At 38.0% G+C, this 72089-nt stretch overlaps 3 protein-coding genes across 3 annotated transcripts; 1 reads left to right on the top strand and 2 right to left on the bottom strand.

Moving 5' to 3' along the window:
- Positions 1-1135: 1135 nt before the first annotated feature.
- Positions 1136-5610, bottom strand: selenow2b (selenoprotein W, 2b). Its single transcript, XM_052552839.1, has 4 exons — positions 5447-5610; positions 3453-3550; positions 3236-3312; positions 1136-2631 (listed from the first exon to the last, which is right to left on the bottom strand). The coding sequence occupies exons 1-4, from the start codon at positions 5473-5475 to the stop codon at positions 2551-2553; spliced, it is 285 nt and encodes a 94-aa protein (XP_052408799.1). The 5' UTR covers positions 5476-5610; the 3' UTR covers positions 1136-2550.
- A 956-nt stretch (positions 5611-6566) lies between these two features.
- selenow2a (selenoprotein W, 2a) lies at positions 6567-9111 on the bottom strand. The gene is made up of 4 exons (XM_052552837.1): positions 8980-9111; positions 7652-7749; positions 7479-7555; positions 6567-7377 (listed from the first exon to the last, which is right to left on the bottom strand). Exons 1-4 carry the CDS (start codon positions 9006-9008, stop codon positions 7294-7296), a joined length of 288 nt encoding a protein of 95 aa, XP_052408797.1. The 5' UTR covers positions 9009-9111; the 3' UTR covers positions 6567-7293.
- Positions 9112-23344: 14233 nt separating this feature from the next.
- Positions 23345-59217, top strand: LOC127951843 (tumor necrosis factor receptor superfamily member 16-like). Its single transcript, XM_052549908.1, has 6 exons — positions 23345-23588; positions 27853-28015; positions 37475-37837; positions 47666-47888; positions 48861-49057; positions 55261-59217. The coding sequence occupies exons 1-6, from the start codon at positions 23553-23555 to the stop codon at positions 55311-55313; spliced, it is 1035 nt and encodes a 344-aa protein (XP_052405868.1). The 5' UTR covers positions 23345-23552; the 3' UTR covers positions 55314-59217.
- Positions 59218-72089: the final 12872 nt, after the last annotated feature.

A 72089-nucleotide genomic window follows, 5' to 3' on the forward strand; every position in this document is an offset into this window, starting at 1 on the left:
AATACTATACCAAAAATGTATGTTTACTACACATACTACAATGTATGTCTATTTACTACAATAAATTAATTTAAAATGATAGAAATGATAAAACAAATGCCAGTCTGTAGTATCAAACAGCATAACAGAATGATAATGTGCAGGCTAATTAACTGGAAGCAAGTGACACCAGACGTCTGCCATATTCAAGTTACAAATAGACATATTGGCTGTTGTGTTAGAAATAAGGTGGATAAACTAATGTGAATATGTTTTTTTTTTACTCTTAATGATTCAGTTTGATTACAGTTTTCACTGCAATGCGTCACAGAATCTGATATTGGGTTTGATTCGATTACACTTGATTATTTTGGTAGCCCCCTTAAGAACAATGTGGATTTACTTTTAAAGTGTAACATATTTAGATATAAGTTTAGCAAATGCAGGATGATGATGCATCAGCCAATGTGTTATTATAGGAAATAGGAAACGCTTGAAAATGTAAGTTATCACTTTAGTTGCTAAATTGCCCCTGTCTGGGATAAGGTAAAATTATTCTATGACGTATAGATACAGGCATATGGATATTTAATTGCCAAAATCTTAAGATTTGTAAACATGCCACTTGGGCCTTCTGCCAATTCAGGGAGATCATCTTACCCCAAAAGTTTAGTTTAATTGTTTTCTATCAAAATAAAATCCACTTTTACTCCACAAATGTGTCCAAAAATCCATAATTAACAAACACAAAAAATGTTGTCAAAGATCTTTCCAGAGTCATACATTTGAATCGATTACCTTAAAACGGTTTAGACTGACTTAATCTGACAAAATGCTGATATTCAGATTAAATTACAAAATTTAAAACAGTGTAACCATTCATCAAGAGTTGAGATGAGATTTTCTGCCATCTATAGTTAAGAAGAAAAAAATGAAGGTGGAGGGGCATCTTACCCCGTCTTACTTTAGTTATTTTCAACAATATAATAACTAGATAGATGATTTAACTTACAACCACATTGAAAAATCTTGCTAAAAAAACATGCAGTTGGACATTCACAGACTCAAGATTTGAAGTTTGATTAGGAAATGAATCCATAATATATTGGACATCATTTTTACTTTCATTAGAATGATTTGTCATGTATTTTTATTTGACACTGCTGTTAAAGTATTCTTGCTCTTCACAATAACCCCAGTGTGCCTTTCCACGAAAGAGTGTTTGTATGATATTATTCCCCAGGGTTCATGCTATACTGCACAAATAACATTGTACAGCACACAGTGTGTACGTGTAGGTGTGTCCCTCCTCCAGTCTCTGGCGTTTTATGATAAAACACACCAGCTTGACTGTTCTGTGATAACCATACACACAAACTATCACCCGCTGCTTCAAGGGCGTTCACACAATTTTCTTTTTGAAAATTACAGTGCAGTGTTGGAAACTCCTAACTGAATTTTCCTCATATTATCTTAGCCTTAATAAGCATGTATGCACCATTACTACATGTACTTTAACACTCTGGTATAATCAAATGTTGGTTGTCTATGCCCTAGATGTGTTTTGTCTTGTTATATTGACTCTGGGCCTTCCTGAGTTGAACTTAATCAAATACTTATTCTTTTTGTTTAGTGCACAAGTATATAGTACACTAATACACACCTGACTCTTCTGAAATACCACTGATTGCTGGTAAAAAAATAAAAAATAATATCAATTAGTTAAGAAATTATCACTATAGATGATTCCAAATATACAGGTTTTGTTAATGCATGAAGTGTAAACTGAGATAATAGCAAATACACTGAAAGAACACAGCACCAGAGAGAAACGCCCTCTACTGCTGGCAGAAATGTTTACAACCTGAAGGATTTCTAGTCTGCCTAAAACTCTAATATGATTCATAATTCATGATAACTTATGAAATATATTAGGTCTATAAATTTACTAGAATAAAGCAGACAAGACTTCACGAGAGTTAAACGTTAGGTGGGCATTTGTGACAACATATCAAAAACAATCTGCAAATATTTTCAGAAACTATTTATTGGTCGATTTTTTTTTTTACATTACGTGGACCAAAATTATCTTTGAGCTAGTTAAATCAACAGTTTCAGTACTCCAAGAAAAACTTTTTTTTCTCCCAAATTAAGTAATTTCACCAGTTACTTAGCAATTACCCTGAAAATATTTGCGTCTTTCTATCAACTAAAAATCATTCTATAACTTTATATTTTAAATCCTACTCAATAAATGTAATTTTTAAGTATCAGAATAAGATGTGCCTCATATCTCCTGAATGAACTGATTACTGTCTCAGGAAAACTGACCATTAAGTAAAATGAAAAAGTACTCTTCTCTTCACTATCTTCTTTATCACAGGTTCAGAGTTTTCTGGACTAAAGCTTCATACCATAACTTTTGAACTTTGAACTACGGCAATCATGTATGTCCAAAAAACTAGAGTGATAAAGGAGACAAGTGAAGAGCTTCAAAAACAATTAAACCATTTTCTGCAATAGAGCATTAAGATGCTGGTGTGGACCGGGCAGAAGAGATGCTACTGGGCTTTAGAGGATGATGCACTCTTTACGGTTTCTGGTGATCTTCTCAGGCTTTCCATCCTTAGCCTTAACAACGGCCTCCATAATCTACAGAGATTAGACAAAGAAAATAGATCATGCACATTAAAACAACTAAACAACACACAACACTACTAGGTACAATTGTAGACCGACTCGATTGTATTTTTTTCATTATATTAATCATTTTAATATCTCTTTAATATCTTTTCTAAAGGTTTTGATTAAATGCTTGAAATTAGTCAGACAATGGAAAATTGCACCAAACTAAAGATTTTTCAGACAAAACTTTGGTTTAAAGGGATGGCATCCCAGAATGTACCTCGTGAGGTTATTGAGTGAATGTCCAGAGTTGAAATCTACTTTTAAATTGTGTCACATGTTTGCCACTAGTCTCATAATTCAATTTGTGTTGTTTTATTTCAAAATGTTGTCTTACAGAAATAAACTTACATTATGTGACAAAGCATGATCACACTTTTATACGTTTTTGTATATCAAGCAAAATTCAAGGATTGTCTTTAAAAAGTATTCCTGATCCTGGGCTACTGTATGCTATTTAACCCAAAAGGACACAAGTATAGCAATACACTTTACAAAGTATTAATATACACAATACACACACACACACACACACACACACACACAAAATGTGATATTCCCTGATGCTTACATCCTCTTCATAAGGGAATCCTCCTGTTTCTAATTTTGAGAAGACCAGATGTTCATTGATCTGTATTTCAAAACTTCCTGCAGGAAAGAGGAAGGTGATACTGTTACTGGCACAAGTATCCCACAAGCTAGCTCATGAGGAATTTATGTAAAGCATGCTAAATGTGGATCAGTGTGTCTATATATGAGGACAGCCAGAAGGACTCGGTGTACTCAACCTCTTCGGCCCACGAAGCCTGAGACCTCAACATCCGGGAACTTGGCGCAGATGCTCCGCTTCAGCTCCTGGAAGCGAGGCTCGTAGCCTCATCCGCCGCTGTGTGTCACAGAAGGCGATTACTTCAGTTTGGAAAATGCGAAGTCATTTCTTCATGCATAACCGCCTTTTTTATTTTCAGAAGCTGCGATACAAAACTGCTTGAACCGTTCTTCCATATCGCACGATAACAACACCAGCGATGTCCCATTCACGAACGGAATGTTCCTTTGGGTCATTTCCAGTGATGGGAATAACGGCGTTATAAATAACGGCGTTACTAACGGCATTACTTTTTCCAGTAACGAGTAATCTAATTGATTACTCTTCTCATCTTAATAACGCCGTTACCGTTACTGCCAAAAAATGCGGCGCGTTACTATAACTGATGATGAAGCTGTTTTTTTTTTTTTTCATCAGACCAACTAGATCTCTGAGCGAGAGGCAAATACTTTTTTTTACTGTTCTTCCTTGGTTAGTGGGCAGAGCACGAGACAAGCGCATAAATGCTGACGATTGGCTGAGGTAGAGTAAAATTTCATTGTAAGCCAATCAGAGGTAGAGTTGGGCGGGTTTTCGAAAGCACGCATAGTAGTGATGGGAATTCGGCTCTTTTGACTCAGCTCACTGAAAAGAGCCGGCTCTTTGGCTCACAAACGGCTCTTTAAATGACTTTGACTATAATATTTCAATTTTTATTACATAATTATTTAATTTCTATAGGCTAAATTTGAAAAAATAGAGTTGGCTCTTCAGATATGCGAGCCAGCTCCCGAAGTTCAACTAAAAGAGCCGGCTCTTAGAGTCGGCTCATTCGCGAATCGCGAACGACTCATCAAAAGCTCATTCGCGAACGAGTCGATCCATCATCACTAACGCTCATTCGCGAACGACCCATCATCGGACAGGACAGGACACACAACGAACAACACAAGCCAGTCAGTCAACCAGAGACAGGTATGGCGACGAGCCCAAATAATCCAAAAGTAGCCTTCTCTAAATAGAAGTATATACATTACTTTTTCCTTCAAGAAATTAAAGAAACAATAAAAGGAAATATCAAAAGTTCCAAAAAATCTATCGAGTTATTTGCATTGATCCACTATATAAACATAATATCTACATACATGCCATTTGATTGGAGGCTAGTCTCACTTTGTCCCACAGCAACTTTTTTTTTTATTTGTGTGTACAATGTTTCATGTTTCTGTTAATAATGTATTGTATTAAGTGTCCATTTCATTATAATATTCAGATTTATCATAAATAATTGAACATGCACGTGTATTTTAAGTTCCTTTAAAGAGGGGTAGAGGTGGGGTCACGTTTGAGCATTTAAAATTTAATTTTACTTGAAACTAACGCAATAGTTACTTTCTTAAGTAACTAGTTACTTTAAAAATTTGTAACTGAGTTACTAATTTAGTTACTTTTTGGAAGAAGTAACTAGTAACTGTAACTAATTACTTTTTAAAAGTAACTTGCCCAACACTGGTCATTTCCCCCCTACTTAATTGTAAATACGTTGCACTTTTACTACTGTTTAACGTCAATTGAAATGATAACCGTTTTCTTGAATCATAGCTGCGACAAACTTTAACTTGGACTCATGATACAATAAACACCATTATTAATAAAAGAAAAATGATCCAATATCAGACCACATTCTACGAGTTTACTTGAAAAAAAAAAAGCCTGTTCAAAAGAACCGATTCCCAGTAAATGTTCTTAATCGCCAGACTCGTTCCGAGTATGCCGCATACACTTTATTTACAGGCATCACAGCTACTTCAAAGTGCGTGTTTGGTGAGCAGATATGTCACATGCAGCTCCCTATGGTTTTTGAAACACTGACGAAAAATGTTATATATATATATATATATATATTTAACGAATAACAGTAATTTAAAGACAGCTAGATGCACTCGAATAGCCTACTTAATTAAAGAAACTTACCAGTATTCGACTTTAATCTTGACCGCCATGATTCCTGTCTTTAGATTCTGACCCAAGAAGGTTAATGGTTACCTGGTTGTTCGAGGAGACAGAAAACAACACATCCATCGAGACAACTGCGTCAGAGAGACTACACCCTGCTCACCTCCACCTGTCCGACACGCCTACACAGATTGCACTGCTCATCAATGATCCTCTTTACAGTTCACTGTTGCATCAAAATAGCCTAAATGTCAACATTTATGTGTATTTTAAGGGTACACATGCCTTCTTAAGCAATCGTCACCTTTATTTATATAGCGCTAATACAGATTATGTCAAAATATCTTACAGTATCAAATAGGAAACTAGTGTGTCAATAATGCTAAAGCACAATAGCAAACACGTTCATCGAGTTAAGTGATGTTATCATCCAGCTCAGTTCAGTTCAAATATATCTGTGCAATTAAGTCGACGAGATCACGTTAAGCTAGTTTGACATGCCAGCATTCAGATGATTTCCTGGTTGGCAGCTAAAATGCAATAAAGCATTTAAGGTTTAAGCTGTTTTTCGCAGTATGTAGCACTGGATATAAAAGAAGTGTGTTACAAGGTTCACATACAGATTTAATATGTATTTAAAATGACAATTACTGCTTTAAGTTAGGATAAGCTAACAAAAATCTTACTGTAAATTAACACACTGAACATATCATCAAACCAGAATTCACATAAATTGAACAGTGTATTTTAATGTTAGGAAATTAAAGAACCAGTTGGACCAAGTTAAACAGCTAAACATCACTGTGATCACAAACCTCCGTCCCACTGCACTATATTGAATTAGGTTTGATCTACCGCCTCAATTAAAAAGACTGAAAAACACTACTCATTGCTTTATGTAACTTCCTATTACCTTAACAATATTAATTCTACGGTCAAATCAAACATTTGTTCTATGACACAAACCAAAGCCAGTACCTCTGAAAGAAAAGATTTTGTGTAACAATGTTCTGCTTGACTACACATTAACAGACTACAGGTGAATGCAGAACACATGCAACAATGTTATGTAAAAAGCAAAGGTACAGGCACAACCAGACAACAAGAGATCCCAACACAACTGGAGGACAAAACCAGATGAGAGCTCATTATTTTATTAACCACATGAGTGTCGTTTCATAAACAGGGTCTTCGGTAGTTTCTAAACACACACAGACAAAAACTTGCTGCAGTGCCTGCAAGTCAGAAAATGCCCAGCTATTTGGATAGAAAACTACAACACTAAATATTAATAATTAAAAAAACTACAGCACAAAATGCTTGCAAGAGCCTAAACACCTGAGCATTGACAACAAGCCAAGTTGGTCTAGAATGTGCCCTTACAGTACTTCAAACAAGCATTCAAGTACTCAAATACAGCCATATTAAATTCATTTATTTGAGATCTCTTCATGCTGATACGGGGTGGTGTAGTTCATTAGTATATTCTCTTCAACCCCCCTACAAAAAATATCAAAAATAAAAAAATCAAAAGACAAAAAGTGACCCCAATAGGCAATGTGGCTTTGACAAAAAAAGAAACAAAAGACCTTAACCCTTCCATTGGCTTCCTCCTTAACATCCCCTCATCTTGCTCCTCCAGTTTAAAGGATGCATGGACTGCAGGCCTCATACAGTAACTGCTCACTTTAGAGTTACAGTAATCATTTACGTCCAGCACCCAGACCGGAGGAGTGAAGAGGAAGGGGACGTTAAAGGATCCCACATCAATACACCCTTTCTCTAGATCTTTAAGCTATGTTTACAGAACCGTTTAATATCTTGACATTTCCAGAGCCAGAAGTGAAGGGTCAAGTGATGAAACTTTAGAGGATGACACAAGGAGGCCGGCTCTTGGTGATCTTCTCCACCGGCTGGCCATCATAGGCTCTCTGGATAGCATCCATTATCTTGTTGATGGGATGAAAGAGAGATGCACACATACACGTGAAAAATCAAACTTTTTAATAGGTGAAAATGTTATACAGCGTGAGTTTTTTTTTTTACTCACATCATCCTCATAGGGGAAGCCACTGGTTTCCAGCTTTGAGAAAACCAGTTTTCCATTGATCTCGATCTCAAAGCTCCCTGGAAAAGAGAAACAGAAGACCGGATGATGTTTGCCCACATTCATATTTTCACGTTAGATGGAAATCACTGCATGGCTATAAATGTGCAAGGTACCTTGGCGGCCGACGAAGCCACTCACGTCCGCATCAGTGAACTCAGAAGTGACAACCTGCTTGAGCTCCTGAAAGCGGGGCTCGTACCCTCATCCACCGCTGCAACACAACAGTGAACATAAGCTGACAAACGTCTGGACCCAGGCAAACAGACAATGGGTGGTAACTCGTGTCAGAGTTTATGTCTGTCTGTCTAACCTGAAGACTAGAACTATGGAAGCTTGGTTCTGCTGCAGAATAATAATAAAAAAGTATATATTGGTAAAATAATTATGTAATTTTATCTCACAATTTGGTCTGTTTCCTGCATTTCTGAGGAAAACGAAGAAATTCAGAAAAAGCCTGTAGGAGCTTTGACTTTTAGGTTTACGTCTCACATTACTTAAAAAAAAAAAAAAAAAAAAAAAAATTTACACTCCACTATTGAATAAACAATAAATAAGGAAATTATGACTTTTTCCTTCGTTTATATCACCAAATTCTAAATTTAGATTCTGCAATTTTAGACTTTCTCAGAATTGAGAGGGGATAAAGAAGTCATAATTACCTTTTTTATTCAAAGATAGAAAGGGGCTTCCATATAGAACACTAATCTTTATGAGAGGGTAAAAAGACTCGAATACCAGAAGTATCACTGTGATCACTTACTGGAATGTGTGTCATAAGTTGTTATAGAACAGGGTTCCTCAAATCTGGACCTCAACATCCACCTTCCTGCAGAGTTTAGCTCCAACCCTAATCAAACACACCAGAGCAAGGGATCATCAGAAAATCATCAGGTTGGAGCTAAACTCTGCAGAGCATTGGGCCTCCAGGGGCAAGATTTGAGGAAGGGGGTTATAGAATGTTACTATAAAGTAAATATAACATTTTAAGGGGTTCCTGGGTTGTTTGGGAGTCTGGATGGGGTTCCTTTACTCTGTAGAGATTGAAAATCCCTTTCCTGATGGATATACCGTTTAGGATTTAGTCTTCCGGCTATAATCCCACAGTAGATGGATCATCTTAAATCTCGGAGTTAACGTTACCAGTTCCTATCTTTAAACCCCTTTCAAACCGGTTTACGAGAAACGCCGGGAATTTTGGAGAACATCACATTAAAACATGATGTATATTACACGACATTTAATCATGAACAACGTTACATAGAAGGAAAGGAAGGAGATAAAGAAAATTAACAAAGACAATCAATAACAAAGACAGCGTGAGCATCTGCATGAGCGGTTTAATCTAACGTTACCACATTCGTGCAGAAATTTTACTCGAATAGAGAATCACGTTTGTAATTCACATACTATTTACAGATACACCTATTGTAAAAGCACTCACCAGTATTCAACCTTTATTTGCACACCCATATCTGCCCAGCTGCGTCACCACTGAGTGCTTTACACTAGTGTGCTTCCGCGTCTGACTGCTCTTATATCAAACTAACGTTACACCTCGAGCGCCCTCTATCAGCTGGAAGAGGCATTACTTGAAGACAAAAGGGCAGCACAACAGACTCAGAGACTTGTCGTTGAAAAGCCACACGATGGCAGCAGCTATTAAAACATTTCATCCCAAGTTCTTCTGTGAGTGAGCCCGTGTATTTTACCAAATAAAAATGACATGTAACACATAACATATTAAACAGTTTAAGAAAATCACTTAAATTGTTGTATGCCTGGTTTCTCTACTATTAATTAGGGGTAGACTCTTAAAAATAAAGGTAAAATAGATGAAAAAATAAACCTTTTGTCTAAATGGTTCCATAAAGAACCTTTAGCATCTGAAGGATCTTTCTGTTTCACAAAAGGTTCTTTTATACGAAGGTTCTTCTGATTATAAAAAGGTAAGAAAGAGATGGTTCTTTAAAGAACCTTTGGCTTAATGGTTCTTTTGTGGAACCAAAAAATGGTTCTTCTATGGCATCGCTGAAGATTTGAAGAAACTTTTATGCACCTTTATTAGTGATATTTACGCCACAGCAATTTTTAAACGTCTGTAAGTCAGATTAAGAGATTTATTACTGTAGAATTACTTCTACTTGTCTCGTTAATTGAATTCAGACAAGACAAGCTCATCTTAAAATGGTAGCAAACTGAAGCACACTCTTGACAGCATACTAATTTAAGCAACGGCCCTGCTTATAACTCATAAAAAATAATGTAGGACATCCAAAACGTCCTTGATGGGGCAAAGACATCAAGAGAATATATGATAGCACCAGATCTCAAGCGTGCACCAATCATTTTCTCCATCACCACCTGTGTAAAGAGGAAGAAAGAAAGAACGAAAGAAAAAAGAGGCTAAAGCTTTTGTTAAATTGGGCTCGATTGTTGTTAAGATTGAACACGGCTCGCTTCTACCGATGACTCACTCCTGAAGTCATTTTCACAGAATAGTGCACTGATTTGCTGTGTCATTTGTCATTAAGGGCCAGGTGGGTTTCAAATGAGACACGGTGATTTGGAGCAGCATTACACCATTATGGACTCATTATGATGATGTCATAGAGGACTCACGACTGACACCACACCGCAATGGTTTTGACAGGCCAAGTGAACCGTTTGAGAGGCACAGATGCCTCATATTTTTAGCTTAATTTTTTTTTATATCTTCCAATTGTTCTCCTGCATTTGATTAAAAAATGACAAATAATGGTCAGGTATATCCAAACAACAAGAGATGATATTGCAAATATATGAGAAATAAAGATGGAAGAACTACATCTACACTCTCAGAAAAGAAGTGCAAAAATCAGCTTATCACTGGGTCATTACCTGTTAAAGGGACATCTTTGCATCCTTTTAACTCATAAAAGGGTCATAGTAGTATGATAAGCAGACATTTGTACTGTAAAGAGAGGGTTCCCAAACCTTTTTGTCAGCTGAATCCTTTAGATGTAAAATACTTAGCTACATATTTTTTTTTATTATTTACCATCATATTCGTATGTTCCTACATAGTCAAACATGTGAAACATGTACAAATAAGGTACAAACTTGTGCCTTTAAGGACACAGCCAGTGATTAAGGAGACAGTAGGAACAGGTAATATCTCATATATTTCATATATTCTTCATTTATTACCCATTGTAAAATCAATTTTGCAACTCTAGTGGCTCATTACTGGATTTCTCTCAGCTTGAGGCCCCTGAAGTCCGATTCTCTATCGGCCCAGGCCATAATCTTTCCCTGCATGAATGTGTGAAGACTTATAAAAGTGCATGAGATGGGAGATGGACAATCAGTCCTCAACTCCCAGCAGCTTCCCTTCTCTCACATTCGTTCGCACCAGCCCTCACGGCTCATCAAAGCAGATATTCTCTCACTCTCTTTCAATCTCTCCATCCAGCAGAGAAGACGGGAAGACGATTCCAGCCCGCATCTATCTCCATTAGCGTAATGGCGTGAAGCAGCTTAGACAACTACACCCCTCCACAGCCTACCCTTCCGTCAGGATCACATTTCTCTCGCCTCTGTTTTTCCAGGTGGAGTGAGAGGAGGGAGGGAGGGAGGGAGAGAACGAGGGATGATTTAGACCCTGGTGAAAAAGAGTCATCCATCCTCAGCTTCCTGTCTGTGTGCCACAACCCACAGGAGAGGCCCGTCTCAAAGGCCCGCTTTACTTGGAACCCCTGAAATAGCGTGTTTGCCTCTCCTGTCCCATTTATGTACCTCTAAACCTGCCGCTTCGGCCTCTAGAGGGGCTTCACAAACGTAGACCCTTACTTTTCCCACCATCAGAAACCCTCTAGTCTGCACAGAAGCCACCTGCAGCCTGCATTTTCCCAGCATGCTTTCCAGCGCCCATATATCTCACCCCGCTAAACCTAACTAAGACTATGGGACCTGTTTTTAGCATGTCTGGTTCTCAGGGGTCCCCCTCCCTGACCCCCAACTGGACAACCTTTGGGAACCAGAACAGGACGTGACAGGTTAAAGTCAGGCTGTCAGGGCAAAGGTCAGGAAGCAATTATGGGTGGTTATAGGTGGTGGGATAGCAGAGACTAGACCAGCTTTGAGGTTTTGAGTGAAGGCTGGATCACTGTTAAGGCGACTCAGCACTTTGAGCTCCAGTCTGTGATTTACACAATCAGTGAGTTTGTTCAATTACATGTTACATTGGTGATTCAGAAGGGCAAATGTCAAATTTGAATAATGCCAGTTTAATTTGAGTGTTCCCATGTGAATTGAATGGCAACAGTGTTAAAGAGGCACTGCTTTTCTCTCTCTCTCATTTTAATCTGATATGTGCTCTTTATTTATCATTGAAATGGAAAACCCCTCTCCAGGGGGGAAATGTTAATGCCCTTCTCATTATAACATGTCCTGTCTTCTTAATTCATATGACAATGATTATTAGATAGTTCAGATTAAATAAAAACAGACAAGCATGTGTGCATTTTAAATAACAGGGCAGCATGAAAACTCAGCTCTGTGCGTTCAGTCACTAACTGTAACCAGGCATCATACGGTCGGGAATAATGTGGAAAACTCTTTGAACTCAGTTAACTGACTTTTTAATCACGTCCTTTAATTGAGACTAAGTATTTAGAAGAATCAAAATAGCAAAAATACCAGTTTGAATCATTCTTCTGTCTTCTATTGTTTGGACACACAGGTACTCACACCGCTGGCTGAGCCAGGACGTTTATTCATCTTATCCTGTGGCAGTGTTGAGATCATGTTCTTTATTGATGGCTATTGTATACCTGAAGCACAGGGGAATTACTGTCAACAAATCTAATTTACTTCAGTACAGTATTAGAGTAATATATGCTCTACATTTTAAATGTTTGGTCAGGAAGAATTTTTATGTTTTTGAAAGAAGTATCTTATGCCCACCAGAGGCAAAACTGCATTTATTTTGTTGTAATTTAATTAAATCTATTCCTATTATGGCAAAGCTGATTTTTCAGCATAAATTCTCCAGACCTCAGTATCATGTGATCATTCTAATATGATGATTTGATGCTCAAGAATTTATTTGTATATATAAATGTAATTATTATTATTATTTTTTGTGTGCATTACATACATTCATTTTCCCATCCAGGATTCTTTGATTAATAAATTTTTTAGAGATTGCAACATTTAATTTAAAAACCTTTGTTGTTGTTTTTTTTTGCAACAATGTAAAAGTCTTTATTATGACTTTTGATAAATTTTATGCATCCATGCGTCCATCTTTGACTCCAAACTCTTCAGTGGTTGTGTGTATATACACCTCATACCTTTCCTCACTTTTAAACTAAAAGACTGGCAATATGTGTTAAAGCATACAAATATACTACTTTTACTATTTTTGCAGTATATGTATTATTATGCATTAAGCTAAATCATAGCCTTAACATTTACTCTGCTCTGCTTTGACCACACTGCCTAAAGTTAGTCTAAAAATGTTATTTAACCATGTTATGATAAGGTCATTTGACAACAATGTAGCATAGCACTGTTGGAAACATGTAAGATGCATCCCGATTCCCATAATTACATACTATTCTTTTGTAGTATAGAGTAGTCTGTTCACAATAAGAAAAAGTGCACTTTAATTACCGAATAAAACTAACGTAAGGGAGAGGGAGAGGCTACCAGACTCCAGTGCTGAATGAACAAATAACATTATTTAGTTCATAAACTAAATAATTGACTATTTGCAAAGAGCTTGACTGACAAGCGATCTGACCAATCATAACGCAGAATCTGCTATTTTGTCCGACAAACAAATCAGTTAGGAGAGTACTTTAACTTGAGTGAGAACATGATGTGTAGTGTGAGAGCGGCATGGCTTGGTGGACATAGCAACAATAACTAAGGAGGGTGTTTTTTTGTCAATGGTCATTCATAATATTACCTACTGTTTTGAATGCTATATATTATTTACAAATATAGTATTTAAATCAGTTCAGAATGTATCTGTGGTATGCACTTCAGTTCTTCCAGTTTGTATAACTTTTTCTCTCATATCTAATCACATATGATCATAAATAGGTTTGAATATAAATCTGAGCATTTCAGATACATTTTCTGATATAATAAAAGTACCTTTCTGTAGGATCCGTGGCTTGTTTGTGCAGCTCTGTATAGGAAGGTAAACTTGAAGGAATTAGAGAAAGGAAACCAAAGACACATTTTTCTATGTAATCTGGATAAATCTGGCAGTTCAGACATCAGACAGGGGGCCTGAACACACTCTCTCTCTCACACACACACACAGAGGATTTCCAGAGCATTTGCACCCACTAGAGCATGATGGCTGAGTGGAATTGGTGCTCCCTAAAGGTTACTTCGGCTCTGATGAGCATCAGACAACCAACTCTTCACTTGGAAACGTCTGAAACATCCACAGATTGTAATCTACTGATCTCAAGGCTCACTACAGTATCTCTTATCCAGATCATTTGCCTGGATGCTGCGTACAGAAGGCAGATAAAACACGATTGATGCAGCTTGTAGGGTGCTTATATAAGCATTGAGCCAGCAATTAGCATTGTTTGACTGTATTCAGCGACTTAATGCTTCATCAATATGTGCAATAAAAGAAGCTGAACTGAACTAATTGGCCTGTTGATATTTAGACAGTCCATTAACATAGACATTTGTTTGACTAATAGTTTGATTACAGACACAAACTCTCCAAAGAATGTCTTTCTGGAGTAACCCATCTAAAAGGGTTGGCTCTATCAAAGCATCTGATACCAGCTTCTCCAAGCTACAGTGTTCACTCTTTGTGCGAATGCAAAGTGAAGGATGCACAGAGCGATGAGATCGGGTGTTATTGGGGGAAGGTAGGAAGGAAGGAAGGAAGAGGAAAGGGAAAGAAGAGTGTCAGATGGATATTTGATATGTTACGCCTGTGACCACCTCTTTAGCCCCGATACTGTGTGCTCTCTGTGGCCTCCGACTGACCTCAACAGCAATATCTTCAAAACCTGAGAGAAACAAGCAGCCTCCCCTTCTCTATGACTTGGACCTATCCAGAAGTTCTGACTGTCTTCATGAGGACAGGGAGGACAGGGTGATGTAACACTATGACACTTTAAACGAAACACTAATTAACTTCATTTAAAAACTGACTTACCACCACTGTCAGACATACCACCATATAGGCCCATTGGGACGCTCTTTTGTAAGTGTGCCTTCACACCTGGCCCGTTGTTTCCCACCTTACCTCGGTTCGTTTGGGCATATGTGAACACTGCAATCGCGCATGGATCCTGAACGAGGTGGTTTCAGCTCAACTGAAAATGAACTCTGGAGCAGTTTGGTTGTAGTGAGAAATCAATCTGATCTAATGGACCAATGAACACGGCTATATCACAGTGTACAATGGGTAATTACGTAAGTTCTGTGAAAAGCATTAGCTTGCTGGTTTGCTAATACTTCAGAATTAACCTGTGAATGTCTGTGGGTGAGCACGTCTTTGCCATTCAAAATCATAGCGCACTTTTATTGCTCTTCTTCCTAGTAGGTGCATTTTAAAAATGTTTTCCCAATGAATCCTGGACTCCTGCTTAAAATTATAAATTAATATAATGACAGCTACAAAAAAGCAGTTTACTCGCGTGTGACTTGTTTGAACAAATTTGGTCTGTTAAGAGACTTTGCATGTGAAAGTGAACCACACCAAGATTAAAAAGCAACATTGTAATAATTTTGAACCCTGTTTCGGAACAAAGCAATCAGTCTACAGGTGTGAAAGCATCCTAAAATAAAGACAAAAAAAGAAAGAGCCAAATTGTATTTTCCCCCATTTGTTAAAATAATTCACAAATAATTTTACTTTCTCCCAAAAATTGCATTGAACATTTAAAAATATCTCCATAAAAAAAGTTTGATAGTCATTTTTCATTTTTTTCATATTATATAATAATAATAATAATTATTATTTTTTTTTTTTACTTCTATTAAATTCATTTGTTATTATTATTATGATTATAATAAAATGTTACTTTGTGTGTGTGTGTGTGTATATATATATATACACACACAAAGTATATAACTACATATAGTTTATATTCAGTTATTACATAGTTTATATTTAGGTATTTATTAATTAGCTTTTTAATTAATTGATTAATTTTGACATTATTATTATTATTATTATTATTATTATCATAATTATTCAAATAATTACTAAAATAATATGAATTTGTGTGTGTATGTATATGTAACTTACTAAAAGTATAGTGATATTAAAGTAACATATTAACTGATATTGTAAAAGTAAAATATGCAGTCCATATATATATATATATATATATATATATATATATATATATATATATATATATATATATATATATATATATATATATATATATATATACATATACAGCCCTAAAACTCATCATATTGCACAAAGTTTTGGAGTAATCTGCTGTAGTCATGTGACTGATTGTGTGTGGTGTCTAATGGTGTGTGTAACTTTGGCAGAAAGGATACGTGTTCTGTTCCACCAGCAGGGGGTTTGGAAACCACAGGCATGAGACCACACACTCACACACATGTACAGACAGACAAACACACACACACACACACACACACACACACACATGTTTAAGACACATAATGAAAGAAAAGCTCACAAAGAAAAGTCAAAGCCACTTTAAAATAAATAAATAAATACAATTAAATAATAGAAAATGAGGTTCACAAATAAATCTGAAGTGGAAATAAATAACGAAAGAATGGAAAATGATATAAAAGAATGACATACATCACATATTAGCTGCTCAAACATGATGAGCATGACCTTTGACCCTCACAACTTCTCACCTCATCTCCCACTACGCCGTACACCTGACCTTTCACCTTTCATATTACCTGTGTCAGAGGGGTCATGAGGTTTATTAAGATACATTTCCATTTGACACTCACACATAAACACAAGCACAGAGCAGTGCATCAGCTTGCTTTAGCAATAGATTTGATAGCGGTAATATTTTCACTGATAGTTTGCTGGATCACAATGCCATTCAAGTATTTTTTATTTTTTATTTCTGCGTGTATGTGTGTGTGAGACACCAGATTCAAACATCTGACCTTTGCAGAACGCAGTCAGATACATACACCTTCCACAGATGGTAAATAAAATCCCATCCTGTATATTATCCTGACATATTTGCGTTTTAGGTTCACTGCGTTGATTCTCTGAGACTAATCATAAATAATGCAGTCGAAAAGTTTATGCTCCATTGTAAAGGGGTCAGCGTGTTTGATGTTGCATCTCAATATATGTCTGGCTGCAATTGAAACAGATGACCTGGAGGGACTGCAAGAATATATCTTAGTAAAAGACATTCTTCGGTGCTCATATGTGTGTGTGTAAATGTGTGTATTCTCTTTATGGCTCAAATTGGGGGGAAATGGTCTGGAACACGATAGAAATGACCGATTCGAAGAATTACCAGGCTACATGTCATGCGTGAACTTTCAGTCATGGAATAAGATATCATGAGCTTGGTAATAAAAGCTTTATCCAGTCATCAAACAGAGGCCGGATAATTAGTCATACACTATAGAAAAGAAGTTTAGCATAATGGATTGTAGCAATATGCTGAACTGATTTAACCCCAGAAGAGGAAGTATAAATGTTTGCACGATTAATGCTTTGATGGCTGTTTCTGATATTTATGAATATTGTCTTTTCCTACTGAGAATCTCAACTGGTTTTGATTCAGGATTCAGATTTTTTACTGGCTATCAAGTGACAACCCAACACAATAAATGTGACTATATTTAGTGTGGGAGCATCTACATAAAGAGACAACAGCGGACATTTGTTGTATTAATATATTTTTTGAATTTTAATTTTCAGCATGTTCTTTGCATGAACAACTTTACATTACATGGAAAATGAGAAGTGATAAAAATACACTGAAATCTTTTTTTAGTAATTGTTTTTTTATTTGCAGTAATTAAATACAGAGTCAATTACTAAGTAACAGCAACATTTTATTAAATGCAAAATTTTGATGAAATGAAATCGTATTCCAATAATCTTTGCTTTATTCACAACTTTGAAAAACATTTTTTACTTTGTATTTTCACAGCAAAACTGACATTATTATGAATATTCACTAACTGTTTGGTTATTAACCATCCAGTTCTTGCACTGATGGACACAGGATTGGAGGTGAAGCTTTATTTTATTTGTTAATGAATGTTGTTCTTATCATTATGCGTTTCATCTCATTTCAAGTTCATTTCAATTCAGACATGATGAATAGTGAGGGTGGTTGAGTTGTTTGCTTTGTAATCGATCCATTTTCACCATTTTGAAGCAGTCAGGAAAGTCTGAAGGCACGTTATGAATGTCATAAATGGGGGTTATGCTATTCACAGCATGATCAGCCAATCAGAGCGATGCCATTTTTTTGTCTATACCCTCCTCACACCATGTTTTAGGATGAGAATACAATGGATCTGAACTGAGGTGGCCAGAAATGTTGCTTCATCAGCACAAATAAGAGCAAACCACATGTACAGCTGAAAATAACACTGTTGCACTGATTTAAATCATTGTACCATCTGTGTAAACCACTTTATTTTGCATGGCAAAGCAAAAGAGACAACATTTCATCAGACTGCATGTAATCAATTGCAGTGACTGGATGAACGCGTGTTTGTGTGTGTGTTGGTGAGAGAGAGATATCTAGAAAGGGGAAAGAAACACAGAAAAGCACACAGGAAAGCAATGATGAAACTTTGATGGGTTCGTCACTTACCAAAGTCCTCTTTTCTGCTCTTCCTTCTATCCTTCTGTTTTTCAGATAAGGTATAAGGGGGCCTAGAAAATGACAGCATGATAAACAGTTAGGATGAAAGAGATGGTAATGTATGTGCTTTTAAGATACTCTCCCACTCTCCTACAGCTTGGCTGGACTCCACTCAGAAACACACACACACACACACACACACACACAGTTTGTGAAAGAAGGAATATTCATCAAGTTTAATTCCTTTTCAGTAAGCAGTCACAGGTGATGTTCTCTCTCATGTGGTGGATATAAACGCTTGGATGCACAATTCTCTTTCTCTCAACTAACAGAAACACTCCTCTTGCTCACACAAGTATATGTGAACCTGGAACACAAAAACAGTCATAAGTAGCATAGGTTTGTAGCAATAGCCAAAAATACATTGTATGGGTGAAATTTTTTTTTTTTTCTTTTTTTGCCAATAAATCATTAGGATATTTAGGAAAGATCATGTTACATGAAGATATCTGATACTTTTTCCACTGTAAATATACGGAAATTGTATTTTTGATTAGTAATATGCATTTCTAAGGTCTTCATTTGGACAACTTTAAAGGCGATTTTCTAAATATTAAGATTTTTTTGCACCCTTTGATTCCAAATGTTCAAATAGTTATATCTCAGCCAAATATTATCTTATCATAATAAACCATACATCAATGGAAAGTTTATTTACTATCAGCTTTTAGATGATGTATAAAACTCAATTTCAAAAAATTAGTTTTGTGGTCCAGAGTCACATATTTACATGCACAGATATAATCAAACTAAAGAGTGTTTTTGCATATTCAGATATGCTCCTTCATATTGTGCTGCTTGTTGAAGAAAAATGAAGGGGCATTTTTGCATTTCAAGGGTTCTCAGACACAGAAGTCATCATGATAGATAAATATCTACAGTCGTGTATTACAAAAGGAGGGAAAATATCGAAAGATTGATTTCGTTGGTCAAGAGACAGATGTTAAATTGGCCATCACTTCCATATGTCAAGGCAATAAAAGACAAAGTTTAGTGTTATAAATGTACATAAAGAAATAAAATAAAAGTAAGCATGACCGAACTTCATGCAAATGAGCATTGATGTAGGTGGCAGCTACCAATTGGAAAGGAGACCACGATTGACTCTCTTAAACAGCTGAATATCGCAGTGGAGCATGAACATCTATGAGCAACCAAAATCTGTCTGTGAATGCACTCACTCATCACTTTAGCACTCAGCCACAACACAGGATGGGACATGACCACCATCTTTCGCTGCTGGTGACCCATTTCTGTTGCAGGTTTGCAATAACTGGCAAAGCGAAAGGCATCATGGGGTCGGCATGCTTTAGATCTGTCTTTCATATGGATGGAATCAAAGAGGCATAGTTTTCCGGGTGGGAAAACTCCACATCTGTAGTGTGGATTATTTGTAACAGGCAGCAGTGGGAACGTTGGAAGCAATGCTGTCTGGAGAATATTTATCTTCGGCTCTTTGTGTGTGCTGGGAGTGTTAAACATTAAGAGATTCTATTCGCATACGGCGATAACAGTCTTAATGTTGCTTATAGACAGTGTCAGCTGATTGTTTAATATAACCTGCTCTTTCCCTGGTCCAAATATAGCAACACTATAGCGAACACTCAGCACATAAATTATGCTCAACCTGCGGGACCCACAAACTGTATTTCATGAACTGATGATGAATAAGAAGGCACAATCAGATGATGCCACAAGTGTGTGTGAGCTGCATGCATTCAGGAGAACACTGGCAATGCTCCCATATTCACAACTTTTTTAAATAGGTTTGTGCGTGATCCATATCTGTCACGAGAACAGACCGTTGGCTTGAAAGGGCCAGCGTGCAAGCATTTACAAAATCAATATGTGCATAGCAACAATGGAAGACGTCTTATTATATTTGCAAGTCAGTCCATCAAGCAATTGCCAATCTGCTAAAACTCCCTCAATTTTTCTCAAGAGGTTCCCTTCCACAATGGCAATTAAAATCTTCTGTTTTATTGCTTCTGCTGTCAATTAACTCAGTGACAATGGACTGTGATGATATTAAAGAAATGCATAAACACTATGGCTGCAGATCAAATAGTGGACTAAAGAATCCTGTTTTTTTCATACTAGATTGAACACACATGTTGGCAAAATGGGTCGTGGATGTTGCTTTTTTTCGCTGATAAAGCAGGTCAGTTGATACTGGAGCCATGATAAACGGCTAACTCATATATTCATACTTATATAGCATATAGTGTGTAGCCGTTTATCTATATTTGCTAAGAGAGATCAAATGTAACGGCTGTGTACTATTTTCAGTTTAGGCATGCGGTGCATGTAATCTGCTGTAATGAGAGTAATAGGTCTCCATCTGGACATACTTGTCCTTTCTCAGGGGAGAGAGGGCTTTGAAGAGACAAGACAGCAATGGTAATAGCTACACCATTAAATATAAAGCAGGAGAAAACTATAAAACACACACTGTCTATTCTGATTGCACTAAGAAATCCGTGGTAATACCAGACCCAATTAGCCTGTGTGTTATTATTAAAACAGAAAAGATAAAAGAGCCAGATGATATCAAGACTATTCTAATCAATAAAAAACTGTTCAAATACAAACTGTGCATTATGAGTATTACATTGTTTTTTTTATGTCTCTAACGCTAAGGAACATCAATATATACTGACAGATTTAATTTTATCCTGACTGGATTCATTATCCAGACTGAATTAATTGCACTGGCAGAAAAAAAGAGGCTGAACTTGCTGTCTTTCCTGACTGCTCGCTTGTTATTCATCGATCACAAAGCTCTTTCCAAGATGTCTTAATTTCAGAGAGTGAGTTAATTCAAGAGTGTGTGCGTGTGTGTGTGTGTGTGGGTAGAGGGGTAGTGGTGGTCATCTTTGACATTGTAGGATGTGGATTTATTGATAAATTAACAGATCGATGAAGAACTGCTTCCGACTGGCTATATAGTCCCAGTGATACCAGAGCTAATGTAACTTACACTTCAGACTTCAAAACACCTACTATCCAGACTGTAAAAGTGGTGATGATGTTAGGCTGAAATCCAAATGGTTCAGCTAAAGACTCATTGTCACATGCATTTATACTTTGAATCTCACCAGTTGTAACTGACTATAGTCGAGTAACCACCAAAAGTGTCTGTACTAACTTTAAGATTAAACATGCAATTAGAATTCTTTTGAATTCATTATCATTTGAATAATATTTAATGAAGCACCAGGCTGTCTAAATGAATGCAAACTACCATTTCACGGTTTCATCATTGATTTAAATGATGATGTTATCTTAGAGGTAGTATAAATGAATCTGTTCAAATGTTTATAAATGATGTCACCCTAATTGAGTTCCTCATTGTTTCTGTGCCAGATAAACATTGCTCTGACGGATAAAAAGCAGTTTCCCCATCACTGATGAACTGATATTTGGAATCCTCTTTAACACGTGTAAAACAGATGGTCAGTTTCCGAAGCCCCATGCCAGTGTCATTTGATCTTGAGATGTGAGTTGATGCCAGTCAGCAGTCTCTGTAGATCTGACTATTGGAAGACCACTTTAAGAAAGGTCTTGCTCAACTTTAATGGATTGGTAGGCTGATGTTACAGGTCTAGGTTACCTTTAAAGCTTATATCAGCACAAAGGATCATCGCTCCTCACTCTCAGCACTTTCTGTCATGGAGGGGAAAAAAATCACAGACTAACATTATTGATGCATATAGATATTTTCATAGACCAGAATGACATAGGTCTCAAAGAAAGTAAATGGAGGCACAGGGGTACTATACTGATTTGGGATTAAAACAGGTCATATTATACTCTATGCACAAATTTAAATTCATTTTCTAGACGAGCAGAAAAATCACAAGATCTTGACTTAAGAAGCAAAATTGCATAATTTATGGAGACTTTCTTTTTGGTAATACATTAGGCTAATATGGCTCATTTGGCTATGATACAGGATACTGAACTGATGTTTACTTTATAAAAATCATTCAAGAATTCATATAAAGTATCAATCAGATGGCAGAAGGCATGTAGAAGACTGCGTACAACATGTTAAAAGAAAAACAATGCCGATATAAGAAAATGTACTAAATACAAGAATTAAAGATATGTTACAGCATAATTTTACTTCTCCATAAAAAATAAGATAATTAAGAAAATGATTTTTCCAGTTCACCAACCTGCTTCTATAAAAACACTCACACACGGAAATCTCAGAGCCATATTTACAACACATGTGTTCATGTGTATTTGCTTGCGTTTCATAAACACCGAACAGGTGGAAAAAACATCGGAAGAAAGGAGGTGAAAGGGAAGAAATCGTAAAAAGCGCTCATCCCTGGCACTTAACCGTCTATGGCCTTATCACGCCTCATATGTCACATCGGTGACTCACTGGCTGCAGTCGCCCTCCTGTGGCGTCTGCTAGGGTACACCCGTCCCGTGACGTCACACCCAGCACACGCACTCACTCAAATGATCTCATTTATTCATTTTTTAACATTCCATTTTTTAAAAGGCTTGGTTTGCAATTTGAATGTTCTATTTCAAACAATGCATTTTATTCAACAATTTAAATACAGAGCGGGTGGAACTGAGTCAGTGTACAGAGATGTATTGCATTTCATGCTCGTGTGGAAAAGAGATTTATATAGCCTACTACAGTATATATGCACAGAGATATACATGCATGCAGAGCAATACGTGAGAATAGGGAGTCTAAATGACCAGAATAAGCCAGCTACTAAACCGTACAGTCTTTTGCATATGCGTTTCTGTTAGAGATAAAGTGAGAGAGATACTAGAAGACGGGAGAAAGAGACAGAGAGAGAGAGAGAGAGAGAGAGAGAGAGAGAGAGAGAGAGAGGTGCTGATGGGGGGAGTTGGCAAGCACTCGTGCCCCCCTCATCTCTGCGTGCACGACTCTCTCCTCCGCAGTGCACTGCTGGACAGGGCTGAGTGCGGAGTACAGGACAGCACAGGACAGGACAGTAAGCGCTTCCCTACAGTCCTAAAGTCCCAAACACGAGAGCAGCACCCACATGGAGCTCATTTGAACTGTTGGAGGACTGGTCTTCACTTCACGACTCACACTCACAGATTTACAGTTTGAAAGGGAAGGGACATATCAGACATGGACACCTTGGTGTGGATCTGGATTTGTGGAGCGGTAAGTGTTCGCGTTAGTTTAGACGGCAGCTCTCGGTGATCACGATCAGGTGATCTGAGCTCAGGTGAAGTGCTTCGGCACGGTGATGCTCCGGTGATGCGGCTCTGACGGCGGAACTTGAGCTCGGTCTGACAGTGGAAGTGATGACTAATCTCAGCTGCACGGTTTCTGGAGAGCAGGTGTCCGCCTCCTGTACTCTCTCAGTCTTTTAAAATGAATCGACACGGTCAGTTTGTTTATGATGTTCCAGTCAATGCACAGCAATGTGCAGCGCACAACTGGAGCCAAACTTTGTCAAGTTGCCTCAGTTAAATATGTCGAATTATTAGACCGGCTCAATTCGTTTCATGTTTGGCACATTTTTAGTAGCCTATATTATGGAGTTTTATGTATTAGGCTATGTGTGTGTTTAGGGTGTCCGTGTTCTATTGACTTATATATGTTTGCGATATTTATATCTTTAATTATAATACGCAGTGACATTAATAAATGTGTGATAACGATCAGAAATTGCTACTGTTGCCATCTTTACTTCCTCGTGCAAACGATTTCTGTTCGTTAGCGCCAGGTGAAAATACATGGCCTCATTAACTTTTATGAGTACTTAAATGCCTTCAGTTGAACCATAGGATATATATCATTAAAACTACCTTGCGTAGGTATTTAGATCAGACAGGACAATGCGCAAGAATGTGCAGAATTTATCACAAACCCTTAAAATAAGAATTACCAACACTCTTAAAAAAAAGGTGCTTCATGATGCCACTGAAGAACCTTTTTGTCTAAATGTTTCCATAAAGAACCTTTAACATCTTTAGAACCTTTCTGCTTCACAAAAAGGTTCTTTGTGGCGAAAGAAGGTTCTTCAGATTATAAAAAGATAAGAAAGAAATGTTTTTTTAAAGAACCTTTGACTGAATGGTTCTTTGTTCAACCAACAATTGGTTCTTCTATGGCATCGCTGTGAAGAACCTTTTAAGCACCTTTATTTTTAAGAGTGAATGTAACTATAGTTTCCACTAAGTAATTATTGTTAATAATGAAAATCATAAAAAAATCTCTCAACGTAAGAAGTTTTTTTTTTTTTTGAATCTTTTTTGACAACGACAGTGGTGCCAAATACAACTGTATACCGTGGTATTTTTGGCGTGAACTTATCATGGTACATTTCTGTAAGGGATACGTCTGATGCTCAGGGTGAAAAACTCAAAGTGCGTAAGCATGTGACCCCGAGGGTCCCCTACAGAGCGCCCTATGTGACCCTCACCACCTCCAGTCTCGTGTAACATGGACCAAATCAATTTAAGTATGCACACGCTCCTGACTAAACACAATTACACCGTGACCTCTTTTCACTGATCTGATTTGCAAAATGGCAAACGGAGCTGGCAATTGAGTTTGATCCAGGTGCACAGAGTTGGTGAAGAATCTCCGCCGACACATGAGCCAGCAGCGCTCCGTCTGGAGTGGGATCTTACAGCTGCGTGGAGGCTCTACGCTCCTGGTGCACTTTACAACAGATCTGGCAGGGACAGAAATGACCTAATTGGTGGTGAAAGAAGGGATAGCATCTTGAGCCTTGATGTTTCATGGTATTAAAGCTCAGTAGCATTTCCTGGCTGGTGCATAGCAGTGCTGTACAGACAGCTGCAGATCACTGTAATGATAGGGCCGATACAGTATGAAAATGAGGACTTACCATTGACTTCAATAAACCATTAGTTGAGAACTTTCCTGGATTTGACCAGAGGACGATTTTGGCAGATTTAATTTAGTTCCCAAAATACAGACACTCGTACACACATGCTCCATACTAGGGAGTCTATTAAAACCTGCCAAGTTAACTCATCGGCACACTTACTCAAGCGAATGCAAATTGAGAGAAAAAAGAAAGGAAGACAGCCAGGGTTTGACGAGGAGAGTAAATGAGGGGGTGAGTTGGCTGCTGTACTGGTGCATCTGTTTCTGAATGAGAACGAGAGAGGATGTGGATGAGGGGGAGGAGGAGGGCAGAAAGAGGAGTCTTAAAGGGCAAAGAGAGTGTATGAGAGAGAGAGAGAGAGAGAGAATGGCTAGGAAGGGAGATAAGATTAGAAACAAGTGGTGAAAATATGCAGGAGATCAGAGAGGTTTTCCCTTTTTATTTTGCCTGTGGGGAGTCTAGATGGTGGCGACCTGTCTGAATTTAATGTAATTGTAAACTTGTTATGTGTTGTGGTTTCAGTTAAAGAATGTTTGTGTGTGTGTGAGTGGGTGAGTGAGAAAGAGAGAGAGTATGCTAATTGATTAATGAATGCAAGGAGAAAAATGTGCTGTGAGTTTAATCACCCTGTATATGTGTGTGTGCGCGCACATGCTTGTTTGTGAGTGTGTCTTTGAAACGCTCTGGAATCCACAGGTTAAAGAATGAATCTGTGCTTCTTTTTTCAGCTATAGTAAAGAGAAATGCTTCTACAAGGCACACAAGTAGGGCTCTAGAAGTAAAAATGACATTCATTTACATCACAGAGAAATAGATTTGAATGATATTGCATAAACCTTTCAAAACGAACCTACCCAAGATATGAAATATGTTGGTGCTGAAAGCCTTGTGGTTAATGTGACGTCATGCAGCGCAATTGTGCCTCTGGTGACCTGAGTTCGATTCCCAGCTTTTGGTCTTTTGCTGATATATGTTGCTACAGCAGTCACAAGTCAGTGTATTTCAAGTTCATTATTAAAAAATGGGTTTAATAACTTTACAAATTGGAAACAGTCACATTTGGCAGCACAAAAATGACACCTTTTTCGCACCGTTTTCTTTATATATATATATATATATATATATATATATATATATATATATATATATATATATATATATATATACACGTATAAAGCATTATAGGTTGCTTAAGAACTATTAAGTTAAAATATTATTAGTTATGTGTGAATGTATTACAAATGGACATGCTGTAATTTTTTTTAAATGAACTACTGCATTGTACATAATTCACAACACATAGTTGGATGAATAGTTCTTAAGTTAGAAAAAAATAAGTTTTTTTTGTTAAAATCAAAGTTTGTAATGTGATGGTTGATCTAATTGCTTTGGTTCATGTTTTAGGCCATTTAAATGAAGAAACTGAAGAATTCCTATGGAGAAAATCAATGGGAAAAATACTTTTGTGTGGGTGGTCACCGCTGAGCTCTATACACATGAAACACATCACATATCAGCACTGAGAGTGATCACATGACCAGATTGAACCTATAGAGAGAGGAAAATGAAGCGCAGCAGTAGTAAATTCAATCAAAGTGAAGTCTGAGTCCTCACTAATGAGCCTCCAACTCCTCTTAAACACACCGCACACACACATCTGTTGTCTGAGACAAAATGGGCCCATAAACACCTCTTACAGTGCCTGCATGTACAGATGTTTATGACCCCTTGGGTTACTGACAACTCTCAACAAACAGATCAGGACCTGTGAAAGAGGAAGCACACAGTGGAAGGGTAGGGCTAATGGATGTCTTGGGTAAAGAGGGTCCGCGGACTCTGATCTGTGAGACCTCGATGTGTAAAGTATGTGTAATCGTACCCACGACAATACGAGAGAAACAGCTGGACATGCAGTAGACATATGTATAACTCCAACTGCCTGTCTCATCTTGCTCAACACGCCCCAGCTTTTGGACACACCAGTGAAATGCAATCAGCACAATATGCTGTGATGCAGCTGTCACCAAACTGGAGTTCCATGTGCAGCAAATATGAAGGAGTTTACGGAGAGTGAGCGGATTAACTGGAAAAATAACACTGCACAAAAACACAAAAAGAGTTTTCCAGTACAAATATCAGTAACACATTATATTTAAAGAGTCCAGTAAATAAACGATGCAATGATGCAATAAATGATGAATAATTACATGCATGTAACCCTAAGCCAAACCATAATCCTAACCCTAACCATACAGTAAGTACATGTAGTTAATTCATATAACTCAGTACTTAAATGTAGGTTATATTACACTGTAAATTACCTGCAAAGACAACATTTAAATGGAGTTTGAAGGTGGTTGAGGCTGAATTAATTGCAGCAATTAGTGGAGAATAAGAAGGAAATAGCATTTGAGGAATATCAATATGACTATATTGCCTTGCAAACACTTTAATTAACAAATTAACATCAAAATATCTCAGGGGTTTATGGGTAATTGGAGACTAGGAACCTGTGGAGCCCTAGAGAGATGGAATAACAATGTGATTTCTTTCTTTCTGTAGCTGGGGCTGGTGTGTGGCTCTAAGCTGGAGCGGGCCGTAGTCGAGGATTGTGATTCGGGCAGTTTCACTCGCGATGGGGAGTGCTGTTTGCAGTGTCCTCCAGGAGAGGGAGTGGTCAAGGAGTGCGGGGCCACCCAGACCGAATGCAGTCAATGCTTGGACAGTGAGTACAACCACACTTATACACAAACTGTACTCACTTGCAAACCCACACACTGACATGCATGTAGGCCGTGACACAGACAGAAGTGTTCATGCACATGCATACTTCATGTACTCATAATCTTTTATGCATATGCACACACAAATGGTCACACCGTCACAGACACTTGCTTTCAGACAAATACATTTATTAACACATAATTAGTCTCTGACACGTACACACGTATACTTATTAACACGTAATTATGTTCTCTCGCTCCCCCACACACTCACACATGTGCACATATATACTCAAAGAACAGGCAGAAGGCTGAGGATAATTATGCAATTAGTTGGTTATGGTATATGAGCTGCTGTGTGTGTGTGTTTGATGCATTCATTTAGAGCCAAATGTTCAGCTTCATGGTTTGTGAGGAAAACCAGAAAGAGAGTAACGGAAGAAAACAGGAAGTGATAGATGGACACACATTAAAAAGTCACACAATGTCAACATCACCACACATCTTCGTACGAGAAATATCTAGTCTCTTGTGCCCACCAAGGCTGGTTTTATTTGATCAAAAACTTTAATATTTTGAAAAATTATTCATATTTATAATAACTGTTTTCTATTTGAATATGTTTTAAAATGTAATTTATTCCTGTGCTGCAAAGCTGAATTTTTATCATCATTATTCCACTCTTCAGTGTCACATGATCCTTCAGAAATCATTCTAATATGATGATTTGCTGCTCAAGAAACATTTATTTCTATAATTATAAATGCTGAAAACAACTGTGCTGATTCATATTTTTGGATTCTTTGAAGAATAGAAAACAAAAAACTAAAAAAAAACTAAAACAAAACAGTAAATTTTTCCCATTCACTGACACATTTAGAAACTGCACTGGCACATTTGGAAATGACAAGACACATTTTTCACCCGTTTTACAGCAGGTCTCATTCTTTTGTTGTGAGTGTTTCCTAAAGGGGCTCTATCCTACTTTTTCTGCTCTCAGTAAGAGAAGCGCTCGCGAGAAGCACTTAGGACGACAGGCCTGAAATAGAGGAGGTCTTATGTTTCAGGACAGGACACTTTACATCAATAACCCGACTGGGTGCTTTTTGTTTTTTCAATCCTGTGTGGGATATAAATAAAGATGGTGAATGTTATACTTAAAAAAGCATCTGCATTCATTTTTTTGTGTAACAAAAAAAGCTCCTTGTTTACGGATAGACAAAAACACATTTTGTGACCTTTACGCTTATTTCCTGTCGCTTTTTACCCAGTGTTGGCAAAGACAGACAGACACACATTCACACACACACGCACGCACGCACACACACACACACACACACACACACACACACACACACACACACACACACACACTGACACACTGACACGAACCTCTTTCATGCATCTTCGCCCACTCATCCCCTCCCCGGGCTAGACACAAGCATACATCAGCAACTACTGAAATATTTAGCTGTCCATTTTTTCTCTGTTTCCCCTTCCCTCTCACACACACAAACTCATGGCAATGTGTGTGTGACACAAACCTCTCACCATCACAGCTACAGTCTCAGTCCGCATTTCTTTACATGTCTGGCCAATGTCCTGGATTCACACATACTAGCTGACAGATATCACTCTCCATTGATTACTTTGATTCATTAATAAAGCCTGAGAGTTCAAAAATGATCTTGTAGCTCCACTGTTTGAGCATGGTTCTAACAACCACAGGGTCATTGGTTTGATTCATGTAAGTGAATCTCTTGATTCTTTCGATCTCTGACATAAATAAAAAAATGTAATAAACAAAATATATATATTCTTTCTATTACAGTGCATTTTATGGTAGTATTTGTTGTAATGACCAATTTATGCAGAATTAATTTCAATGAAATTTAAATGTAATTAAAAAACTTTGTCTTACAAGAATTACCGTATTTATTAAAAAAATAAATAAAATCGGTTCTAAACAGGTTTTCTGTGTTCAAAGTCTAAAATATTTTTCTGGATTTTAGAATAAATGTGACCTGGATTATTTTCAGGAGATTTATAATTTCTTTTTAATACAATACATAATTTAAAGGCTCTTTGTTGTTTTGAAGTGAACTGTGAAAGGAAAACAGTCTATTATATATTCGGTTTGTAATAGGTACTGTGGGAGCCGTGTTGAACTGGAATCAGTCAGTGTGTCATTTTAGACACATTTGGGAAATAAGATCATTACATTAACATTTTTACATTTAGCATACACTTTTAACCAAAGTGACTTACAGTGCATTCAGGCTATACATTTATTTTTATTTATTTTACCAGTATGTGTGTTCCCTGGGAATTAAACCCACAACCTTTTGCACTGCAAATGCAATGCTCTACCACTGAGCCACAGGAACTCTAGCAGAGTTAACCCTCTGGGGTTCTTCATTTATGAGTCACACTCAGGACCTTCGGGTCAAAAATGAACCAGAGGGCGGGATTCAGGTATACTTTTTTTCAGTAAAATCAATCAAATGTATTTTTGTTCAATAATATTTTTTCTTTCTTTTTTGGTGTTTTGAGAGAATTTTATGATAATAATGAATTTTTATGCAATAATTATGATCCATTTTTTCCCATTGAATATAATAGAAAATTTATATATATATATATATGTATTTTTATTTTTATTTTTATTAATGCTGTATTTTATTTTAAAGTACAGCCAAGGCCTATAGAAAACAATTTTTGAAATTAGATTGGTGCCATCTGGTGGACAAATTAAGCATTTTTATCATGCAATAGCACATTTTTACCACTATAGAGAATTTACAGCTCTCTGTAGAAAGGCTTGTGAATTCTAGTGATTTTTGCACATATTTGCCTATTTATTTCAGGTTGTGGATTTTAATATATAATCACAGATTCTCAAAGACTATTTTTGTCAAGTTTTTTTTTTTTTTTTGTTTGGTTGATTTAACTCTCATTTTCACATTAGATAATGATACTTAAGCACAGGCAACATCAGATGCCCTACGTCAACCAGACTGAGATTGATACAGCCCTTATTCATATGAGAGAAAGAAAGAAAGAAAGAAAGAAAGGAAGAAAAGAAATAGAGACAGGTTAATGCTACTGAACATTAAAGCAGAACTCAGGACTGGAGCCTTCGCTGTTTTTATTGGCCTATGCAGCTCTCCACTATTCCAAACAGCTTTGATTTATTACTTTAACCGCATTATACCAGAAACAGTCATACTAATAAGGAACAACTGAAAAGTGAAAGCAGAACAAGAGAGAGAGAAATACATTTCAGTTTGTTCCGATAAACCGATATGGTTGTGATCATAAATCAGAATACAGTGTATTATGCAATGGACGTTTTTGCCTCTGCCCATTCAGTATTAAGTTACTTTACAAAATCTTTCAAAATGTGCCAGCAAAATATTGGCAAACATCCCTAGTTACAGTTCTCTTCCAGCAAATGACAGCCAAGCAGAAAACCAGCTCTGAAAGAGTGTAAAAAGATCTCATGCACCTGGCTGATTTATCTTTAACTGTAAAAGGCTGAAAGCACAGAGACTTGGGCTGATGACGGCACAGGAAGACACGCTGCATGAGGCAGACCCAGTCTTTTTCCATTGGCCCTACTGACAGAAACGGTTGTGTGTGATGAAGGTATTTTTTATGCGTGTAAACATTCATCAGTAGAGCATGTGTGTGTGTGTGTGTGTGTGTGTGTGTGTGTGTGTGTGGGTGGGCGCTCTGTTGTTTCTGTTGTGAAATGTGTTTATAATCAGTGCAGGGATGGCTGCGTTCAGGTGCATCCCTGCGAAAACCCGGCTGGTGCTCTGTTTGTCTGTTCACAGTTCAATGCACACACTCCAGACGAATGTCACAATAGTCTTTATACTCACTATACAGATGCAATGTTTAAAGTAAACTCAAACAAGAAGGAAAAAAGTAAACACTAAAGTCAAACTATAGAAGTAATTAAAGTAAGATGGAAATCAGACAGCATGGGGGCCATGTGTTCCTCTCTCAAGGTCAGTGATATTATAGTAAATACAAAACAGACAAACAAATGTATGTGTACACACACACACACACACACACACACACACACACATGAAAGTTCATTTTTTTCAGTAATTCAACTCAAATTGTGAAACTTGTGTATTAAATACATGCAATCCACACTGATTGAAGTAGTTTAATTCTTTGGTTCTTTTCATTGTGATGATTTTGGTTCACATTTAACTAAAAAACCCACCAATCCACAACAAATCTCCACAAATTAGAATACTTCATACTTCAAAAAAATGTAGTGAATTATTGGCCTTCTGGAAAGTATGTTCATTTACTGTACATGTACTCAATACTTCGTAGGGGCTCCTTTTGCTCTAATTACTGCCTTAATTCAGTGTGACATGGAGGTGATCAGTTTGTGACACTGCTGAGGTGGTCTGGAAGACCAGGTTTCTTTGACAGTGGCCCTCAGCTCATCTCTCGTCTCTTGTTTCTCATTTTCCTCTTGACAATACCTCATAGATTCTCTCTGGGGTTCAGGTCTGGTGAGTTTGCTGGCCAGTCAAGCACATCAAAAATATGGTCCTTTATGGTCCTTTGCTTTTGGCAGTGTGGGCAGGTGCCAAATCCTGCTGAAAAATGAAGTCAGCATCTTCAAAAAGCTGGTCAGCAGAAGGAAGCATGAAGTGCTCCAAAATTTATTGGTAAACGGGTGCAGTGACTTTGGTTTTCAAAAAACACAATGGACCGACACCAGCAGATGACATTGCACCCCAAAACATCACAGACTGTGGAAACTTATCACTGAACATCAAGCAACTTTGGCTATGAGCTTCTCCACCCTTCCTCCAGACTCTAGGACCTTGGTTTCCAAATAAAATACAAAACTTGCTCTCATCTGAAAAGAGGAATATGGACCACTTGGCAACAGTCCAGTTTTTCTTCTCCTTAGCCCAGGTAAGATGTCTCAGGAGTGCCTTAACAAGAGGAATGCGACTCTGTAGTATTCTCTGTAGTAATACGAAAACTGTAGCCAAATTCCTCTACACGTCTGTGTGTGGTGGCTCTTGATGCCTCGACCCCAGCCTCAGTCCATTCCTTCTGAAGTTCACTCAAATTCTTGAATCAATTTTGCTTGACAATCATCATAAGGCTGCGGTTCTCTCAGTTGGTTGTGCACCTGGTGGGGAAGTTGTGGCCTAATGGTTAGAGAGTTGGACTTGCAATCAAAGGGTTGTGAGTTCGAGTCTTGGGCCGGCAGGAATTGTAGGTGGGGGGAGTGCATGTACAGTGCTCTCAATACCACGACTGAGGTGCCCTTGAGCAAGGCACCGGACCCCCAACTGCTCCCCGGGTGCCGCAGCATAAATGGCTGCCCACTGCTCCGGGTGTGTGTTCACACTGTGTGTGTGTGTGTGTTCACTGCTGTGTTTGTGCACTTTGGATGGGTTAAAAGCAGACAGATAGATAGATAGAAAAATATAGAGATATTATTTAGCTATGTTGCTAGGCCAGTCTTAGTTGGGTGACAAATGGACTGATCTTTAAATTCTCCACTGCAGAAAGAGGTCATATCCATCCATTAATAAATAATGAAGGAGAGAGCGAGAGAACAAACAGATGGGCTGAAAGGGTAGTTCGGCTGAATTGACACTTTCGCAGATCACTGTGGCCTGCATCACATGACCCATATGTTTACCCATCATCCCCCTCTTCTCTCGTAGAGCACTAGAGACGAGTCTACTCTTTGCTCTTAGAAAGAACATTTACTGAGTCTGTCTGTGTGTGTAAATGAGGGTGTTACACAGTGATATGGAGATGTGGAACATTGTGTGTAAGGCGTTTAGTACCCACAACATCAAAGCTTATCAATGAAGATTAATTTATCATCCTTTAATCTGAGAACATATTATATTTGAATTAAGCATAGTAAAATAACAGCACTATTGCTGCATCAGCGATTTCAAGTTTGTCAGCACAACATGTTTGAGCAGTTGTTTTCACAATTTCTCAGACACTTTGATTAAGGTAATCAAGTCATTAGCTTTAACATCACCTGCACAACAAGAGCAAACATGACAAGAACATCAAGTGTTTCAAGGAGTGCTTCTGTCCAACACCTCACCCTCAGGCCAACCTTAGCCCTGAACACATCTGTCTGCAGTGTCAAATCCTTCCAGCTTCAAATGCAGATTCTTTAGGAAGGAAAATAAATAAAAATGATGTCATTTTTGTCTCAATATTTTTCAGGATGCACGTTTCAGAACGAAAACCAAGCCGATTCGAGCCGTGCGATACTGTACTGAGTCGTACCGAGCCACGTCGTACCATGTAGTGGAAAAGCGCCATAAATTGCAGATTAAGAAAAAATTTTTTTTGTTGAGCTATGACTGGGCAACCTCAGAGCAATGAAATATTCCTCTGGAAAACAGCTGTGGGCTTGTTTTTGTTTCATGTTTGTGGTGTTTGATGAAAAGCTGTCCTGTGTTCCAGGAATACAAGAGCATTTCCAGCAGAGATCTATCTGTTCTGCCTATCTCTGTTTGTTTGTTTGTTTATTTATCATGAGAATAAAAGACCAGGGACACACATGAGAGACACATGCAGGACCTTGTGCTTATGTGAATACCTCAGCTTGATAATATCTTACCCTTCCTGCATGTCGGACCGATCTAAAGAAGAAAAACTGTCATTTCTAAACAGGACGTGGAGAACCATTAGATTAGTGTGCTGGCGATGACATTTCTCATGAATGTGCAGATGTGTATCTGCTGCTCGCTGTGAGGAACCGCTTTCTTTCTCAGATATTATCTTCATCTTCAGACAAATATGGCTGGTTTATTTGGTGTTAACAGCTCTAACTTGTAGAATCCACTTTTAAGTGTTTGTGTAGAAATAAAAGTTCCATATTTGCTGTACTGAAGCAAAAATTATGCTCTTGCCTTTTCAACCTATGATGTCTTGTTCACATCCTGTTCACATTCCTATGCTTTCTGTTGTAAGATCTTGGCTGTAATATAAAAGAGGAGTTGGAAGTCCAGTAGAATAGGTCAGATTTATCTGTCAGATCCTTTTATGGTAATGATATATTATCTGCTGCACATAAATTGGTCTGAACAGTTTTCAAATTGCATTGCTTTGTGCAACAGGGAGAATGAATACTGTTGATTATACACTATGTTAGCAAATCTAAACTTGAAGACAAAATTCTCTAAATGTAATCTTATTTTTGCGTAGTAGAAAAAAAGGGATCTCATTTGTAATTTTTCTTTTATGAGGACTGTTAAGATCAATTCACACAACTGACACAGACCAACGCTGACAGCTGACAGAGTACAGCACATCATTTCTCAGACTTTTTAAGATCCAACAAATGCCAATTCAAAGCGTTAAATCAGAAAACAAGCGCCGAATAATGGCATCAGGTAACATTCTGATCAGACAAAACCCGACAAACGTTTCTGTTGCTTTCGTCTGCATTTGCTGGTGTGGTGTGAATAGACCTTTAAAGAGAAAGTCAGTTGTCTGGGGTCTTGGGAGACAGCCAGAGACCCCCATAAGCAAGAGCTGCCATGGCTGTGACCAGGCATTTAAAACAACTCGCTTTATAGAAGATCATCAGGCATAAAGTGCTTCCTCTATCCTGTGAAAACAAACCAAAATCAAAACCAAACAAACACGTTCTTATTGTCCTCTCATCCTTGCTTTCTCCTCTCCTGTTATCAGAGTGACACAAGATAGCAAAGATATTTAAATCCCAAATTTGCAGGGATTGCGTTACAAACCCTTAGAACTCCACATCATTTACATTTTATTTTCTTGTCCTACATTAAACCCTGATTTCACTGGAAGCCTCGCCACACACAAAACCTCTGAATAATTTAAAGCTTTCCAAATAATTTTTCATCCCATTGTTTTATTTTCTTACAGCATATCAAACTCACATATAGGAAAAACTCCCCTTGAGAAAAGCTCTTGTTGTGTAATAAAGGCAAACACCAAAAAGTGAAGCAGTTTTTCTGGGCTGTATTTAGGAATTACAAATGGTGTCCTGCAAATCTTGAAACGTTCAAAACGAAGTTTCTGGAATGATGGAAAAAGACAGAAGATTAAAAAGGAAAGAGGACATACTGTATAAAAAGTCGTATCATGCTCATCACAATGAATCTGAACCATGAAATGGCAATGAATGCTTTCTATTTCCTGATTATTTGGCTGATGCGAGTTTGAATCAGTCTGTCATTTACTGATCCTGTTCCTGCCTCTTCTCTCCATCACTTCCTGTTATTCTCTATGCATTTTATAATACCTGGAGAAAACGATCCATTAGCAGTGCCATTGACATCAAAGGGAAATACATAACTTATGGTAATCATAGCCTTTTGAGCAAATCATGAATCATGAATGCCATGTGACTAATCACTCTGCTAAAAATGTTATTGTGACAGCACTGATTGATTCAAGACACAAGAATGCATAGAGTCCCAAACCCTTCACTAGAACTGCAACTGTCAGAAGCAAAAGCTCTATTTCAGGAGTTCAGCTGCTCATCCAGTTCTGATGGTGGGCTCAGAGTTCACAGAGTACCCCAGGATGACAGAACTGAATGAATAGGCAACTACCGAACCTACGTTAGGAACTTTATAATAAACATACCGCTGCTTGCAAAGAATTATGCAGTAAAGTCAGAAAAGACTACTATTTTGAAAGGCCTTCAATGGACCCTTGTCACATTTGCAGAAGTCATTAAAGTTGGGTAAACTACCAATGAATGCAAACTACAATAAATATGAATGTAGCATTTCCATTTGCGCCAATAAAAAAAAAAAAAAAAAAAAAAAAAAAAAAAAAACAGGATTTCCATGACTTCCAAAAGTGGGAAAACTATTGAAATTGATTATATTGGTCAGAAGAACGAGATGTGTCAAATTTCCCATCACTCCCTCAGACCCTATATTAGAAAGACTCGTGTAGCAATGTTAACTAGTTTTCTGTCATTTAAGGCAGAGCTAATAACTCACAAAGTAAAGTGTCAGAGATGTACATAATCCAAAAAAAGGTTGCTATATGTTAACGTCAATGTCACACAGTTAATATCTGTGGAAAAACATCATCACACTTTGTAAAAAAGGTGTCCATTAAACATGCTTTATGTATTCAGTAATGCCAAGTAGACTTGGTCTTTGACTGCAGACATCATTGCCATGCTGAAATGAAAACACACAGATCTCTATAAAACATAATAATCTAGCAGACCATTCTTTTCCTTGATTACTAATTTTTCAACTTTGTCTTTTCCACACGTCTCCCCTCCTCAGTTTTTCCATGCCTGTAATGTCTTATTATTACTATCATCACTGATTAATTATAATTAAAGCACTAAGGACGTTATAATTTAACCTGAGGGGTCATTATCAACAGCAGACTGTAATTATGTTGTCATTCTCTCTCTTTTTCTCCAGGTGAGACGTTCTCTGAGACGTTCAGTCACACAGACAAGTGTCAGACGTGTATAGAGTGTACGGGACTCATGCGCATGCAGACCCCCTGCACCGACTCGAACGACGCTGTGTGCGTGTGCAACTACGGCTACTTCATGAGCGAACTGTCAGGCCAGTGCGAGCCGTGCACGGTGTGTCCACGCGGTCAGGGTGTGATGATGCGCTGCGAGCCCAACCACGACACGATCTGTGAGGAGTGTCTGGACGACACCTACTCTGACCAGGAGAGCACGCTGGACCCCTGCCTGCCCTGCACCATCTGCGAGGAGGGAATAGAGATTCTCATGAGGAACTGCACACCCATTGAAGATGCATGGTGTCATGGTGAGAGAACGATACCCTCAAGAATATTGTGTGCAAACACAATCAAAATTGAAACCAAATAATAGCATAACATTTTTTAAATTAACAGCATTAAAAATAAAAAAAATATATCATTTTTCCTTTACTTCTGCAGGTTTTTCCTGCATATTTAAGTTGCACATAAAGTGTGCACTTGTAATATTGAAGCCTGTGGTCAATCACTATATGCAACTGCATGAACATCACAAGCAAGTTGTACAGCAGGCTGTTTATGAGTCTGATCTCTCTCACACTCTTTCTAACAGCTAATTTCTCTCAGTCTCGGTCAAAATGTTTGCTTTCCTCCATGTGTTTAAGGATCAGTCTGGGTCATTTCCGTATGTGTCTGCTTGTGGCCTTGCAGTTTAAAGGTCAAAGTGTGCATACTCTGTGCAAAGCCCTGTAGTTATAGAGGTCACTGCAGTCCAAAAGGTCAAACCCAGTGACACATGCAAACACACATGTATAAAAGCATGATTTTACAACAGGTAATAGATGATCTTATAACTCCTTGAGAGAGAGAGAGAGAGAGAGAGAGAGAGAGAGAGAGAGAGAAAATTCACTGTAAACTTCATTAAACTTTATGGCTTTTATAAAAATCTGGCGTTCCAAATAAAATAAAATACAATAGAATAAATATGTATAAATAAATAAATAAATAAATACAAATAAAGAGTGTTGCAGTTCCATGCTGTGCCACTAGTTGTGCTAAAATTGCAGCTTTTTCTAACAAAATGATTGAAAATATTAATTTATTATCAGAATAATATAATATAATATAATATAATATAATATAATATAATATAATATAATATAATATAATATAATATAATATAATATAATATATCAAATTGTGTAGAATCCATTTAGCTATACAGACATTAACAACAATTACAAAATAAAGCAAAAATCACAAATCAGCTTGATCTACTATTAAAAAAATTGCACTTATACAAGCACATATGAATTTTTATACCTTTAGTTTACAGTGTGGAATAATATAATTATATATGGTAATATAATATAATCAAAGTACTTTATTGTCCACTTTATTATCCACACACTCTGAAGAAGGCTGAAATGCATCAGTGTGCAGAGTTTTAGCCATTTGTAATGCTTTTTGAGATGGCCAGAATGTAAATGAAGGCTTTTAAACTTTTTATTTATTTATTTATTAATTTATTTATTGAAAAAGTGCCTCAGATTCTTTTTCGTAATAGTTGTTTCAAACCCAACCAAAGAGCATCTTCTGGGATAATTTCATGAGGTCCTTGATCAGCAAATAGCACTTCAAGATGTCTTCTATGATACTTTATTTTCTTTCATATTTCACAAACTAACCAAACGCGACCAGGTGAATGTTTGTTTCTGTTAGGACTGTGGTTACCAAACAGACACTCTGACTGTGGCCAGCAAGTGAAATGATGGCCCTTTTTCTACCTCTTTAACAGTCACGCTCAACTAAACACACAGAGAAAGCTCTGTTTTCATGGCTGGAGAGGGCATGTAATGTGGCGTGTCATTGCATTAGTGTGCTAGCGCTTGGGCGGTGGGACTGTCTGATGTCTGAAGCCCGGGGCTGTATGTGTGTGAGGGTCATTATGGCTGCTGCTGCTGCTGCTGATGATGATGAGGATTGGGTGGGCTGGATCTGTCAGTTTGGGGTTTAGTGTCAGCCCTGGCCCTTTGGTTCGTGTGTGTGTCACACCCAGATTAACATCTGTCTCAGGTAATCTGATCACAAATGGACAATGCTAACTACAGGTGTAAACGGGGGTCCAACAGCTTTGTTATTGGATCACTCAAACCACATTTAGAGGTAGCTGAAAAATGTGTGTGATCGCATGGAATTTCCCAGATTATTTCCCAAATTAATTTGTAAAAAATGGATTGTTTCCAGACAGGTTCCCTGAATGTTTTTCAACCAGGCAAACTCAAACTTCCAGCAGTCCAGAACAGCAACATAAAAACCAGAGCAATGTTTAGAAAGAACAACAGCCACATACAGTAGTTAAAAGCCTTTACTTATGAACCAATTGTGATTAATATCATAGTAAAAATGTATTGAAACAAAATACACACTTTATCTGATTTACAAAGTGAATGTTTGCTAAAAAAGTGTTTAATGTGTGTGACTCGGAGTGCTCTGCTGTGTATATGGGGAAGCATAATGTGTGCAGCATAAGGAGATATCTAAGCAGATGGAACCTGTAAATCATAAAGCATCTGCAAGTGCTGTCAGGACACACACACACACACACACACACGTTCAGCTTCAATGGCAGCAGTTCCTGCTCTCATGCGACTCTCATCAGCTTCAGACACAAATGACACAAACAGAGAAAAAAAGAGCTGAAATGTGACAGCTAGTGTTGTGTTCCCTAGCTAGTGTGTTTGCTAGTTTATTTTATTTTACTTAGTGTAATTGTATATTCAAATTTAATGATGTCACATTATTTGACATTTTTTTTTATTTTTTGTCTTTGTCTTTCGCAAACTTACATTTGGAAGAGTTTGTGGTCAGTAAGATTTAGTTTTTGAAAGAAATCACAAAATTTACTCTGCAAGGACACATTAAATTGATCAAAAGTGACAAGACCTTTATAATGGTATTAACTGCTATTTGACATCCTGAAAAAAATGTATCACGCTTTTCACAAACAACCGTTTTCCATACTAATAACACTAAAAAAGTTTTGTGACCACCAATATCTAAGGGGGCTTTTCCATAACAGAAAAAAAAGTTAATGGTAGTATGTATAATTTAAAAAAAATCAGAACTACATTTAAGTTTGTAAGCTACTTTTTATTATTAACTTGTGGTGTAGAAAACTAAGCTCCTTTTTCATTTGACTGTAATTCAACTACTTTATTATTAGCTTGTGTAATTGGAAGCTACAGTTTCACTGTCCTGAAGATAATATGATCATCCTTTGTGTGTACAGTTACAGCACAGAGCAGCCTTGTTCTGCCCTGTCACACACACACTCATAGAGGTCCTTGTGTATTTCTGTACACATGACCACCCTCCGCGAGCGCCACATTATCATCCTTAAAATGACCTTATACGAGACCTTTCCTGCTTCTCTCTATCCATCCCGCTCGCTGTCTGTGTATCTCTGACCCTTTCATGTCTATTTCTCTGGCGGGTCAGTCATTTCTGTGCCCTTTGATGAGGGTGGTGTATTAAAAACAAGCTCTTTCATGAGAATGACCACAGTAAGATTCAAAGGCACACATGCCTGAATGACCGGTTTCTCTCCACGCTGGTGGTCCATGATTCATTTCCTGCAGCACATACGGACTTAAGTGGCATGTGTCTGTGTGCGTGTGACAGAAAGAGAGAGATGTGCTGAGCTCTTTCCTTTGTTGGATCGATAAGGCCGCTGGAGTTTCTTACTCTCGGGTTTCAAACTGTGACCTCTATCGCAGCTTCTGCATCACACACACACACACACATACAGATACATATCAGAGTGTGTGAGTGGAGTGGAGAGACAGCAACATTTCTCCTCTCCTCCCGAAGAACTGTTCTGCTCCAACTCTACTCCGGGTTTCATTTCCCACTCCAAGCGTTAGTGTTTTGTCACATCGTCACTCACTTGCTCAGACTGATGGCTGCAGTGGCAAAGAAAACACTTTTCTTCTTTGATATGACTCATTATGCACCAGTGTTATTTTAGTATTATGTATATATGATTATATGGTTTTGTTTAAATGTTTTTTTTTTTCATGTACTTTTGTCATTTTATTATTATTAGTTTTTAAATATTTTTATAGGCCAGTGGCTTTTTTGCATTTCATTTGAGTATTTTTAGTTCTTTCAGTTAGTAGCCCATGCAAAATGTCTATTTTTCATTTCAAGTGTTTAATCAAATATTGATATATTATTTCAGCAATATTCTAAATGCTGAAATAATTGTACTTAATTGACTGCGTTTATTTAATGTGAGATTTCAAATCTCTTTAATATTAATATTATTTTTACGTTGGTTGCAAGATACAGAAGAATAAGTTCAAAAGTGGTCGCACATTACTGAAGAAGTGCATTATATTTTTCTCACATCATTGTTAATGTACAGAATGACTTCACCCTTGCCTGGAAGAGTGTTTAGTCATTTTTTCAGTAATATATTAGACTTGTTATGGACTGAATAAAGTCTATGCTTCATATAGACCGATGTAATAAAATAGATTGCTCTTTTTATTTGTGTTGTTTTTACAGCAAAACTATCAACGCCCTTATTTTTTATTCTTGAAGCAAACATTTTGCCTGTAAGGTGATTAGATTTGGAGATTAGATGTTGGACTGTTTCATCAAAGATGAGGACATGATGGCATGCTCTTCATCATTTTCTCTAAGAGTCATTGTATAAATTAACATTAGACATTTTGCTTCATTACTCTTAATCAGATAAGAGATTCAAGATTGTTCCAAAATATAGCCTAGCATACACTTTTGTAGTGCAGTCACAGTAGCCCACACATTTGGACCACATTTGGCCACAAACTTAACTCGTTTCTCTCAATTTTCATGGCCCCCAGAATATTTTGTTGCATGAATATCTGAACATGCAATACATTAAAATAAAGAACAGAACCTATTTTTTTTTTTTTTTTTTTGGTATAGTTAATAATCGATTTTTTTAAATCTATTTTTCATATTTCTGTCCCTTCTATTGCTATATGGTTATCAATCACTATGTCAATCATTGCAATTTTCGAAAGTGAATCCCATGTTTATATGTGTGTTACCTCTGGTTCTTATTGCAGCATGAAAATATATTTTAATTTATTAAAATTCTGAATGGATCAAATAGCATAGAAAGCACACAAAGAGCCCTCTCCCTTTATAACCACTCAAATCTGTCACTCATCTTAGTTCACAGCGATCTCACACAGTTCCATTATAATCAACCAAGCTCTCTACAGTACACAATGAATCTTTTATATTGTGTCTACACTTTGTTATAATGAAAGGAGTGTGCAAAACTCTACATTAAACAAAAACTCTGGCATTTTGAGATATAATGAGTGGATTCTAACTTAAATCCAACTAATTTTTTCCTGAAATCCACAGATATGTCTGTAATTGGCTACTCTGCTCAATGCTGCATAAACACTTTGTAAATAGAAACCTCTGATGATCTCCAGAGTACAAACACTGGAGCGTCTGCCAGATCTGTTTTGCCAATATGCTGTTATTACAGCTTCAGCTACTGGACCTCTTTGGTCATTTTTGGTTTGAAGGTGCTCCACACATGCTAGCATGATGAAACTTTTTAATTTTACTAGATGCCGCATCAACACATGCATACACACATATATAAACATTAACATTAACTTACAAACATTATTCTCGTCGCTTCATAATGTTACGGTTGAACCACTGATGGCAGATGGACTATTCTGACGATGCTTTTCATACTTTTCTGGACCTTGACAGTGTATTTTACTAAGCAGTCTATGGGACAGTCACAAGACTCCCGGTTTTCATCCAAAATATCTTAAATTGTGTTCCAAAGATGAACAAAGCTTTAACGGGTTTGAGACGACATGGGGTAAGTGATTGATGACAAAGTATCACTTTAACTCTCATGAATTATGTTGAGAAACCATAAGAAACAAGTGAATAAAGACTGAGAGGGAGAGAGAACTTGAATAATCAGAAATTTTAATTTCAAGAAATTCAGATAATTATTATTGGCCCATGTCTCCTTTTCTGGGAGAGCAGTGCATGGAGGGAGGGTTGTGTTTGCTTTTCTGTCTAGAATCTACATTTTTTGCTGCACAAAAACAGATTTTATGTCAACATGGAATGAGATCGTAGTAATTGTTATAGGGCGATCAGAATGCATACTCAGCATTGTTCTCATTAAATAAATCAAAAATGTAAACTATGAAAACATTTTTGTTAACTAAAATAAAAATAAAAACTAAATTACCTGAAGAAAATAAAAAAACATACTAAAATAAAATAGAGTCTCATAACTGGGACTAAAATAAAATACAAATCAATTTTACTTGGCATAATATAAAACTAGAGCTAACTATTGTAAAATGAAAACTAACAAACCTAAACTAAACTGAAAAGACAAACTTAAAATAAAATGTAAATCATGTAAAATGTAAATTAAATCTAAATAAAAAATCTACACAAACATGCATAGACAAACAAATAGCCTCAAATTTAAGAACTTCTCTATTTATATACATATTTTAAATAACAAATCCTTGTTTAAGACAGATTAATAAGTGTGTGCGCATACATGTGTTAATGCTTCCTGCTAGTGTAATTACTGCAGCTAATCAGAGCACTTAACGGCAAAGCTTCTGTTCATTTAGCCATCCATCCGTTCACACACACACACACACCCATCAGGCTCTTATCGTTCCCCCTCCTGTCTATCACACACTCCCACACACACACACACATAAGGAGAGAATAAGGATTGCTGTGTGTGTGACAGTCTTTCGAGAGTGTTTTCTGTTAGATAAAGAGAGCCATTATAACAAACTTGAAAAGGGTTGCCAGATAAGCATTAAAATCCCTTCCAAAAAACAGCACTGGGAGAGGAGGAGAATAAAGACTCCTCATTAAATAAGGCACCCAGCTGAGGGTTAACAAGCACTTCACACTTGGCACCTCGTCACAAAAGCACCCACTTAAGAAGAAAAATGTTTAAAATAAAAAGAGAAGGATTTGAAATTGTTAACCTTTGGCTTGGGTGAGTTTTATAGCCTCTGTCCAAAAAAGCAAATCCTCGTTTTCACTCAGGTTTCAAGCTCAGTCAGGCTGAAAACACATCCACATATCGCAATTTCACATACTCTGTTTTCAATCAGAGAGACAGAGAAAGAAATAGAGAGAGCACTTCAGAAATCGTTTAACTTTTAGTGCATACTCGTTCAGAAAACAAATGAATGTTTCCTTCAAGAAAGAGGGAGGAGACGGGCTGGGAGAGGTCTTGAGAAAACTGACAGCTACTGAGGGAGAGACAGCAAGTGAAAGAGACTGATAAAGAAAAGAAAGAGGGCTGCTGCACATGCCCACAAGTTCGAAAGGTGTGCAAAGATAAGACTGCAAATCAATCTAGAAAACAATGTTCTTTAATTAATTGTTAAACAGCTCATAACTAAGTCACTTTCATTATGACTTTAATATTCAAACATGACTCATATTTTACAGACACTTCATAGACTTTAAACAAAGCAAAAACAATAAGCTAGTAGCCGTGGAACAGAGTAGCTAGTTTCTAGCTTAGCCTAGGTTAGACGTCATACTGAATATAAAGGGATCATGGACTGCCTTTGTTTTTTGATTTTGTACTGTTCTCTGAGGTCCACTTATAAAGTCATCAAGATTTTTACATCAAAAAACATAATTTAGAAGCCCAATTCATGATTGGCTAATAGTTATGTATGATTGACAGCCAACATTATTCACAGATGGACGCTGCTGCGATTTAGGTTAAAGATGCACAAATACTCAGTACATATGAAATGATCTGTAATAACAGACAAAGCAAAAATTACCATGTAATAGAAGCAGTTACTCACACTTGTGTTGAGACATAACTGTCTGATCCAATTTAGTCAATAGAGCATCATCTTTTAGTTTGAATCTTTCTGAAAATTCTGAGTTGAATTGTGACTTGTTTGTAAATTAATCTGTGGTAGAATTAAGTGAACAAACACCCAAGCTTTTAGACATGGTCTGGAACTTCATTAAAAATTAAGTTCATCAAATAGGGTGTATCATATCGTTTCTGACTTGCCGCTCTTCTCATTTACCTTCTACATGTGTGAATCAGTGGGCGGGGCTAAACAGACAGTGATGTATAAGCGGAACGTTGATCTTCTGCGGAGGCGGTGCTTATCCACATTATTACATCATAAAGTGTCACTTTCCACAAGCTGTCATTTTGCCAACTGTCTATAGTATAAGCTATTTTTAGACTAACAACAAAGGTTTGAGTTCTGAAACTTACACAATGTTTTTATAATGACCTCTTATATGTCAAAAGATCAAGGCAATTGATTTCTCAGTTTATGACCCCTTTAATACAGATGAAATCTAGGCTGTGAGGGTTAGACTAGCAGTCTTTACAATGTATAAAGGTCCTAGATCCCCTTCTCTTTTAAATTTTTTTTTATAGAGTTTTGTGTACTGAAAGATTTTTGGAAAGATGTTTCTTCCCCGCCAAAGACGTTTTTACTTCTTTTCGTGTTTTCACTGTTATACACTAGTTGGTGCTATTACACATATTCTGAACGAGTACAAAACCTCCCGAACAAAAACACATGTGAACAGGATGGAGAAACACGCGATCATGCGATTATGTAAAAAGATGCATATGAAAAATAATGCAATCATCAGCAATTGACAGCATATAAATGAAAACTGCATAATGTTATGAAGTAAAAACATGATCCAGGAATTGGTATATGTCTGTGCAAGCTTTGGAGGTGTTGATGGAAGTGATTTACTGGATTTATGCTTTGATAATCATACAGATTATTATCCAGATGTAGTTTTTGATAAGTATGTGATTTTCTCCACTTTTTGCTCAAAATTATGAAACCTACCAATATCAAGTGTTGATAAAAAAGAATGCTTTAAGGAAGAACAAAACAGATTTGTATTTTTTATTTTAAAGTAGAGGCTCTGATCTTGGATTTTGGTGTATTGCATATTGAAATATTCATACAGGAAAATATACTGGAGGCCATCAAATTTGAGTGAAAATCATAAAAATCACTGGCGGTGGCTGGCAACAAAAAATGCTGGTGGGGAAAGATTTAATCAAGAGCGCTGGTTCTTAAATGGCACCTTCAACTTTATTTCCTCCTTTAGCTAAGCTTCTTGTAAATCAAACCAAAGCTCTTGCAAAAAGTGTACTCTGTTTCAGCACTGCTCAATCAGTCACGCATATGGCCGCTTTGGAAGAGCTCAAATGAGGAGGAGGATGTTTTAGACAGTCATGGCAACGTGAAGACCTCCTGTTGAGCCAGATCGAACCCTGTCACCACCAATTTTACAGCCATGAAATATATGAACCATAACAATCTCCACTCGATTCTGGGCTCTTTTCTTTAGAAAGAGCGAAGAGTTCAACAGCAAAAAAAAAAAAAAAAAAGGAAAGTTGTGTGTGTGTGTCTAAGTTCAGCGGTTGGGTTCTATAAGTAAAAGCCATTTATTTATTTCCTCCATAGAGATATTTATTTAGCTTTCGATTAAAAGGTACTGAATTTATGACTTAAAGTCAATAGCATTATATTGCACCATCATTAATTATACAGTACAAATACAGGTAATGTATTATTAATAGTTTTAAGTACTTCAATTTAAACCAAAAGTTTGTAATGTGATTAATCTCAGAGCTGGTTTGTTTGGGTTTTAATGATTATGGACAAAATGAATAGTGAAAATACTTCCGACACAAAGGCCTCTGAAAAAGTGGACGGCCACTGTTGTGCTCTATTGGGAGCTGGAAGGAGTTTATAGGGGGGTTGCCTTTGTATAAATTATGCATCAAATCAATAGAGAGAGGAAGAAAGATAAAAAGACAAATAGTGCCTTTAGTGGGTGAAAAGGGCTATATGTCATATAACACCATCCAGACAGCCATTGGTCAATTTCACACCTTCTACTACCGGTCTCATTAGGTTCAGTTCAGTATGCCATTTACATTTTAGTTTACATAAATAGTTGAATTCTGTCTGGATGTAACAGCAGATTGCAGAAGTTTCCAGCATCAGTTTGCATCTATGTCCAGTCATTCAGATTGTCCTTCTTTCTTTTTCTAGATCCGTTGAGTCCTACCTATCCTGCTTCCACTAGTGATTCCAGTTTGTTCGTCACTGATCCGAACCGTTTGTGGAGCCCCAACCCTGGAGGGGACGCCACCACACCCAAACCCAGCTCCCCTCATTTCATTGGCAAAGGGCTAAACGAGAACCTGATTCCCATTTACTGCCCCATCCTTGCAGCGGTCGTAGTCGGCCTCCTGGCTTACATAATCTTCAAGAGGTGAGCAATAGAGAGGAAAAAAAAAAAAACAACTTAAAGATGTAAGAACAGAATGAAATGATTGAGGACACTGATAGGTGGTGAATAATTCAGGCCTGGTCTTAATATGTACTTATCCTTGATTTTTAGATTGACCCTCATGCTGTGTTCCAGTCATTTTGACCTGGAGAGGATATTCTTTTTCCTGAAAATGCTAGTTAATGTTATCACGTTGTGCTGAACAACTGCACTGCAACTGCAAACTGGATAATTTTCCTAGTTTTTTGGGGGGGATTTTCCCCCACCATGTTACACTTCTGGTGTTCCCGGTCAAAAATAACCATTGCTTAAAATCTGTCATTTTGCTATATTATCACTGAATCTTGGATTCAATCCTTTTGTTCAATCCTTTTTCATTTAAATTTTAATTTTAATTAAAAACTTGAGGTGTATAAGCTCAGTTCAGTGTTGCAAAAAGAAATACAAAACCTATAGTAATTGAAAGAAAACATGCTGACAAAAAGATTAAATGCAAGATTTGGTGATAATATAGCATAATGAGAAATGTACAACCAATTTTTACAAGGCCCTTGAAGCCTTTATGTATAATGCATTATAAAAGTAGTTTTAATGCATCAATTATGCCTTGTAATGCACAATATAATGCATCTCATGAATAATTGTAACCACAGTTAATACAGTATAACACTTATACTATGCATTTTAAATTCATAAAATTCATTCAAGATAGAAATGAAATTATTTAAAAAAATCAAAATAAATTACATTGAGAAAAATAGTAATAAAGACATAGACATATTAGCTAAAGAGGTGGTGGTATAAGACATATGGTAATAAAGACATATTTAGGTATATTAAAAAAACACCACTGTGCAAGCATGTGTGTTTGTTGTTGAAAATGAAAGCTGCTGATGCTTTCCTCTCATTCATTACTTTCATTTGTACTTTACTTGTGCATATGTTACCTTCCAGGTGGAACAGCTGCAAGCAGAATAAACAGGCAGCTAATAATCGCGCAGCCACAGCCAACCAGATGCCATCTCCAGAGGGAGAGAAGCTGCACAGTGACAGCGGCATCTCAGTGGACAGCCAGAGTCTGCAGGAGCAGCAAGCGCAGACGCAGACGCAGGCGCAGGCCCACACACAGCTGCACGCAGCAGAGCAGATCGGTAAGATCACGAGCTAAAGACAGGGCTAAAGAGGATTATTGGCATTTCTGCACCAGTCTAAATAACAGACAGTTATAGTTTCAAGCACGCTGTCCTCTAACGGAAGCTTCTGATTGAGCCAGTGTCACTTTATACTGTGCATTTTACAAATACTGCTCCCATACTTCTCACTTCTGTTGTGTGTATCTTTATTATCTCTTTCCCTGTCCCATCTCTCAGATCTTTTTTACATTCCACTATCTTATACACTTGACTTTTCCATGAAAGGCTGGGTGTGGATGACACAGTTGACACGTTTATCATTCAGATCTTAAAAGGAAAAGGAAGTCTAGAACCGCATAGATATAAATGCACAAACCCTGAAAATAAACCCAAGAAGTACTTTCATACATTCCAGGGAAATCTCTAAATCACTTGTGAGTTATTCAAATATTCAATAATATTTAAAGACCATGAGACGGCGGCAGTTATAGTTCCCTAGTTCCTTCACACAGGACTGACGCCATGGGGACGAGACAGGGAGGAATTACAGCTCAACAATAAAGTGGCCATGTTGATTCAACCTGGGGGGGGGGGGAAGGATGCCAAACATCTTCACTGGGGACAAATGGTCTCGGTTGGGAGAGCATTAAATGTATGCATATCACTTGATGAAATTGATTTGGCACAAAAAAATGTATTTAAAGGTGCTGTGTAACTTTTTTGCCACTAGTGGATTCAAAAGGAACAGCAGAAAAGAAAGAGAAAAAAAATTGCAAAATGGATTTCCCAAACACTTTATTCGTCTTGCCTAGGAAAAGAAGAAAGAAAGACAAAGAAAATCCAGCAATGCAAGAGCATACAATATCTAAAGCAATGTGCTGTATGGTGTCTTTCTGAGTCAACAGCCTTAGAAAATACCTTTAAAACAAAATAATTAAAGGATTAGTTCACTTCCAGAATAAAAAAATCTGTGACAGTTTACACGTCATCCAGGATGTTCATGTCTTTCTTTATTCAGTCGAAAGAAAGGTAAGGTTTCTGAGGAAAATGTTTCTCCATATAGTGGACTTCAACGGAGTTCAGTGGGTTGAAGCTCCTATTTGCAGTTTCAATGCAGATTCAAAGGCAACTACACTGTCCCATCCCCCAAATAAGGGACTTACCTTGTGAAACAATCATTCGTTTTTTGGAAAAAATAACAATAAAATTAATGATAATAATTCATTATTAATAATAATAATTTATATACTTTTTAGCAGGGGTGCTGCTATGCTTTCTGGGCCCCCTGAACAGCATATTGACCTGGTTTTTAACTCCGAATGCTCATCTTACACTAGCTCGACTTCACGCATTGTGTAATCTCGTTGGAATGGTCATGTGTGGTTAGTTCTTTGTCTGTGTACTTCGGTTCAAAATAGTAGGTCAGGGCGAAAAACTAGATCTTTCTAGTGCAAGATGAGCATTTGTGATTAAAAAGTATATAAGTTTTTATTTTTATTTTAAAAACACAGATCGTTTAACTAGATAAGACCCTTATTCCTCAGCTGGGATCCTGTAGAGCCCTTTGAAGCTGCACTGAAACTACAGTTTGGACCTTCAGCCCGTTGATCCCCATTGAAGTCCACTATATGGAGAAAAATCCTGGAATCTTTCCTCAAAAATATATTTTTCGACTGAAGAAAGAAAGTCAGGAACATCTTGGATGACATTGAGGTGAATTAATTATTAGGACATTTTTACTCTGGAAGTGAACTAAGCCTTTAACCGGTGCTTTTGAGGAATAACTAATCACTGTTTTTTCTTTGTGACTAAGGCCTGCAAATATCACAGAACAGAGAAATGAAAGATCATGATATTGGCATCAGTATAGTCTGTTTACAATGAGAGGTTAGTACATAAAACAGTTTATTAAATATTAAAATGTCAAATATCAAATGTTCCACATAACTGTGTGTGTGTATGTGCGTGTGTGTGAGAGAAAGAGATAGAGAGAGAGGGAAAAAGAGAGAAAGTACTGGCCAGAGTGAATCGCTACAGATAAAATCACCTTCTTAATGAATAAATAAATAGAAGCATTTTCATTTGCATTTATTGAAAATGGTTCTTTGAGCCAAGGGTGTTAAGTTAACCTGTCATACATACATCAGTCTGCTTTGAAAAAGAAAGAAAGAAAGAAAGAAAGAGAGAAAGAAAGAAAGAATCAGCACAGGCATTTATGAAAGAGATGATCAGACTATTGAGTTAAGACCCAATTCTTGGATTTTGGAGATGAGACTTACCACATTCTTGAGAGGGTGCAGCAGTGCATCATGGGAGCTGGGTGGTGAATAGTGATGGGTTTGGGGGGAGGAGATGCAACCTTTGCAAAGAAAGAGGAAAACAAAAACAAGAGTGTCAGGAATGTGAAGCAGACCCTTGAAACAACAGCAACATAGAGGCCCAGGATACAACAAAACACATACAGGTCACATGTGCACTGAGATAATCATAAGATTGTTTGCGTTGTGACATCACATTTAAGCATGTCCTCCCAAAGTCCCAAAGTTCTCATTACCATTCTACTTTTAAGATGTTTTTTTATTATTATTATTTATTACTGTATAATAAAGTAATTATTTACTAGAATATAATGGTAAATGAAAAAAAATATATAATATATATATATAAAATATATTATATATTATATATATCCAAGTACATTTAATTTTTTTCATATAATGAAAGTCAGTGGTAACCAAAACTGAATGGAATGAAAATTAATTTAACTATTGCCCTTTAGTTTATTTCTATGTAATTTATCTTCTCATCAACATTTGTTTGCTCCCTTTCTCTTCTCTGTCTGTCCTTCAGGATCACAGTGGCAGATTCTGTCAGTCTAAACTCACATATTCACACATGCATTCACACACATATAATGTACCAATGTCACCCAGAACGATTGTGATTTTTCCTTAAGGTTTTTCTGCCAATCCCTCATTTATTTCTGGTGTAAACACACAGGCACCAGTTGTAAACAAATTAGTGGCAAGGGTCTATATCTTTAGTCCACAGTGCCCAGAGTGTTTTGCACTCATAGCATCTGTCTCCTAATACAGTACATATAAACATTTATTTTCATTTTAAATGATGTTTAGAAGTATTTTTAATTGATGTATCAGTGCCTTTATTTCTATACTATTAACTATGGGGTTTAAAATGTGCAAATTTAAAAGCTTTCCGAAGTTTTAAGAAACCACTGCCTCTTTAGCTGATAACATCAATGTCAGTTTCATCTTGCACCGCCAGACTTTTGTCTAATGGCATCAAGCGCCCGTTGCAAGTTATTTTGCCCAAGAACCATCTAAAGGTCTGCCAAGTAAAATGAATGACAAGTAAAAAAACATACATTTAAGCTTTTACAAGCCTTACTAAAAGGTTTGTCTAAAATAGTCAAACCTGCCGGAAATGAAATAGAATCCGATTGAAGCTGCTGATTTTTAGATAGCACTTTCTAGTTTTGTGTGCAAAACACTGTAGATGGTCAGTGAACATCTGTTTAAGGCTGGAGAAATATGCACTGGCCAGACAGTGTGACAGTAAGACTGGCTCATTAGGAGCTGTTGTATGACAAATCGCAGGATGACTTTAGACCTACTGGTGCGTCAGTGCCGGCATTTTTTTTTGATCTACCAACAAGCTGCCAATATGCATCAGCTACAAATGTTTGCTGCTGCTTCTACGGAATCATTAAAACAGACGACCCACATGGTGTGCCCAGAAATGTGTGCAGATGTATTTTTTTAGCTAATAGGGCAAACTTGTTAAAGCACCCAAGAGGCCAGCAGTCAGCAGAATCAGCAGTTCCTGTCTGTACATATCTCTTCATTTTACTCTTAGTTATAGAGTCTCTGGTCTTTGTTGTCTGTTGCCGTCTATTAGAAGTGACAAATGACTTGATTAACTGGTGTAAATGTGCTGTGTTATTAGTTCAGAAGGAGGTACCAACAGACCGTAAGCAGTTAGTGCTGGTATACCAGTATTTCTTTCTCCCTTCCTCTCTGTCACTCTCTAGCAGCTCTTACTTTTCGAAGCTTTCACTATACTCTAGGGAATGAACGAATGGATGAGTGGATATCAGAGGAGTTGGATGAAGGTGAAAGGGTATTTAATTTTTTAAAGGAATTCAGTCCTCTTCGATTCAGGCATGGATCCACACTTTGCTCAACATGAAGATCAGTCACGCCATCTGCCAAGGTCTGAGCGACTAATCGGGAGAGTCGGGACAATTCCCGTCGGGCTGTGCCTCATTTGAGCTGGGCGAAGGCTGGCAATACAGCATGAACCATAGCAAATTTCAAGCACCTTTTTTGATATCACTCTATGCTTTTCTTCCTTTCTATATATACACATTTCAGATTCATTCTCATCCATCTGAATGCCCCATTTTCCCTTCTGTCAGTGCAGGTTTAACACTGACATTTGGAGCTTTTTTCTTCATGTAATTCCAAACCTGTATGACTTACTTTCTTCTTTGAAACAATAAAGATTTTTCAAATAAATAGAAGATACAAAAGAAAGTCAGTCACATAGGTTTGGAAGAACACGAAGGTGGACTATCCTTTTAAAGGTACATGTGCCTCACCTCTCTTTTTACATCTATTTATATTTGATACAGTTCAAGACTTTTCTGTGTATGGGAGTTTTTATTTTAAATTTAATTTGGCTTATTAAAAAAATGAGTCAAAATCTGAAACAGTCCATTGCCTTTTGTATATGTGCATATATTTGCATATAGTGTGCATAATATTGCTGAACTATATTTAACTGTGAAAGAAGCCACATTGAAAAAGTATGTTTGCTATTTACCCTACGCACATTTTCTCACACTTTCCCAGTGCTCTCGGAGTTGCTCTTGAGCGTAATGCTTGGACAGAACTACCCTCGGTAGGCCGAGAGAATGAGATTTCAAAATACCGCATCCCCCACTGAGGACACTGAAAATAGGACGCCCCTCATGGGACAAAAGACTGTAGCATTTCCGGATTTGATAGAAAGTGTGAATAGAATATCATAAACAATCTCCAGTTTGATAGACATGCTTTTGGGTTAAGTTGTATTTTACCCCCCTGAAATCTACATTTGTTTTTACTGAGCACTACAGTAATTCTTTTTGTCTTTTTATACTGCTTGTTTATAGTTTATATGGAATTAATCCTAGATTTTCTATTGAGTGGTCTTGGCATGTCTTACCTCTGTAAAAAATACAAATAAATTTAATTTTAAACAGTAGACATTTGTTTCTCCAGTGGGTGGGTATGACTACATTTGTCTCCATAGACTGCTATGATATCATTTACAAGACGGGAAAAAGTATTTTTCTGTATTACACAAATGGCACAGCTCTGTATTGCTCCAGACACAAAACGGTACCTCAGAACTAAAAGCCTACTTGCAGCATTCCGGAACTGTTTCCATGGCATCCCACAATTGACAACAGATTGAAGGGTTAGTGGGAAAATGAGGCATTTGTGTCTCAGGCTGAATGCAGTAGTGATTGCAGTTAAATGGTTAGGGCAGACAGAGAGGAACGGGATGCTCAAAGCTCCAGGGGGACTGCTCGCTGCTCGCCTCAAATCGGCTAAAAATGGAACCTGCATGTTATTTAGTGAGAAAAAGTTTTCAGTTTTTTATTTTGACATGACATGAGGCAGTGCATTATGTTTCTCTGTAAATGATTATTTAGTACACACCAATAATAACTCTTCTAATCATTTTTCTATATTCATAACTGAAGTTGTGTGATCCATGACTAGTCGACACATAGAAAAAGTGTCAAACATTGTTAGAATAAACTGGAAGTCCCCATACTAAAATATTTTGTAATATTCAATGTTCACTTTTATATATATATGACCTAATATTTTGGATAGTTGTTTGTGTGTGTGTGTGTGTGTGTGTGTGTGTGTAATTAAAAAAAAAATATTGGTGTGCACTATTAATCCTGTATAGAGACATTTTATGCAGTCAATTAAGTAATTTGATACAAATCAGCACTATTTAACTATAATTTAGTTTCAGGAACAAGTGTTTCAAATGACTCCTTTGAATGAACCCCAGGATGCACTAAAATGAATGGTCAAAGACAGAGAAGAAAATGGTTTAAATTAGTAAATAATAAATTATTATAGTCACTGACATCTAACCATGAACCACTAATGTTTTCTTTCTCTTCATTTCTCTAGTGGTGAGAGTGGATGGAGGGGCTCAGCCTGACTCCCCCCCACCTCAGGCCTAACCAGTGAGGAAGAGGACGCTATGTTATCAATATAACAATGAAGAGGGGATGAGAGGTTGGAGTGAAGGAAACAAGGAAGCAGAAAGAGGAGAATGGAGGAGCCATGATGGCCATACAGCAAGGAACGCAGAGACAAAGACCTTTTAAAAATATTTTTAAACCCAGCAAGGACTATTCATTGATGAGCCGCTTCAACAGCAACAACGGATCCACATCAGCGATCAGACTCACTGGCTTAAAATAGCTACTTCTGAATAAACGTAAGCCTTTTACCCTGGAGAAAGTTCACCATAAAAAACCACCACAAACTCTGATGAATGTTTAACATATGCTGGGATTCTCAGATGTATTAATGCGCCCTTGTGACACAAACTGTGGATGTCCCGGGCTTCATGAGAGGAAGCGAAGAGACGTTAACACAAGCTTCACGGATATCGCGCAACTTAGCAGCCGCACCATGGTTCCTCCACCTGGAGCCTTCTTCCTGATCTAATAAGGATTTCGTTTTTGCCTTATCTTTGAAGTTTTAATTGATTTTGTCTAGAACACCAAGGCCCTTTATTAAATCAGAATCATACACATTTTCAGGGGTGTGTTAAAACTTTGGAGGGGTTGTATGCAGTTAGCGCAGAACTACCAGTCGCCATCTCGTTTCAAAGCAGCTGATCGCAGGTCAGCGTTTATGGGCAACAACTCACGACTGTGACATTTGCTGACCTTTAATAATGTAATGACTCAGATCTATACTCAGCTCGCCTTCCTTTTTCTCTCTTTCACAACCTTTTCTCTATAAAACACACACATAGCGTATCATGTTCCCTGCCTTCCTCTTGTTACTGCAGTTTAGGTTTCATTGCCTAGATCTTCTCGCCTTACCTCTTCAGAAATCTGAGTCACAGTGCAAAGAGAAACCAGAACTAAAAATCTACGCACCTATTTTCATGCCATCATGCACTCCTAGAAGTAGTCTCCGTGTTCATGTCCTCCCATCAATTCAGGTTTGATAGGGATTTGGTTTGGATTTAGATTAGCGGCACGTGTTCGTTAATGATTCCTGTAATGATTCTTTTAGTACTTTTGAGGAAACCTTATCGACCACATTAATAATTTGTCTTAACTATTTACTAAACAAAAACTATAATATTTTGCTAATATAAAGTTTCTTCAAGTTGAAAACTTAAAACTCCAAATGTGTATCTTTAACTACATATTGCCATATGAATAACCAGTAACTACATGGACTACATGAAAAAAAAAAAAAAAAAAACGATATATTTTTTTCTTAGACTCTACAATCAATGATTCTTACTGTAGCTCTTGATGAGTCATCTGTCTAGGTTTTCTCCATCTTTTGTTGCCACATTTGCTCTTTCTTTCTCACTCTTTGTCTTGGTTACATGATTCATGCTGATGCAGATTCAGATGCTATAATGTGGTTTGAATTACTCAACCATCTCAGCAGTCATGAGCTGGAAGCTGAGAGAAAGAGAGCTGGTCTAAGGATGCATCACTGACCTGGACTAAGGGGCAATAAAAAGGACCTTAACATCATTATAGAAGCTTTAGATTAAATCAGAACGGTCTAACCGAACAAACAAATTAACATACAACAAAAACAGAACAACTAAAAATAGTCTTTGCTTCCTGTTTTCTATCTATCCAATGGATATTGAACTCGTAAATAGACTTAAGGGACCTAACACAGATACTCCATAGCGCATCCACACACACACACACACACACACACACACACACAAACACACACACATAGTATCTAATGGACTGTCTTTCATTGCATTTCTAATGCGCGCACTGTCAGGCTCTGGAATAAACATGAGAGGCATTAGTGAGACATTCCTGTCAGGCAGGTCGTAATTACCCCAAAGCTTTCCGTTTTTCTTCCCCGCAGTCAGTTCACTCTCTCGGGGATCCGCACTGCTCGGATTCCCTTCCCTGGAGCTCTGCCTCTCCATTCAGGGACTCACCGTCCAACTTTTCTACTCTCAGCTCCGCTAATATTCCTACACTCTTAAAAATAGAGTCCAAAATATGTTGTGTGTGGAACTTGTGCAATGAAAAGCTTCCATGAATGGCTTCTTAATGGAGCAATTAAACAACTTTTATTTTAAAGAGTGTACATCAGTGAGTAATCTATAGGAAATCACATTTTGATACAACAACACCATGCAAAATCCATTTTAAGCAGGTAGATTGCCAGTCTTTAGCTGGTTGCCCTGCCAGCTTTGTTAAAGCCAACTTGACCACCTTTAGCTGGTATGACCAGGTGGTAGCTGTTTCTTAGTGGTTTTCTGACTACCATGTGAAAAAAAAGCTACCAGCTTTAGCTGGATTTTCCAGCAGGTTCATTATTCCTGTACTCAATGCAAATTACTGACTGGTTTAAACTATTAGACTCTAATTCAGTTCCCACTTGAAGTCATGCATTACCTTAAAGTTTGATATATGAGTTGGTGGAACATCGCTGCCTCCTGCTTTTTTGGCAGGCAGGTTGTCGGCTCCATCAGCTTTTATATGGCTTTAGTAGCATGCATCTCCCCTGGAGCTGCGTTTTCCATTAAATCAGGCAGCGAAGCATATCATTGGCTTCTGGGGTTGCTCGCATGCTAGTGTTTAATGCACATCATGGGTTGAACGTTCACTCGTGGGGCATTTTCGCTGATGTTTGTCCTGATATTAGCCTACTTGAGAGAACCTGATGAGATCAAGATAAGATCTCACGGTCTGTCTGCGGGAATGCACTGAGAACAAACTGGCTTGTGCTTATCCCATGCTTTGATTCTTAACACAGAGCAGAGAAGTTGGCAGACATAGAGACCTAGAGAGAGTTGTGATGACAATACAATCAAATTCGGAGTGATTGATGCTTCTCAGGGGGTGGTGATGTGAGTATACTATATCGAAAATATGGCTATATTTTCATAGAATGTTAAATTGATTGTTTGGCGTAATGTGTTCTGAGAATAGAAGGTGTGAGGGAGAGCCTTTTACCATGTGTTTCAGATATAAACCAGACGACATGTGCTTGGCATCTACAAGATGTCAATGCATCAATCAATCAGAAAGCATCTAAAATAACTGAAGTTAACAGGTGGATGGAGTCTTGAATCAGTTCCCTGGAATGTGCCAAAGTTGCCATACATAAAACACCTCCACATTAAAATGTCCACTTAAATGGTCATAAATCCATTTGTCAGCCAGAAAGTGTATCGGATGAAAACAAAACTTCTTTACAACATATTCACATACTAAAAAACTCCATCCTTGTCCCTCCATCTTTATTAATTTCTACTTGAGTAATTCTTTATTTTTTTATAAACAGAATTTTTTTTGTTTTTGTTTTCAAATAGATTTATTCTTTGAGAGCAGTATTTTATAGAGACAGTTTACTTTCGTAGCACTTCAAAAAGATTGAATTTGAACACTCAAAGAGTGTCCATCACCAGAAAGTGCCTGTGGATTTTGTCAGGTGTCTTTGAGCAGTGTTCAACAAGTCTGATTTCATGTTAAATGTTTTTGTTATCTATTTTTATTCTGTGTGTTATAAGTGTATGTGATAGTTTTTTGCCTTCGTTTTTTATCTTGTTAATCTTTAGTTATAAGTAAATGTTGATTTCAAAATAGTATGTCATTATCCAGGTTAAATACATCCAGGTGAATGTTATCTATTATTTTGTTTCTGAGAAATGCCTACACTGCAAAAAAAAAAAACAAAAAAAAAAAACAAACAAAAAAAAAAACAAATCCTTCTTATTTAGAATTTTTGTGTTGTTTGAAGGCAAAATATCTAAACATCCTTGCTTGAGAATTTATGTTGAATTAAGTTTCTTACATCATTTGCATATATATGCTTAAAACGAGAATATATATATATATATATATATATATATATATATATATATATATATATATATATATATATATATATATATATATATATATATTCAAGTTTTAAGCATAAACAACACAATTATGTTAGATTTATGCTTAAACAGTTTACTAATTGGGTAAATTGTAAGTAGGTAAAATGTAAGTAAATAAATATATTGTCTGAAAGTGATTTTATTTTGCTTTATGAATGTTTAGAAACTTTCTTGGAAAAGAAGACAAAGAACTGATTAGGAATTAAGACTTTTTTTTTTTTTTTGCAGTGTAAAAACACAAATGCCGTATGTGTTATGTCCATCACATTGCGGGAATAGATTCTCAAAAAACTGAAAGTCTCATATAAATGTCACTGGTAATTTTCATCAGACAACTGCATTCACCTCACAGTGCAACCTAATTTACAAATCTTTGAGCTCTTCACCCATAAGCCTAAATATTGGCAATATTTGATACATTTTGTGTTTTACGGATATGTTGATATAAAAGGGATTGTACTTTAACTATTAGTTGAAATAGAGACTATATCACATTTAAGAGACTTGCTTTAGGATATTAGGAAGAACCTCCACATGATGCTTTATAAAATCAATTCCCCGTTCAGTCTCCAGTAGAGCTGAATGTTCTCTGTATGTAATCCATGCTGTACACTGCATTGTGTAAATTGTTTCCTGGAGTTGTTATGACAGTACACTTATGTAACAAGAAATTAAAGCATTAAAATTCTATTAAATAAAAACCAAATATGACTGCTACCACAGTCTGTTTCCGTTATTAGCTGTTCACTATTTTCCCAACATACATGATTGTTTTTAAAAAAATAAAAATGCTTCACCTGGCAAGATTGACATGATTTTTTGCCAATATCATGAGCAATGACTTATATAAAACATCAAATATCTAAATACTAATGGTGTAGTCAGTGAATTAGTTAGTCTGACCCTTCTCAGATTGTTCTGACTAAAGGCTGACGTCGTCTGAAGAAAACAATACCCATAATTACATTTTTAGACACCCTGTTTTGATTTGTCATGTGAAGACCCTGGGAAACATGAATCAGGCACCAAACTCATGATCCATGGTTGAAGTTATTCAGTGGTTCAACCTCTATATGGTCCTTAGAGGCTTCACAACTAAGACTAGCCCCAAATCCAGACCTCGCCATTTCAAATGAACCAAAACAAAGCCCTTAAGATCTGCACCCCAGTAACAACACAGGCCAAGCATCAGATTCCTTCTGTAAAACGAAGTGAAATTTGCAGTGCTGAGAATTCAAGAAGGCATGAAGAATTACGCAGCACAACTTTATTGTCCTTTTAGCAGCATGCACATTTAAAGTGTATTATTGCATTGTTCTTTCAGTGTGAAGGCAACAAATAAATGGAAAGAAACTATTCCAGATGTACGTTTATTAAATTATTCACTAGTCTCTCACTTTTCTAAAACAACCTTTCACATAAAAAAATCGGCCATGTCACTTCATCTCTATGGGAAGTGAGAACTGTTTTAAATTCTGTCAGAAAACGTCTGAAAGTGGCAGAAAAGCATAAGCTACAAAATATGTTTGGACCAAGTGTTTGCCAAACCACAGAACAAAGCACATCCATGTGCTTCATTAGAACCAGCTTTTGAGCCAATGCAACGGTTTGCATTCACGCAGAAACCCAAAGCACACTTTTACTGATTTTTTACTGATATGTATATATATATATATATAATGCACTTTCACATAAACTGTGGGCACACAATATTAAAGGCAATATTATTGTTATTTAAAAAATAATAATATCTACAATATATACATTTACAAATGAATTCAATCAGACGGTGAAATGCATGTATCACTTTTATATATTCTATATACAGTATATGTGTTTATTTGTACATGTATACAAAAATACTTATAGTCCAATTAATTAGTTAATTAATATACTTGCTATTTAAAATTTTATTAAAAACAAGTATAGATGTTAGTTTTTTACATCTATAAAACTCTATAAAACAGTACAAGCCTTTATCAAAAGGTTTGTGCGAAATAAATCCAGTAAAGTGTGTTCAAACTCCTGACTGTTGGTGTATGTTAGCATTTAGACACGCTTATACACCACCTACACAGCCCCATAACCACTGTGTGTGCAAAGCGCTTGAGAGAACAATGCTTGCACAAGAACCAGCGCTTTACAAAGCCTGTACATCAGAGCTTTTACCCACTGATGGTTGTCAGCAGGCTTGTAGACAGTGATGAGCAGCAGGGTGTAAGAGATAAGCTTCACTGTCACTGCCTTCACTTTCAATTAGATTAGCCAGACAAACCAACTACCACAGCAAAATGTAGTCACTAATCGAATAATTCGTCCCTTTTTTGTCCTTAACCCTCTTATACTTAGGAAGGACCATGAGTCAGCTAAAACTTGAGATTAAAAGATTAAAAGCTGTCATAAAAAGGGGCCTTAACGATGCTGAATTATATTCATTTTGGCAAGGCAAAGATTTGCAAAGTGAATAATGACGTCATTGAATCTGTCCATAGAAACAAACACAGACAAACCACTGCCATTATTAGTGAAAGCAAGCCAAAGAGAAAGAGAAAGAGACAGACAGAGGTGGAGATATGCAGAGAAGTGGAAAACAAACGGGTAGAAGGTGAATAAAAAAACTGGTAACACATTATTTTGATAGTGCACTTTAGACATTCTCCTAACTACAAGTAATTTTGCAAGTACATGTCAGCTACCAGTCATTAGGGTATTGGGAGACCGTCTGCTTAAAATCTGCTATCTCCAAGTTCCTAGTAGCTGTGGAGGATCCTCGCTGATGTAGTGCTCATGGACATGGTACTGCCTCCGGAGTTCTTGGCACCAGTCCTCGTCCCGGAATCATTTTCAGAATGTTCTCCTTCATCCCCGCTGGTCCCATCCAGCCCTCCTTCATCAGTGCCCACTCCTCAGGATCACCCCCTAGGGATCCTAGCTTAACAAGAATTTTTTTTTTTTTGTTGCAAATACCCATGGCCAAACCGGAGGATCTGCCATGGCCTCCTGAGTCCCCTGATCTGCCATGGCCCCATGAGCTGCCAGCTCCGCCATGGCTCCCCGAACTCCCTGATCCGCCCTGGAGGATCTTTTTGTCTCCGCCCTGTTCCTATTCTGCACCAGCCTTCAGGGGGCTGGCCCCCTCTCATTTAGTTAATCATCGTTTATCCTGATCACCTGTGTTGTATTAATCTCGTTTGCTCCTTAGTTTGCTTGTTCTTATAAGCCCTCAGCTTCTGTCAATCCTTTGTGTTGGACTTAAACTATTTTCAATGGTCGTGATGTGTTGATGTTTATTAAAAGACTCCTTTTTTATTTCTACCACTTCTTGATGCACCTTTTCTACAACCAAGACCGCATGACATTAACATTTTAACATAGCGTTTCATTAGTATAGAGCACACATTTAAGGATAAGTTCATTTACCGAATAAAAATTCCCTGACACCAGTTGAAAATTTTTTGAGTAAAAAAAAAACATTCCAGGTTTTGCTCCATATAATGGACTGGTGGCCAACGGGTTAAAGGTCCAAATATGAGTTTGTAAACACTGGGTCGGTTTTTCTGTCTACGTCATGTACGACCTTGTGGTTACATAATGCGTAAGGTCACGCTTGTGCAAGACAACCATTTGTGCTTAAAGCACACTTTTTTTTTTTTAAAGAAAATTACTGATCGTTTTGCTAGAAAAGGCACTTATTCCTCGGCTGTGTTGCTACCCTTCGAAGCTGCAAAGAAACTGAGATTTGGAACTTTATCTGATTGGCTCCCATTGATGTTCACCATATGGAGAAAAATCCTGGAATGTTTTCCTCAAAAACCTTAATATAATTGTTTTTCCACTGAAGAAAGAAAGACATGAACATCTTGGATGACATGGGGGTGAGTTCAGGAATTTTTTTATTCTGGAAGTGAATTACTCCTTTAATGCTTTATTCTGTATGTTCACTTAATCCAACCCCACTCCTAAACTTAACAATGATCTTCCTATTAATAAACAGCAAATTAGGAGTTTATTGAGGGAAAACTCTTAGTCAGTAGTGAATATGTGTTCCCATATCTAAAGTGTTACCAAATGTCTAAAGTGGACTACAGAAATAAAGTGTAACCATAGGTAATTTTACACAGATTTGTCAATGATTATCTTTTATTTCTCTGTCAGTCCAGTTACAACTATGAGCTCTGTGAGATCTTAGCTCTAACAATTCATTGTTCTATTGTAAAGAGGTAGGCTTTTCAGCTCACAGTACAAATCTAGGCTCTGTGATGTCATAAGAGCACCATCAATTATTTGCCATTCATGTAACTGTGGAATATATGTGTAACACATCATCAGACAGGGAATCCATTTTGCAGGCTTTATTGAAAGACTCGAGGTCGTACAGGCAGGGATCAGGACCAGCAAACACAACAGTAGAGATAACCAGAATCGTCGTCAAACACAGGCAGAAGTTCAGGGGTAACAGGCAAGATTCAGAGTCCAATAAACAATCCAAGGTCAAGTGGCAGGCAGCAAAGGTTCAAGAGACGGTAAACAAACAGAACTGGTAACAGGAAATCAAACACAGGAAATAACGCTTGGAAATGTCAGCCGGAGCAAAACAAGACTTCGCGTTTGGCTAATGGAGTTGTGCAGCTTATATCTCCGTGCCAATGAGCTGCACCTGTAGGTGATCAGAGTGGGGGTGCGGGGATGATGGGTAGTGTAGTGCGAATCAGTATAGGTGAGTGTGAGAGTCAGTATTCCGGAGATGGAGCCCTCTGCTGGCCAGTAGGGGGAATCACGGGGTTCGTCTCCGTGACAGAGCCCCCTCCCTGCGAGCGACTCCTGGCGCGAGATGGTAGCCGACGTCGAGGTCTACCGCGTGGTCGTGGGGCCGGTTTCTCCGGATGTAACCGATGGAACTCCGTGATGAGGTTGGGGTCTAGTATGTTGTCAGCGTTGACCCAAGATTGTTCCTCCGGACCGTACCCCTCCCAGTCGACCAGATACTGCAGGATGCGTCCTCGACGCCTGGAGTTAAGAAGCTCTCGCACCTGGTAAGTTTCCTCAGTCTCGATCTGGACGGGCTGGGGACTCTGCTCACGGGACCTCCCCTCCCCCTCCACTCCAGGGGCCACAGCGGGCTTGAGCAGAGATACATGAAAGGTGGGAGAGATGCGATAGGTGTCAGGTAATGCAAGACGGAATGAAACAGGAGTGATCTGATGTGTTATCTTGAAGGGACCCACGTACCTTGGACTTAGTTTCTTGCAGGGTAGTCGGAGACGGAGATCTCGGGTAGAGAGCCACACCCATTGACCGGGTTGGTATATAGGCCCAGGACGACGACGGTGGTCGGCATGTTCTTTTTGATGGCGGATGGCTCGTTGAAGGTGTACGTGAGCTTGATTCCAAGTCTCCTCACTGCGTTGCAACCAGTCCGTGACGGCGGGTACATCGGTGGGTTCCCCGGACCAGGGAAACATGGGTGGTTGATAGCCTAGGATGCACTTAAAGGGAGTTATACCAGTGGCTGGTTTGACCAGGGAGTTTTGTGCGTACTCAGCCCAAAGGAGGAACCGTGCCCAATCTTCTTGGTTGGAGCTACAGTATGATCTCAGGAACCGGGTGATTTCCTGATTGAGCCTTTCGACCTGGCCGTTGGATTGAGGGTGGTAACCAGAGGTCAAGCTAACGTTTATATTGAGGGCTTGGAAGAAGGCTTTCCAGAGACGGGAGGTAAATTGGGGACCTCTATCGGAGACGATATCCTCCGGTAGTCCGTAGAGACGGAAGACCCAGTTACAGAGTAGTTCGGCAGTCTGTAGAGCAGTAGGCAATTTAGGTAGGGGAATTAGGCGACAGGCTTTGGAGAATCGATCAATTACAGTCAGAACAACAGTGTTACCCTGAGAGACAGGTAGATCAGTGATGAAGTCTATCGCCAGATGGGACCAGGGTCGTTGTGGGATGGGGAGAGGTTGCAGCAATCCGGCTGGTAATTGGCGGGGAGTCTTGTGTGCATTACAGGTCTGGCATTGTTGGATGAAAGTTACAGTGTCCTTGGGTAATGATTCCCACCAGAACCGGTTCTGAAGCAGGTGAATGGTAGCCGTGATACCTGGATGACCGGATGCGGGCAAGCAGTGCGTGTGGTTGAGAACTTGATCACGTAAGGTAGGTGGTACGTAAACTTTTCCAGGAGGACAAGCTGCTGGAGGTGCGTGTTGAGAGTTGTGTTGTTGGATAAGCGTCATGATGTCCCATTGTACTGGTGCAATGACTACTTTGAAGGGGAGTATGGACTCTGGTTCGGATGGAATCTGTTCATCTTCGTGAATACGGGATAGCGCATCTGCCTTGGTGTTCTTGGAGCCTGGACGGTAGGTAACTGAGAAGTCGAATCGAGAGAAGAACAGTGACCATCTGGCCTGCCGTGGATTGAGGCGCTTGGCTGAGCGCAAATACTCGAGGTTCTTATGATCGGTTAGTACGGTGAAAGGAAAGTTGGCCCCCTCCAGCCAGTGTCTCCACTCCTCGAAGGCTGCTTTCATAGCGAGAAGTTCACGGTCTCCCACGTCGTAGTTACGTTCCGCAGCATTGAGTTTGCGGGAGTAAAAGGCACATGGGTGGAGTTTACCGGTAGAACTCTGGCGTTGGGAGAGAATAGCCCCGATACCAGTGTTGGAGGCGTCCACCTCGACGAGAAACTGGAGATATGGGTCAGGATGATGGAGTATGGGGGCGGTCACAAACCTTCTCTTTAGTTCCTGGAAAGCTTGAAGAGCAGCTTCAGCCCAGTGTAGCCGATGGGCTCCTTTCTTGACCATAGACGTGAGGGGACTAACCACAGAGCTGAAGTTCCTGATGAAACGGCGATAGAAATTAGCAAACCCCAGAAAGCGTTGAAGCTCCTTTAGTGTCCCTGGTACTGACCACTTGAGAACGGCATTGACTTTGCTCTCATCCATGGCGACCCCCTCTGGGCTGATGACGTACCCCAGGAAGGTGGTGGAGGTGGTATGAAATTCACACTTCTCCGCCTTAGCATAGAGTTGATGTTCAATGAGTCTTTGCAGTACAGCTCTCACATGTTGGACATGTTCCTCCAGGGTATCTGAATAGATTAAGATATCGTCAATGTATATGATAACAGTTCTATTTAGCATGTCTCTGAAGATGTCATTGACAAAGGATTGGAAAACCGAAGGACTATTGACCAGACCAAACGGCATCACCCGGTATTCGTAGTGCCCATTGGTGGTTGAGAAAGCTGTCTTCCACTCGTCCCCCTCCCTAATGCGGATGAGGTTGTATGCGCAGCGCAGATCCAATTTGGTGTAGTACTGTGCAGTACGTAACTGTTCTAAAGCAGAGGGCACCAGTGGTAGAGGATAGCGAAACTTTACTGTTATTTCGTTGAGTCCACGATAATCGATGCAAGGGCGCAGACCTCCATCCCTCTTGCGGACAAAGAAGAAGCCAGCTGAAGCAGGAGAGGTGGATGGACGTATGAACCCCTTCTCCAGCTCCTCCTTGATGTACTTGGCCATAGTTTCTGACTCGGGTAATGATAACGGGAATATTCGACCCCAGGGTGGTGATGAACCTGGAATGAGATCAATGGCACAATCATAGCTGCGATGTGGTGGTAATGTGTTTGCCTGTACCTTGCTGAAGGCGGTGACGAGATCGTGATACTCCTTGGGCAGATTGGGAATGTTGGTGGTCTCCGAGTCTAATGTGACAACTTGTACCGTCATAGGAGAGATGGTCGAGAGGCATGATTTCTGACACTGGGTGCTCCATCTAAGAATTTGTCCTTCTCTCCACGACACCTGAGGATCATGCAGTCTGAGCCAGGGCAATCCCAAAATAACAGGGGTGTTAGATACAGGGAGCACGTAGAACTGAATGGTTTCTTGGTGTAGCAGGCCGGTTAACATTTGGAGATCTTGGGTGCGGTGAGTGATCAACCCAGACCCCAAAGGGCGCCCATCTATTGTGGCTACAGACAGAGAATTAACGCATGAAATTAAAGAAATGTTATTCCCTCTGGCAAATTCCTCAGAGATAAAATTCCCAGCTGCTCCTGAATCAAGTAAAGCAGTGGTGGCTATTTGAACCTTGTCGGTCTTGATTATCAGAGGGACTGACACACAGTTAAAAGGTAAACTCACCGACTTCGGAGTGTAAGAAGAGCGGCGATTGGGACAAGTGATTCGTAGATGTCCCGGAGCGCCACAGTAGAGACAGAGTCGGTTAACCCTGCGGCGGTGACGTTCCTCCTCAGTCAGATGATAGGAGTTTATCTGCATGGGCTCTGTAGTTTCTACGGGTCGCGTTACCGCAGCGGTGAAGAGGCGTGGAGCACTGACACGGCGAGAGCGTTGCAGGTTATCAATGGTTATAGTAAGTGAAATAAGATCACTCAGAGTTCTCCCCTCATCACGGCAAGCGAGTTCGGTTTGCAGTTCGTGATTAAGCCCCTTGCGAAACAATACCTTCAGCGTGTCACTCACCCATGACGTCTGAGCAGCCAAAGTGCGAAAGTTCAAGGCATACTCCGCTGCTGTTAATCCTCCCTGCGATAATTCAAGCAACCGCTCACCCGCTCCTTTCCCCTCTCGGGGGTGATCAAACACCTCACGGAAACGTCTCAGAAAGTCAGTGAAAGTGGTGAACGCCGTTCCATCCTCGCGCCATACAGCCGTTATCCATTCCAAAGCTCTTCCCGTTAATAATGAACACACGAAGGCGATCCTACCAGCATCAGTGGTGTAAAGGGTGGGTTGTTGTTCAACGAACAGCGAGCACTGTAGTAAGAAGCCCTTACACTTGGTAGAGTCCCCGTCAAATTTCTCCGGGTAAGCCAGTCGAGGATTAACGTGAGTTGGCGTTCCTGCCATGTGGGAAGCGGTGACCGCTGCAGGTGGGGTTGACGTCACGGCAGGGCTGTGGAGGGTTTGAACAGCCTTGACCAGTTCCTCCGTGACGGAAGTGAGACGATTCAATTGATGTTGATTAGCAGCGATCTGATTTGCCTGGGCTGCCATGGTAGCACACAGATGATCGTAAGCCGCTGGATTCGGTTGTGGCGAAGTCTTCTGTAACACATCATCAGACAGGGAATCCATTTTGCAGGCTTTATTGAAAGACTCGAGGTCGTACAGGCAGGGATCAGGACCAGCAAACACAACAGTAGAGATAACCAGAATCGTCGTCAAACACAGGCAGAAGTTCAGGGGTAACAGGCAAGATTCAGAGTCCAATAAACAATCCAAGGTCAAGTGGCAGGCAGCAAAGGTTCAAGAGACGGTAAACAAACAGAACTGGTAACAGGAAATCAAACACAGGAAATAACGCTTGGAAATGTCAGCCGGAGCAAAACAAGACTTCGCGTTTGGCTAATGGAGTTGTGCAGCTTATATCTCCGTGCCAATGAGCTGCACCTGTAGGTGATCAGAGTGGGGGTGCGGGGATGATGGGTAGTGTAGTGCGAATCAGTATAGGTGAGTGTGAGAGTCAGTATTCCGGAGATGGAGCCCTCTGCTGGCCAGTAGGGGGAATCACGGGGTTCGTCTCCGTGACAATATGACATCATAGACCATAATTTTTAGAGGACTATTAATTCATATGCACTTCTGAATCAAATAAGAAAAAAAAAAGAAAAACATTATCTTACTAATGATTAAATCATAATAATAATAATAATAATAACAATAATAATTTATTCTTATTCTTATTTATTTGTTGATTCTGATCAGACAATTGAAGCCTTGGTGCGCAACAAGTCTGCATCATTGTTTGTTTTAACAACCTTTTTTGAGTTGTAAAGATGACACTATGTTTTCATGATGTACTCTTGAACTCTTTTTTTCCTATCCAAACTGGTATATCAGAAGTTCTTTGGGACGGGGGAAAGACATTCAGCTCACCACACCCATTAAAGGGGTCATATGACGTTGCTAAAAAGAACATTATTTTGTGTATTTGGTGTAATGAAATGTGTTTATGCGTAAAAAAAGAGTAAAAAAAAAGTAAAAGAAAAAATCTGTATAATGAACATTATTGTTGCTCCTCTATGCCCCCCGCCTTTCTGAAACGTGTTGATTTTTACATAGTTCATCATTCTGAAAGGCGAGGTGTGTGCTGATTGGCCAACTATCCAGTGCTTTGTGATTGGCTGAATTCCTCAAGCATGTGACTTAAATTTTACGCCCCTTAACATACTGTGTGTCCTGGCGCCACAAGACAAAAACAATAAAACCCATTACAAACTTGCAATTAGTAAAAAACAATTTATAGAAACAGACACCGGCATTGTAGCCTACTCTCACAGGAAACAGTCCCCATTGACCACAAAATGCGATGCACACATCTGAATATATGGGTTGAACTGTTCTGGAAACTCTGCTTTATAACAAGGTTCGGTAGGAGTGCATCAGATACTTGAAATCGCGTCATATGACCCCTTTAACATCTACAAATCAATATCTTCCATCACACACACATATGTAGACCCCACACCACATACCACCTGCTGCCCCTCAAGAGAAATGAGGCAGGACCACCAACGGCAGAAAGGAGAGAGGAATATGAGACACAATTAGGACAGAATGACAAAAGGAGAAAAATGGACGGACACTCAAATATAAATACTGTAGGAAGTGTATTTCTATTCCACAGTAACACACTCATGCTTAATATCAGCAGAGTCACATACAGACACAAAACCCTGCTTGCTAACACTGTCTTCATCTTTCTTTGTCTGTCTTTTGACCACACACACACACACACACACAAACACACACACACACACACACACACACACACACACACACACACAGCGGGTTATTACTCTGTCATTGTCTCAATCAGAGCATTCTACTGGCACACTTTAAACAGAGACTGCCATAACATGATTCCACCATCTGTTCATGTGGAGACAACACCCAGCAAATGATGAGCGCACACAAACACATACTGCCCATCTGATTCTCTTCCTGCCTGAACAGACACTGAGGGACTTGGTAAACACTTTACTGTTATAACAGTGCATGAATAGTCATCGAATAATACCTAAATTAACACCAGTTTTATATGAACTAATGTTGAGTTAATGCATGTACGAAACTTATGACATGAGTCATACACTGTAAAAAATTAACTTTCTCATTTTCCAGAGTCTCAAATACCAAAAAATGCTATTTTCTTGAAACTACACAAAAATCCTTGTCAGACCAACAAAATTAGCCCAAATGTTGCCCCAAACACAGTTGTCTGAACAATTTCATATTGTTGAAATGTTAAGGCTTTGTGAGTTCCCAAGCATGCATTGCAGCATGAATAAATTATGCAGTTACTGTTATAGCATAATTGTTTTGCTGTTTGCTGACTTAACTTCAACTTTTTTTATTATTGTTTTATCATTATTGTTTGTTAGTTCTTTCCTGTACTGTGATGTAAAGAGCTCATCTTTTTAACGTGTTGGTTGTCACTGTTCTTGAGGTTTGTGTGTCTGGTATTGAGGCCTAGAGTATGTTGATCTGGTCAAGTCTATTTTCTAGCTATAAAAGTCTTTAAGTTGTCTTACAAACAAAGGAAATGTTGTCTTCTTATTGGATTACCATATCCTTACACCTTTGTCATTTAAAAATGATCGTACATTTTTATAATGTGGTGATTTCTTAAACATATTTTTTTTATTAGTTTCCAGAAAACAGAAAAAAAAAAATGAATTACCTCAATGACAGTAATTGTTGTTTCAGCTGCTGTGACAATAATTTTTCTATTAGTAAAATATATGGTAATCTGAAATTAAAAATAGTAAACTTTTACAGACTTGAAAGTTCCAGTAACTTGAATTAAAAAAACTTAGCTGTCAGAACTTATATAATATAAGAATAATTGTAGTTCTTCAAAACTTAAAAAATGAAGTTGATACCTTCAAATCAAAAATTCTGTGCAGTCAGTTGCCTTGAAAATTTGAGTTGAACTAACTTTTTCTTTTTGACAGTGTATGTGTTCATGTCTAAAAACTTACCACAAAGTGTTAATACATTAACTAACATTGATCGGTACACGCCTTAACTCATCATTAGTTCATATTAAAATAATCTTTAATTTAGGAAGGAGTACATGATTATTCACATACTGTTATTGTAAAGTATTACTTGAAAGAGTTTGTTCAAAAATAGACTACTAGATCTATAGTACAAAAGTCATTTAAGATCAATAAAGATAAATACATATAGATATATTTATAGTTTTTTTTTCTAACTCAACCAGTAAGACACTAGCAACACAAGGTCATGCAGGTTCGATTCACTTCAGATAAAAATGCCTGCCAAATCAATAAATGTAAATCCAGATATACAGAACAGTAGGTCTTTCTTTTTAAAATTAAATAAGAAATTTGTAAAGGTGCATTTAATTGATTAAAACTGAGAGTAAAGACATTCATATTGTTAATATAGAACTATAAAGTAATGCTGTTTTTAAAACTTTATATTAATCAACAAATCCTGTAAAAAGTATACTGTTTCTACAGTGTCTTGATCAGCAAATCAGTACATTAGTATAAATTCTGAAGAATCAAGTAACATTTAAGTCTGGAGTAATGATCACAGGAATAAATTACATTTTAAAGGTCAGGTTTTTCATGTTTTTTGAAGCTTTGATTGTGTTTACAGTGTGCAATATAACATGTGTTCATGTTTCGCGTGTAAAAAAAACAGTATTTTTCACACAGTTCACATCTGTATACCGCTGTTTTCACAGTCATAAAAACCGGATGATGACTTCCTTGTTCTATAAAGTACCTCCTTCAGAAATACATAACGAGTTCTGATTGAGC

The sequence above is a fragment of the Carassius gibelio genome, chromosome B3, assembly GCF_023724105.1.
Source record: "Carassius gibelio isolate Cgi1373 ecotype wild population from Czech Republic chromosome B3, carGib1.2-hapl.c, whole genome shotgun sequence".
In the NCBI taxonomy this organism is placed as follows: domain Eukaryota; kingdom Metazoa; phylum Chordata; class Actinopteri; order Cypriniformes; family Cyprinidae; genus Carassius; species Carassius gibelio.

What these genes read in the sequence shown, in the direction of transcription:
- LOC127951843 (XM_052549908.1), top strand. Translation starts at nt 23,553, where the DNA reads ATGGACACCTTGGTGTGGATCTGGATTTGTGGAGCG. An exon ending in GGATCTGGATTTGTGGAGCG is followed by an intron (nt 23,589 to 27,852) that starts GTAAGTGTTCGC and finishes TTCTTTCTGTAG; the next exon opens with CTGGGGCTGGTGTGTGGCTC. An exon ending in GCTTACATAATCTTCAAGAG is followed by an intron (nt 47,889 to 48,860) that starts GTGAGCAATAGA and finishes GTTACCTTCCAG; the next exon opens with GTGGAACAGCTGCAAGCAGA.